This window comes from Phodopus roborovskii, unplaced genomic scaffold (genome assembly GCF_943737965.1).
Source record: "Phodopus roborovskii unplaced genomic scaffold, PHOROB, whole genome shotgun sequence".
Classification (NCBI taxonomy): Eukaryota; Metazoa; Chordata; class Mammalia; order Rodentia; family Cricetidae; genus Phodopus; species Phodopus roborovskii.
In genome coordinates, this window is record NW_026126636.1 from 8774859 (window position 1) to 8835806 (window position 60948).

Sequence of the window (60948 nt, forward strand, 5' to 3'; positions counted from 1 at the left end):
TGGATGAGGAATGACTGACCTTGAGAGACAGCTTCCGGTGCCTAAAATGGAGGGGCATAAAGGTCTAATGGGGTTCTAACACTATAGGGAAAGTGTAGGTTGAGTACACTTTGGGGCACAAAGCTCTAACTTTGGGAGTATCTGAATCTGGGAGATTAGGGGATACTTTCTCACGAGTTGGGGTGAAATCTCTGGAGTATATATTAAGGGAAGCTGATGCTTGAGTTTTCAGAAGCCAGGGCAAGGCATTGTCCAAATGGTGGTGCCCACCTGTAATCCTGGTATCAGGCAGGAGGCTGAGGCAGGGGGATGGACAGCCTGGACTACATACCATTATACAGTGCCTGTCTCCAAACAGAAGAAACCAAACAAAAGCCAAATGTCTTTTAGGGTTATCAGTGATCTGGCCCGGATGTCATCTTTGGGGGTGATACCACCTAGTGAGGTGACTAGAGGTCAGGGACCCCTGGTCTTAGTGCAGTCAAAGACAAGGACCCAGATTGTCTGCTTTGGGGGAACTGACCCCCCAATTCCCAATTCCAATTTGGAATTGACGCTGGAGACTCGGTTATACGGTTCAGTAGTTTGAGTATGTTGAAATGGGGCTCGCATGAGGAATGGAGTCCGGGACCCATTTGGCCAGACCGTGAGAGTGTACATTAAATTCCTGATGTCTGTTTTGGGTTCACTGAGGAAAAAGCCTGATTTGTTTGCCCGGTTCCGGGCCCTTGATTATAATCTGGGAGATGACTGCTAGTTTAAGGGTGATTCATGAAGTTACTGGTACTGATTTGGGGGAAGACCATTTCTGTATCCCTAGGTACCTTTTGACCTGCAGTCCTTGTTTGAGGATGAAAGGGACCAGGCCCCAAATCCTCTCTCTGGAGTGTCTGAGGCCGGGTACTGTACAAAAGTGGTTGTTTAGCCAGGTGACCCGAGATAACCCAACCGGAGGCCTAGGCCCGATGCTGCCGCCTTCTCAGGGGAGGAGGGCGGGCGTTCACACGCCCGGGGTTGTGGGTATCTAATGCGTCCTTTATGGAAATCTGACATTACAGCCTCTGGGTCCCACGTCAGCTCAGAGGGCCCACCCTCGAAACATTCAGGGGATAGGTCAATTAGGGGTGACTTTCTTGGGGGGGCACATGCCTAGAACACATGATTACCAGTAGAGACCGAGGGGTGAGGCGGGGTGGGGCGCTGCTACGAGCAGGGGTTCCCGCGGGAAGCCGAGCGCAGCGGGGCAGCCGGCGGCGGGAGGGCGAGAGCTGGAGTGACAGCAGAGGAAGAAAAATGGGCCGAGAAATCAGAGTGGACGCGCTGGGCGCGCGAGTCCGGGAGCGGGGGGCGGCGGGGACGGCGGGGGGGCGGGCAGGCGGCGGGGGGGGCGGGCAGGCGGCGGGGGGGGCGGGCAGGCGGCGGGGGGCGGGCAGGCGGCGGGGGGCGGGCAGGCGGCGGGGGGCGGGCAGGCGGCGGGGGGGGCGGGCAGGCGGCGGGGGGGGCGGGCAGGCGGCGGGGGGCGGGCAGGCGGCGGGGGGGCGGGCAGGCGGCGGGGGGGCGGGCAGGCGGCGGGGGGGGCGCCTCGGCCTCCTGGGACGCCGCCCGCTGCGGGGCGCAGACCTGGAGGCCACGTGCAGAGACCCGACCCTCTCCAAGCTCCCCTCCAGCGCACCCCTGCCCGGCCCCGGCCCCCACCCCGCCCTCAGTGCAGGTCCCCTCCGCTGTCTACACAGCCCCCGCCTGCGCTCCAACCCTGCTCCCCCAAGGTGTGGCCCCCTCCGCCCGCGTTCCAGTCCCCTCGGCCGTCCTTTCGCCGCCACCCCGCAGCTTTGTAGCTCTTCTCCCCACATTCATCTCCCGCTCCCCGCCTGCGTTCTAGTCCTCCCCGCTTCGTTCCAACTCCCCACCCCGCCCACCTTCTACTCTGACCCGTCTGCGTTCGAACCCCTCTGCGAGCGTTCTAGTCCCCCCCCCGCCTGCATTGGAACCCCTCTTCTATCCCCCCGCCTGTGTTCGAACCCCTCTTCTATTCCCCCGCCTGCGTTCGAACCCCTCTTCAGGTCCCCGCCTGTGTTCGAATCCCTCTTCAGGTCCCCCGCCTGCGTTCGAATCCCTCTTCAGGTCCCCCGCCTGCGTTCGAACCCCTCGGCCAGCGCTCTAGTCGCCCCTCCGCCTACGTTCTAATCCCGCCTGCCTCCTGAGTGGCCCAGGTCCTGGGCTGCCTGGGCTCCATCACCCGGTTGCCCGCTCCCTGCCCTAGGCCACCTCCCTTTTCCTAACCCTGCCCCTGCAATCTAACTTCCTCTTCCTCCAGTCCCCCGGGCACCCCGGAGCCCCCCAAGCCCCTCGCCAGGGTTGCAAGCGGAAATGGGGAGCGCGCGGCGGCGGGGGAGGGGAGGGGAGGGGCGGGGCGGGGCGGGGGCGGCGGCCAATGGAGCGGGAAGCAGGACAAATGAGGCCCGGCCCGCACGGCCGACAGGCCCCTCCATCTTCCCATTAGCGCCTAATGGCCCCCCCGCCGCCGGCTGATGAAGATTTATCGGCCCCGGAGCCCCCGCCCCCCGGCCCGGCCTCACCGCACCCGGCCCCAGCCGCCCGCCCGCCCGCCCGCCCGCGGACACCTGATGAAGCCGTCACCGCCCCGTGACACCTCCACCACGGGTGGCCAGGCCAAAACCCCACCGGCTTGCCAGAACCCTGGGAGCCAGAGAGCCGGGGACCTGCTGTCTAGGGAGTTCCAACAAGGGCAGCAGAACCCCGGGGTCTGGGGAGGGCTGGGCTGAGGGAGGAGGGCCCAGGCTCCTGGGTCTAACTGGGGAGGGCTGGGGCTGGACCCCTGGGTCCGAGGGAGGAGGCTGGGGCTGGACCCCTGGGTCCGAGGGAGGAGGCTGGGGCTGGACCCCTGGGTCCGAGGGAGGAGGCTGGGCCTGGACCCTGGGTCCGAGGGAAGAGGCTGGGCCTGGACCCTGGGTCCGAGGGAGGAGGCTGGGCCTGGACCCTGGGTCCGAGGGAAGAGGCTGGGCCTGGACCCTGGGTCCGAGGGAGGAGGCTGGGCCTGGACCCTGGGTCCGAGGGAGGAGGCTGGGCCTGGACCCTGGGTCCGAGGGAGGAGGCTGGGCCTGGACCCTGGGTCTGAGGGAGGAGGCTGGGCCTGGACTCATGGTCTGAGGGAGGAGGCTGGGCCTGGACCCTGGGTCCGAGGGAGGAGGCTGGGCCTGGACTCTTCCGTCTGAGGGCACAGTCTTCGAAGTTAGAACTCTTGGGTTCTTGGGAAGTCACAGGCTGGGAGCCTGGACTCCTGGGCCCCAGGCTGGGAGCTTGGCATGGGGGGGGGGTGTTGGGTTGGGAGGCCCCTGATTGATTTCTGTTTACCGGCTGTCCCCGCAGGCGGAAGAGCGAATCGCGCCCCATCCATCAACAGGCTCGAAGCCTCCCTAATAAAAACATTTTACTCCTAAATGATCTCGAACTAATTAACTCAAAGTGTTAATTAAAGTTTGCGCAGACAGCATTGTCATCAGGGAGGACGGTGGATCCATCTTCCAGAGAGAGAGACAGGGTTGGGGGGGCATGTGGGGAGGGGCTCCCCATCCCCCACTGAATCTCTGTCCTCTGGGAGTTCTTGGGTGTCCTCAGCCTTTCTTACTTCTGCAACTGTCCCTGCTTTCTGAGGGTTCATCCTTCCATCTGTCATAGTGTAGTCTGTCCTGGAGTCTGTGTGTCTGGCTGTCTCCTGTTGTCAGAAGGCTGTCTTCCATTATTCTAAACCCCCATTAATATGGAATTGTTGTTGTTGTTTTGAGACAAGGTTTCTCTGCGTATCCCTGGCTGTCCTGGAACTCTGTAGACCATGCTGGCCTTGAACAGAGATCCTCCTGCCTCTGCCTCCCGAGTGCTGGGATTAAAGGCGAGCACCGCCACCGCCAGGCTTAATATGGAACTTTTATGTGTCTGAGTATAAAGTGGGGTTCTATGTAGACCCATGTATGTGTGCCACAGCCTGCAAGTAGACACATTTTGTCAGAGAACATATGTGTCAGTCAGATTGTGAGTGTGGAGATGTGTGTGTATCCCAGAATGTGTGGATATGTGTGTGCTGGAGTTGCATGTGTTAGAGTTTGCCTATGCATAAGAATCAGAGTCCAGAGTCCAGGTGTGTGTGGACATGTGTATGTCTGGATTGTGTGTGTCGGGGTTTGTGTGTGCACAAGGGTTTTTTTGTCCTGGTGTGGATGGACACTGCTATGTTGGGTTGTGTGTGTTGGTGCATATTCAGAATGTGTCCAGAGCTCTCCGTGTGTACATGTGGCGTCTGGATGTGTGTGGCCAGTGCTCCCTGGCAGGCTGATGTCCCTAGACAATGAGGACCTTGGGGCCCTGCCGTCTCCCTGAACTTGCTTAGAGAAAGGCAGGGATATCAGGTCCAGGGAAAGGCAGGTGAGTGAGTGTCGAGCAACCTGGCTCAAGTTCACTTGTGCACCCCCTTCTGCGGCTGCCACTGCCAGAAGGGTAAGGAAGCCGGGACCAGGACAGGCCACCAGGCCATGGGCATCGGTGGGGTGGCTGGCTGGGCGGCCCCGGTGTGAGCTCATACATCAGGGCTGACAGGCTCCGAAAGCCCCGGAATTAAAACCTAAATCGAATATTGATCACCCGCTCCGGCCGTGGCGCCCACGATGCCCCCCCACGCTGCCTCGTAGTTGCTCTCTGCTCCCGGCACTCAGCGTCGGGCTCTCTCTCTCTCTTCTCCCTTCCCCTGCCCCTGGCCTTGCGGTCACTCCTCCTCGGTTCCAGCGGGCGGGTGTCCCATCTGTCAGTGACAGAGAGAGAAGCAGAAAGACGTAAGGACAGACATGGACGGGCCCAGACACAGAAGTGGTTAAACAGCCCAGAGTGGGCAACACACGGACAAACACAGACACAGGCACAGGCACCCACCCAAAGCCACTCCCCAAGGCTTACACGGGCTCAGCCACACACCACACAACACGGGCCTGCAGACACCTTCAGGCCACAGGTGTAGACACACGCAAGGTCACACAGGCATGAGGTGGTGACACAGGCAGAACCAGGATCTAAAGTGTCCCTGCAGACGGACAGACTGAGCTGAGGACAGAGGACACTCCCTGTACCCCTCACTGGGGCGGATACCAGTAGACAGATGAAGACCATCGGTCTTCTAACTGAACCCCATAACTGAGAGAAAAGGGCTCCCCATGGACACAGGCAAGGACAGTACCAAGGTCACTCTGTCCAACTGGCCCAGAAGCTCTGGACCACCTGTGGGATGGAGGTCAGGTAATAAGAAGGACTTCCTGGGCCATGAAGGTTGCGAGCAAGGGGAAACTCAGGGTGGGCAGGGGCGCTGCCCCAGCCCCAGCCCCCACCCTGAGAAGTTTCCCCAGCTGGGGCGGGCGGCTGCAGAGGCAGGCGGTGGCGGCTGCCGGAGAGAAGATGAATCTTTCATGAGTGATTTGCGGCCGCCTCTTCTCGTCCCGTGTTGTTTAATGTTTCAATTTGGGCGAAAGCAAAACATTCAATCAGGCGGATTAAGTGCGTAATGCGTCTCATCGCTCAATCTGTCGCCTCCGCCGGGCAGCCCGCCGGGTGGGGGTGGGTGGGTGGGGAGGGGGTGGCAGGCAGAGACCCAGGGCAAAAGGAGCCCCTGTCCCCAGTTTTACTCCTGAGCGTTGGACGCCATCAGAGCCTGTCAGCTTGGACGGCCTCACCCACCTGCAGTATCGGAGTGTGGGGCTAGCCTCTCTTGCCCCAAGTACCACCCTCTCCCTCTCTCTCTCTGCTCCTCGCTGGCTGTTTGCTTGGTGTGGGGGTGTGGGGGCGCTTGGCACTCTATCCGTATTTGCACTGTCTTTGCCCACTGCTTTCCTGTGAGTTCTAGGAGTGGGAGCCTGGTTCTGCTTCAGTCTGTGTGTCTCTCCGGGAGTGTCTGCCCTAGCCTATTTTCTCTCTGGCTATCCCCTGTGGCTTCCCTCTTCCTTCTCTTGGACCTGACCCCAGTGCTCTGTCATCCTGTTTCGACCCCAGGGCTCTGTCTCAATCTCCATCTCATAGTAACCCTACAGGTATTGCAGCCCATCCCCTGGCCGACACCCTCTGATGCTCTTGGTCTCTGCTCACTGCTCCTGGAGAATGACCTCCGGCCCCTGCTTGTCCTTTCCTCTCTGGAAACTAGCCTGTCAGTTCTCTGTCTCTCTGCCCCTGTTCATCTCGATCCCTATCTCTCTGTCCACCTCTCTCCTCTCTCCTCCCCCACCTACCTCCACTTCCTTCTCTAGCCTGTCTTTTCTCCTGCTTGGCTCAAAGCCTCTGGCCTCTCTTTTGAGCTACCCCGGTCGGCAACGGTCGATTGAACCCAATTTCCAAGTCCACTAGGGGGCAGCAGGCCCAGGCTTTACTGCATGGGAGTTTGAGGGGCTTCTATCCAGATCATGCCCGTCCAGGCCCTGGCGCTCCTCCCTCACACCCTGAAGTTCAGATCTAGCCTCCCGCCTTAAAAACCAGAGGTCCAGGCCTCAGCCCTCCCTCAGAGCCACAGTGCCTTTCTGGGGTTCCCCTCCCCCAGCTCCTCTCCACCCAGGCAGCCTTTGGCCGGCTCAGGGATAAATGGAAATCTCAGTTGGGGGACTGACAGGCACTAACCAGAAATGTTGTCACCACTGCCTGTGACTGAGACCCATGGGGCTGCCAGGCCAGGGTCCTACAGTGTGGGCAGGCGCAAGGCTCGGCTCACATACAAATGGGGGTTCAGGAAACACAAGCAAGCGTGGATGTTTACCCAGATGCCGGCCCTGGGGACCCGCCCCCAACCACAGCACCCACCCCCACCCCCATCAGATTCCCCTGTCCACATCATATACACTGAGCTTCACCCATCAGAGCAACTTTGGGGAGCAGTACAGCCCAAGCACCGGGGGCTGCCCTAACACATTGCAGACCCCAACTCTGCATCTGCTCTCATACTACCCTAGCACCCCAACCCCCCAGGAACCATTTCCCTGAAGCCTTGGACCCCCCCCCATCTATTGCTTCCTTCAAGTCCCTAAGTTCCCCGCATTCTCAACCTCCTCCCTCCCTCTCTCTCCCTCTCTCTCCCCTCTCTCTCCTCTCCCCCTCCCTCTCTCTCCCTCTCTCTCCCCTCTCTCTCCTCTCCCCCTCCCTCTCTCTCCCTCTCTCTCCCCTCTCTCCCCTCTCTCTTCCTCTCTCTCCTCTCTCTTTCCCCTCTCTCTCCTCTCCCCCTCCCTCTCTCCCCCCTCTCTCTTCCTCTCTCTCTCTCCTCTCTCTCCCCCCCTCTGTCCTCTCCCCCTCTCTCTCTCCCCCTCTCTCTCTCCCTCTCCTCTCTCTCCTCTCTCCCCTCCCTCTCTCTCCTCTCTCCTTTCTCTCTCTCTTCTCTCTCTCCCCCTCTCTCTCTTCTTTCTCTCTCCCCTCTCTCTCTCCTCTCTCTCTCCTTTCTCTCTCTCCTCTCTCTCTCCTTTCTCTCTCTCCTCTCTCTCTCCTTTCTCTCTCTCCTCTCTCTCTCTCCCCCCTCTCTCTCTCTCATCTCTCTGGCCCATCAGTTTTTCCAGTCCTGTTCTCTGATCTAGCCTTTGTCCCCATTTCTCTGAGTCACTAGAACAAGTTGCTAACCCCGGGGTATTTTCTGAGATGCTCTTAGTGTCTCTGTGTTGCACTGTCTTAAAGCCTGTCTGCCTGCCTGTCTGTCTGTCTGTGTCTTATCTTGTCTGTCTCTTGTCCCTGCCTTCACAGAACTAGGCTCTGTGGCTTTCAAGTTTTTACCCCCCCCCCCGTGCCTCCCCATCTCAGAGTCTGTCCCCCTGTCTCCCATCCCTGTCCCTCTGTCCATCCATCCCTCTCTCTCCCTGCCAGCCCCTCCCTCCCTCCCCCTCTCTCCCTCTCTGTCTCACTCTTCGCCTCTCTCTTTTCTCTCTCAAGTGTTTTCAATTTTATTCTGAGTGGAATTAACTACCCCTGATGTCAAATTGCCGCCGAAATCGATAATAATATCTTTACAAAAGAGGATATTCTTCTCTCGGAGAACGGCCTCTGAAAAATGGAAAATTTAGTCGAAATTGATTCATTACTTGACACTTTATAGAACGGCTGCGTATTGATCGCACCTGTCATGTCCCATCTCCCCTAATCGAAGCTGAAGGCCGGCTCCGATGCCTGCTATTTTTCATAATTCCACCGCAGCCGACAGCTCTACAAACACCGCGCTCTCGCTCAGCCTCCGCCTCCCGCGCTGGCCACCGCGGCGCGCGCCCTCGGCCTGGCCCTGGCCTCGCGGCCGCGCCGCGCCAGCACCGCGTCCCTCGGTCCATCTGTCCGCCTACTCCCAAGATGCCCTCTGCCCGTCCTCCCTCACCCGAGGCCTCTCTCCCGGGCCCTCATTGTGCCCTCCCTGCCCCACCCTGTCGTCTGTCCTTCCCTAGCCCCCGCCCCTTTCCTCATCTCTGTCTTCCCAAAGCCTTCCCGCCTCCATCTGTCTGGCTGGCTTTCCCCACTTCCACCTTCCATTCCTTCGTGGCGCCTCCTTCTGCCCCTATGGCTGGGGGGTCTATCTAGCCTTCCAGAACACCGGCTCCTGCCTTCATTCTCCCTCCGCCGCCCATGGTCCCCCTGGGGCTCTTAGGCCAGGCTGGGTGTCGGGTTGGGGAGGGGGTGCCACAGCCTGCTATTCCCTCCCCCATCAGACTCGCTCCCCCAGCCTGGCATCCACAGTTCACCCGCCTCCCTCCCCGTATTCCTGTCGGCTGGCTCTTCCTCTGTCTCTGGGGAGTCCCGGCTCCCTCCTGCCTCCTCCGCTAGCCTGGTGTGCAGCGCTGGGCTTGACCCAGCGGGTGCTAAGAATCAGACGCAGGCCCTGCCCTCAGGGAACCTGGAGCCTTCCAGTGATCTCGTGGTCAAGCTGCTCCAAAAGACTTGGGGTGGGGTGGGGTGGGGATGGACTGTGGTCTGGGAATACGGGGGCCCAAAGCTGGGGCGCAGATGCGGTCGGCACTGTCGGTAGAGGAGTGGACAGCTGGGTATTTAAGAACGCAAACCCCATGCCTTCAAGTCCTCAGGCTCTAGACCCACCTCCAATACCACCTAGCTGTGGAGCAAGGGGCAAAAGTGATTTCTGCTCCTCAGTTTCCTCGTCGCTAAAATGGAGGTGATGCAGGTAACAGCGTATTACATACCTCGTAGGTTACGAGAATTGGACTAAGGCACAGAGTGCTCAGGTGTGTGATGCAAAGGGCACCCCTAAAGGTGTCCACTGCATTGGCAGTTGTCAATGTCCAAGGACCAGGCTCATTCAGTACCCAGCAAGCCTTGCTTCTGCTCCTGAGGCCTTGGTGGGCCGCGGTGGGGGAGGGGCTGGAACAACGGGCGCTTGGAGGTGAGAATCCCTTCATTGCCCCAGGCTCTAGTCCCGGTACAGTTAGCTGCTGGGGTGGGGTGGGGGGTAGGGCAACCTTCCAGGAGGGTCAGTTCCCAGAGAGAGTCCTCTTCAGTCCTTGGCAGCAGTGAGTTTCATGTGTAACACGGATCCTAGATGACCTCTCTGTGTTTAAAAAAAAAAAAAAAAAAAATTAGCCCACTGAGTATGGCGAGGTTGCTCCCCACCACAGCCTCTCCTCACCCCCCTAAGGGTCATTAACACCCCGAGGGCGTCCTTTCTCTGTGGGGCATTAACTACAGTTTTGTGCTCCAGCAAGCCCCCCTGGGGAACCTAACTACAGTTTAATGATCCCCCTCCTGTGAGATGCTTCCTACAGGCAAGAGGGTGTTGGCAACGCTGCCAAAGAATGACTACACAGACCCGGGGTTGGGGGGGGGGTGACACCTCTGCACAGGAATGCTGTACATGCCTTGACAGCTCCAGTTTTACGGTGCACCTACTGTGTGCCTTGCGGAGGGAGCATCTCGTGCGCGCGCGCGCGCGCACACACAAACACACACACACACACACACACACACACACACACACGGATGGCTGCTTTTTCCCTGTAGCCTCTCCACCCCTCAGGGTCCCAGAGAGGGAATGTAAAATCTCCCAAAGGTTCCCTGAACCAGAAGGCATTACAGAGATCAAAGAGGCACTTGGGGTGGGGGAGGGGGGAAACAAGAGAGTCCTGAAGGATCAGATGCACGTTGGTCATTTCTCCAAGGGCGAGAGAGGTCCCCTTGGAGGAGCGGGGAGTGTTCTGTACCCTGGACTGGACACTGTAAACTCTTTAACGATGTTAGAATCGCTGATATTTCTGGCTGCACCCCTCCCCAGACAGGGGGGCTGTCTTCACCTCTCCTATGGGGGCGGGGGCGGGGTTTAAAGTGTGAGGCCTTTTGGACAGCCTTCCTCAGCGGTCTTATGGGTGTTGCTAAAACTCCGAAGATTTTACTTGCATGAGTGGTGCAGGGTGCGGTGTGATAGATAGAGTGTGTCATCCGGGTGTTACTTACAGCCCGAAGACGTTTTTCCTTCATAGATATCTTATCATAGGACACTTCATGACCATAAGTGCAGCAGTTAATGGCTTTTCTTTTCTTGCCCCTCCCCCCCTCCCCCACACAGCCAAGGCTCACCTTGAACTCCAGATCCTGTTGCTGTAGCCTCTGGAGGCAGGAGTGAAAAGTAAAACACTCCCCAGCTCCTGGTTTCCAGCTAGTGGTTGGTTTTGTTTTGGTTTTTTGTTTGTTTGTTTGTTTGTTTTTGAGACAGGGTTTCTCTGTGTAGCCCTGGAACTCACCCTGTAGACCAGGCTGTCTGGAACTCACAGAGATCCTCCTGCCTCTGCCTCCTGAATGCTGGGATAAAGGCATGCACCACCATGTCCAGTCCAGCTAGTGTCCTTGATGCTCTCTGGTGGAGTTTAGCTTTCTTGACAGGTATGCGTGCAGATCAAGGAGTCACATTTACCCACAGTAGGTCATTTCTTTAGAGGGTGTCTCATACAGTTGAGGAAGCTCTGCTTCACAGAGAATGTCCCATGGCTTTCTCCAGAATATTCAGAATCCTGCTCTGGAAAGGGGCGGGGGTTGCTCTCTATCTTTGGGGAATATCACCATGCAGCCAGTCTTCAAGTGCTGGAATAGACACCCCAGGGTCATGTCCATCACCCCAGAGGGCTTAAGGGCAGCCCTAGTGAGGGTCCATGGTCAATGCTCCCCCCCCCCCCCGTTTGAGAGTGGGGGTGTGGAGAAGGGAGTGGGTTGGGGAGGGCTTCTACTACCTCCTTGAGTTTGAACAAGGTGGAATGGGATTGGCTAACCCTAGCTTTGCAAGTTTTAGTGGATTATTTGGGGAACTGATGCTCATAGCTCAGGGTTTGGCCCTCCCACCATGCTAAGGGGTAGCTGTCATGTTACCCCATTTTCAGATGAGGAAACTTAAGACTCAGGGATGATGAGTGACTTGGCCAAATGAATGGTGAGTGGGAGGGGGCAGACCCTCTCTGACACAAAAGGAAGAACTCTTACAACACCTTAGCCTCTGCTCTTGAAGGGTAGTTTGAGTGATGACTGCCACACAAGGCTTCTTGGACACAAAGTATCTATTTTTGGCCATGCCAGTCTTACCCTGAGACATAGTTGCCCCTTCTGAGTTAGGTGGCTCTTTCCTCCAAAGAATGAGGTCCTGGAGGCTAGGGTGTGGTGGCACATGCTTGTAATTCCAGCATTTGGGGGGGGGGTGGAGGCAGGAGAAGCAAGGGAAACCAAGGCTAGGCTAAGCTAAGCTACCCTACAGAGTAAATCCAATCCAGCCTGGGTTACATGGGTCCACCATAAGATACAAACAAAAAGACAATGAATTCTTGGGGCTTGGAAGCAGGGAGGAGCCTGACCTGGGAATGGTGATGCCGACTAGAGAAAGAGGGAGGTTTTATGAGGGGAAAGAGAGTAAGACGGTGGCCTGGTAGAGGGCAAGGTCAGCTGCAACAAGAGGACCCATGGGAGAACTGCTCCTGGGGTCCTGAAGATGGTTGATATTGTATTTCAGTGAGAGCCAACTGGGGGGTTTCCCTCGTCACAGCAGGTATGCACTTGGGAGACCTACATTTGGAGAGACCCGGATCAGGTGTGTCGTGTGTGTGTGTGTGTGTGTGTGTGTGTGTGTAAAAGAGCTCAATATGTCCACCCTGGGCTCTGTTGGTGATTGTCCAGTATGCCAGTAAGGGTCACACCATGGTGTGGGGTGTCACCGTGTAGCCCTGAGTCTGTGCATCTCAGTACTGTGTGGGTGGATCAGGGAGGGGTTGGGGGGTTGGGATGGGTATGTGTGGAGCGTGTCTAGAATAGAGGGCACATCCGTGCACTTGTGTGCATGTCTGCCTCTGTGTTTGGCGGTGTGTCCCTATGCCTAGGCTGTGTCCTGTGTGTGTTGTGCATGGTCTATGTCACTGTTTCTATGTGTCCCTAAGTCCGCTGTCCAGGCAGTGTGTGTGTGTGTATGTATGTATGTATATATGTGTGTCCATCCATCTGTCCTTGCATAGGCCCAGCTTCGCCTCTGTGCTGCAGCGGACCCTCCACTAGATCCTGTCCGTCCGTCTGTGAGTCTTCCCGGTGTAGGACAGGGAGGGGGTGGGGCGGGAAGGGGAAAGGTGTTGGGGGTGTCTCTCCGCCCCCACCCCACCCCCACTCTCTCAGTCCCGGGATCGAACCTTATTTAGAGTCGCAATTCGACATCTGTTTTCAAATTTGATCAGCTCTGAACTTTATTTTCCGAGTTTGAGGAAAATTATATTCCATCGATCGCGCGCCCGCCCCCTCCCCCGCACAGCCGCCGCCGCCTCCATATATCTGCGCGCCGAGCCGAGCCGGGCGGCCGCGAGGGCGGGAGAGCGCGCCGCGCCGCGGAGGAGCGAGGGAGGAGGAGGAGGAAGAGGGGCGGCAGGAGAGGAGGGGGCGCAGAGGCACGGTCCCCCGCGCCCTGACCCAGAGCCGGGTTCCCCGCTTCCCGCGCTCCTCTGCGCGCGTCTCTGTCGGGGTGTCTCCTCTGCATCTCTGCAAGCACCCTCGTCTCTGTTTCCCTGTCTCTGTCACGCTGTCTCAGGGACTCCCAGACCCCATCCTCTCGCTCTCCACCTCCGCGGGACTCCGGGCGTCCCGCGTCCCTCGCCCCGCGCTCCGGGGTCTCCTTTCCCAGGACGCCGCGGGGCCATGGCTGCGGGATCCGAACTTTAAACACTTCTCCCCGGACCGGAGCAGATGCGCAAGGCGCGGAAAGTGAGTGAGCGCCGCAGGCCGTCTCAGGGGCGGGGATGAGGGGCGGGGATTGCTGCCCGGGGCGGGGGGCCCGGGCCGCGGGAGGTGGCCCCCAGAGACGCCGGGGCCGGGATTGTGCCCCAGGCAGGGCAGCCTGGGGGTCGCGGGCAGCAGGGTGCGGCTGCGCCAAACTCTGGGGAGGTGGGAGGGAATCCCTCCGGAGCAGCTCGTGGACCGGGGCGCGAGGTGGGAGGGATGAGCGCTGGAGACAGGACCTTGAGACGGGGGTACTAGGTACGGAGGTGGGGGGCGCGAAGGGGGTCAGTGTCGAAGCCTCGGAAACGGGATCAGGACAGACTATACGCAGTGTGACTATTTGGGATGGGGACTGAAGGCTGACTTGAGCTTGGGTCTGGATATTCAGGCCTGAGGAGTGTGGATATTTAGGACCAGAGTGCCATGGGGTTTAAAGGTCAAGTCTGAGGGCTTGAATATTTGGGACCTGGGCTTAGAGCCTAGAGTCAAGGTGTTTGGTGCTCAAGCCCCTAGCTGTTTGGGGATGGAGCTGCCTCGTCGGGGCTGGGGAGCGGTACCGAGGATTGGGATTTAGGAGAGAGGAGATCTGGGTTGGGGCTGGAGTTCAAAACTGAGCATCTACAAAATTGGATCTTCATATTTGGTGCGAGAGGTCACACCTTCTGTGGGAAGGACTATTGGAGCCCACCTGGGGTCAGCCCATTTGGGAGCAAGGAGTGCCTAGCCTTGAACTTTGATGTGGGGATGTGCTGGGCACCGTTCTGTCTGTGCATTCCACAGCCACCAGCCCTGTTGGGTTACCTGTGCCGCATCTCCTCTCCTCACCGTCTCTGTGGGCATCTCTGTGACTTCTTCCAGCTCCCCCAGGAGCCAGGAGTTGACAAACTCCCAGGTTCTGCCTCTCTAACTCTTTATCTGTCTGTCTCTTACCTCCTGGGCACTAACTCCTAGACTACCCCTCCCAGAATCCCTGTGCCTATCTCCACGTCTTTCTCTCTTCCGCGGGCATCTCTCGGTCTCTCACTATCTCTCCGTCTCTGTCTCTCCCAGTATCTCTGTCTCCCCCTCGCTGGTTTCCGCTCAGATTAAGCCGGGGACCTAATTCCAGGCCCAGGATCGAATTTTCTGGCAACAAAGGGAAATAGCGAATCGATCGGTCGCTCCGGAGATTAAGAGACAAGCGGCGCGCGGATCTATCACGGCTAAACGGCCCCCCCGCCCGCTCCCCCCGCCCCGCCGGCCCGCCGAGGCCCAGACGCGCTCCGCATCGCCAAACAGCCTCAGGAGCCCGAGCTGCCCGGCAGGCCCAGGCCTCCCCAAGCCCAGAGCTGGAGCCGCGGGAGGAACCTGTGAGCTCGAGCTGGCTCCTGGGAAGACAGGCACACCTGTGCTTCAGGTAACACCCTCCACCCGCACCCTGACGACCAACTCACCGAGTTCTCCACATCTGGACCTCTGCCTAACATGGCCTGCTTGACCTGTCACAGGGTCCCTTCATCTATTTCTGGGGCACTCACAGGTCCTTGCAGGTAGCCCTTGACCCTTCAAGCCTGCCCCAGAGATGCTCATTAGCATAGAGTCTCTCAGTTAACAGGAGCCCTGTCTGCTGCCTCTCCCGAGTTACACCTGTTTTCCAAAAGCTGAACCTCGGCCTGAATCTGTGGCCAATTTGGTTTTTTATGTCTCACGGTGCCCTGCAACACCCCAAATCTTTCCCTCAGCTGTCTTAGTGAATTTGTTTCTCACATCTTTTATATTTATTTAACCCATGCAATTTCCTCTCCAGAAGTACCTGTTTACCTGTTACACACACACACACACACACACACACACACACACACACACACACACACACACCTTCCTTTGCACAGAGCTCTCAGTTACAGCATGACCCCACCCACCCTCCTCTGCCACCCTTATACCTGACCTTCCAAAACAGCCTCAGGCCACCTAGGAACACTCATGTCACTCTCTCTCTCTCTCTCTCTCTCTCTCTCTCTCTCTCTGTCTGCTGCCCATCTTTTCTATTAACACACTCACAGGGCTACAGGACTGCAACTCAGTTTACAAAGCACTTGTGTAACAGGAAGCCCCGGGTCCCATCCCCAGCACTCCATAAACCAGGTATAGTGATATTTGCCAGCACTGGGGACGTAGAGGCAGGAAGATCAGAAGTTCAAGGTCACTCTTGGCAAGCTTGAAATCAGCCCAGCCCGGGGCTACACAAGACTCTGTCTCCAAAAACAAAACAAAAGTACACTTTCTGCCACCGTGTATTCCAAACCCACCTGTCCCGCTGGTCCCAGACAGCAGAGGGCCCACTGCCTGCTCTCCGCCCCGCCCCAGAGCCCTGAGAGCTCAGTCACCTGTACATCTGTCCCCTGCCACCACGTGGGTCCTCCTCACACCTGTGCCTGTCCGGGCCTGCAAGGTCTCGTCCACTAAGGGTCTCTCACACCTGCACGCTCGCTGCTCCCAACTCTTATCCTGTAACATAAGACCTTTCCAGTCTTTTGGCCACGGGGCTCCGCGCCTCCCCCACCCCCCTACACGTTTCTCGCTCCTGTGCCTTGGATGCCCCTTTCTTCTCCTCCTTCACACGTGTTTCTCCTTCAGCCATGTTTCTCACGCCATCTTCCCAGGCTGCACCAGGCCGGCCACACCCCCTACGTCCATACCAATGCCTGTCCCTCACCGGTGTACCAGGCATCGCCTCTCTCCGCCTCTCTAAACTGTTCTCTGTCACAAAACTCTTTCTCAGTATGCTCCAAAGGGGACACAGACTTCTGGGCAAGCCCCCTGCCCCCGTCCACCCGGCTGACTCCCTGTGCTGGCTCTACGTCTGTTTATTGCTACACGTTTAGTAACCCTCAATTCTTGGTGGGCATTCCGTGTGTTTGAGCCAGCTGCCACCCCAACCGGTCATCTTTGCCATCTGCCCTCTCAACCTGGTGCTCACATCCTAAGGACCAGACCTTCAGAGCCTACCTTGCCTCCAGTCCCATCCATCCCAGAAGGACTAAGAGGCACCTGTCCCTTCTCATAGCCCTTCTCTACCCAGCTAGGCCCATAGGGAACACGTACCTTCTTGAGAGCAATACCCGTAGGCCTGCTAAACACATGTGATACCTGCACCCCGCCGTCTGTATGCCTGCTCCCTGCACGATAGAGACCTTCCCTTAAGCAAGGCCCGGTGACAGACATAGGCCTGTTGTCCCATCTGCTTCAGAGCCTAAGGCTGAAAGCTCTAGAGTTCAGCCTGCCTTTGTGAGACTCTCACAAAGGAAAATCAAAAAGTGGGTTTGGGGGTGTAGCTCAGTGGTAGAACACTTGCCTTTCGTGAATGAATAAAACCCTAGGCTCGACTCTAGACACCGGAGATACTTAACTTATTTTGAGACAGGGTCTCTCTACATAGCCCTGGCTGTCCCGGAACTCACTCTGTAGACCAGGCTGGCCTCGAACTCAGAGATCCACCTGCCTTTGCCTTCCCAGTGCCGGGGTTAAAGGTGTGTGCTAACACACCTGGCTTAAAAGACTGGGGTATTCTAAGTGTCTGGGTGATGCGGCTGTCACTGACGGACGTCATCATCTCCAACTCTGAGCAGCACCTATTCACACAACCACAGGGACACGCCCTCTCCCATGTTGGTGATGATGGCATGGATGACAGCTGATTCTAAAACCATCTCTGCGACAGAGCATCATCCACTGGCACAGCCATCCCCATGGGGCCATTATAAAGCAGGTGCTTGACTTATGTCCCCATTTTACAGAAAAACAAACTGAGCTCAAAGAGGAGAAATCCTTTTCCGAGGTCCCAGAACCTGGGCACTGTGGAAGAACTGAGTTCGACTTCAGACATGGCCTTCCTAGCCAAACAGGCTAGCCTGCTCCCATATCTGCCAGCTTCCTCTGCAGGCACACCTCTTCATCGCAGCCCCTTAGCAACCCTTGCTTCCCCATCACCAAGAACTAACCAGCCTTCCCTCTTGCTGTCGGGGTGCCCAACACTCTGCCGCTCCTGGCTTTTACAGACGGGCATTGAACTCTGGGACCAAAGCTGCACCTCATCCTCTCCCGTGGCCCCTCCCGACACACGCCCAGACACCCACCCCTCTCCACAGGGTCCTCTGGCTTTATCTGCTTTTGCAGCTGCCACCTTCTCCCTTTGTGCCATTGCCTCAGGCTGCCGGTCTCTGCTTCATGGGCCCTGTGTCTTTTAGTGTTTCTCCTTGTCCCCACTTTTTTTCTTCCTGTGATTGTGGGGATGTAACCCGGGGTCCTCATGCATGTCAGGAAAGAATTCTACCATTGGCCTAAGTCCCAGCAACCTCCCTTTGATAGAGTCTAAGGTAGCTCAGACTGACCTTGAACTGACTACGTAGCCAGCCTCGGCCTCCCAGGCGCTGGGATCACAGGTGAACGCCATCATCCCTGACTTCCAGCCCGGTTCAGTTTTCAGACAGTTGTTCAGGCTGGCTTTGAACTCACTCTGTAGACCAGGCAGGGCTCCAACTTGTAGTCCTCTTGGCTGAGCCTTCCAAGTACCCAGGACTCTAGGCCAGTGCTGCCTGGCTTAGCTCCATGTCTCTTTGTACATCCGAGTCTCTCTCTCTCTCTGAGTTTTCTACAGCCTGCCTCTGCCTCTTCTTGTCTTTGTCCCCTGTGTTTCCCTTTGACAGTAGAGATACTGGGGTCTTGAAATCAACCTGACCTGCATTTGGGTCCAGGCTTCATCACTCATCCTTTTTGGACTATGTGCAAGTTAGCTTTCCCTATCCAAGCCTCAGTTTTTATATCTGTGAAATGGGCACCACGACGGCAGTTCTCACCCTACAGGTGCTGGCAAGATGGTGGTGAGGGAAACTCCAAGACCAGGGTTACATAGCGGTTAGACTTTCCCTCGGCATCCTCTCCTGGTCCTGTCTCTTATCCAGGGCCACCACGTGGCCTGGTCAACAGTTAGGAGTATGTATGTATACGGTGAGGAGAATGGATCAAGAGGTGGGCAGGGGAGTCCCAGCCGCAAGGCCTGGGCATGGGACTGGTGTGGAGCTGGGGACAGGGATCGATCCGCCTCGGCGGCAGTGCTAGGGCCAGGATTGCATCTTGTCACAATAATTTATTGCTCTCATCCCGTCTGATCGATGGCGCTGAATTAGCACCGAGCCTGATGCCCCCGGAGCCCCGAGCCTCCCTCAGCCTGGCCGGACCCTGCCCCTTATGGGATCCCCATGGCAGCCCAGCTCCCAGCGCCCAGCGCCCAGCTCAAGCCCACCCAGGCCCCTCTGCTGGCCCAGGGGCACCTTGGGCCCTGCCCGCCGAGGCTTCTCTCCTGCTTCCTGACAGCCCTCCCGGGGCTCCAATGCCGGTTCTCTGCTCCTGACTTTCTGTCACCCACTTCTCCCCAGTTGGCCCCAGTCTGCCTGCCTCTCTGGATTCTCTTTGGCTATGTCCCAGTATCCCCTCTAGGGTTCTTTCCTGACCGCCCCACCCCACCCCCGACCTCTCTGATTCCCTGACCTCCTTGTCCTGTTCATCTGGGTTCCACCAGAATATTTGGCCTGTCTTTGCCAAACCCAAAAGAGAACCCACAGCACCACTGGGCCTTGCTGCCCGTTCTAGAAAACGCTCAACCTAGCCACTGTCACTGACACTCACTGACAACATCACAGTCGTTTTGCTACATATCCAGGGCCTGTCTAGGATGATGGGGGCCTAAGCACCAGCGTGCTGGTCTACTTTTGGGGACCCTTGGGGATGAGGCCGGGGATGATGCCAGGACTTAGGATCCGCAGGGTGAAAAGGTGGGGGTTAGGTACCAGGATGGGGATGGTGGTGGGGTCCAAGCTGGGGGTGTGGTAGTGAGGAGGGGTGGGTTTCGGAGTAAGGGTGTGACAGACCTTAGGGGACACCACTGCCTCAAGCCTGAGGCTGGGTAAGGCACGGAGGAGCGAGCCATGAATCCGCACTGGTTGTGGCGGGTGGGGGGCACATGGGGGTCCATCGCAGGGAGGCTGGTCCTCTGTCCACCTCAGCCCTGCTCCCCCTCATCCACTCTGCCCTAATCCCTCAATTTTCCGCATCTCTGCCCCCTCCTCTGCTTCCTCTGTGACCCAGGTTCTCCGGTGGGTGCCCTGGCTCTCAGCTTTCCGATTTGCTTCATATCAGCCCTTTCCCATCTGGAGTGGGATCTTGCTCTGCTGGTCTCTCTGTCTCTGTGGTCCAGCTTCCTCTTTCTGGCTTCATCCATTCTGTATGTCTTGCTCTGCCGCTGCCTCTGGCCTCATGGCTCCGGTTGGCCCTTCCCCTCTCTGTGTGACCCTCTGTGTCTGTTACCAACCCCCAGCCTCTGCCGTGAGGGGTGAGGGGTGAGGGCTGGGCCGGGACTGCTTGCACCTCTATGTCCTACCCCTCCCCCAGCACTGTTTTGTAGGCGGGGTGCGTGGCACTGCGGCTCCCACCTCCCTGGGGACTCTCCCTCACCACTGCCCCCACTGACATCGTTCTGCATGCCTGCTGCAGCCCCAGAGACATCTGTGCTGAGCCTGGGGCTCCAGGAGAGAGAGACAGAGACCCAAAGAGACAAGCATGGCTCCAGACAGAGATCCCCAAAGAGAGAGAGAGACCTGAGTAGGTGGGGAGCGAGTCTCCATTCCTGTCCTCACAGGCACTGGGGTCCCCTGCCCGCTGCCTGGTATGACCTGACCCCCCAAATCCGGTACCAGCTAGACCTCTTCCAGGCCCCGGGCCGGTCCTGCACTGAAGTCTTGTCACAGGTCCCCTGGAGTGCCTGTGTCAAGTGTTGCTTCCCCAGGCACAGGGGATTAGGGGTGTGTGTGTGTGTGTGTGTGTGTGTGTGTGTGTGTGTGCGCTAGGTCAAGGGGCTGAGCAAAGCCACGGCACATCACGTCCACGAATGTGACAGCCGAGCATGTGTGTGTCTAGGGTGCTGTTTGGTGTCTCTGCATCATGTACAGGGCTATGCAGGGCTGAGTGACCAGGGCAGGAGAGCCCGGCCCTGAGGGTAAGGAAGGTAAGGAGACTGAGTTCGGGAGAAGCGTGGTGGAAGGGGACACTGGCAGTGGGGTTGTTGAGTATGAGGGGCCCACCAGGGATGAGCAGTAGGGCATAGCTACAGAGGTGCCCAGACCTGTGTCAGGCTCCGGCTGGCTATGTGGCAGATTGATTTTGGTGGCTGCTGCCTCTCTGAGCCTGTGTCTGACTCCGGATGCCAATGGTGTTCTCTGTGTGCGTGCACATACAGTCATTTGGGAAGCAAAATGTAGTAAGCTGGATAGAATGTTGGTTTGCAGCTGTGTGTGTGCGTGACCAGCCCTGAAGAGTGCTAACAGCTCTGTGTGTGTGTGTGTGTATGTGTGTGTGCGCGCGTGTGTGTGTGCATGCACACTCACGTGACCTTGTGGTTGTTGGATGCTGCATGTGTATACAGTGTGAACTTGTGCCAATCCTGTGTTTATGGTGACATGTGAGAATGTGTGGACCTGTGTGTCATGGGTGAACATAGAGGTTAAGGGGGTTTCAGTTCTGGCATGTCCTATGTTTGTGTGTCCCTAAGAGGTAGCAAAGGCTGTGTCATGTGTTCAGCATCTGTGTGTGATGTGTGGAATGTGGTATCTGTATGTAATATGGGGGTAGCATGGATGGCATGTGGTAGTTGAGGCACATACCAAGTGGATTGTGTCTTTGCGTGGTATGTAGTTTCTATGTGGTCTGTGTGTATAGTATGTGTGTGTCAAGGGTATGTGTACATATACTATGTAATAGATATGTGACTTGTATATGTTTGCATGGGAGTGCGGTGTGGTATATGTAATGTGTGTCATTGCTATGTGTATAGTATGCACAGTATGTAGAAGGAGTATATAGTGGTATGTGGTATGTATATGGTATGTGTACAGCATGTATGTGGAGAGTATACAATCTGCTGTACATGGGGTGTGTGTGTGATATGTTGCATGTGTGTAGTATGTATATGGTGTGTGTGTGATACGTTGCATGTGTGTAGTATGTATATGATGTGTGTAGTATGTGGGAGGTGAAGTGTGGGTTATTGCCACAGAGTGACTCCCTCTTAAGGGCCAGCCCAGAGCACTTGGTTGATGAGAGCGAGAGCAGGGATGGAAATTGGGTGAAATTTGACACAAGGGTGGCAGGTACTGGTATGACAGCTGCCTCTAGGAACTTCCCTTTGCCAGGACAGCCATAGACCTCCTGCTGTCTACGGGGGAGCAGCCGCCAAGCCAGGCTTTGTATACACCAAACATGCCTAGAACCTGTGCAGAGACAGGTGTGTTGAGCACAGGCGCTCCTGTGGTAAGTGACTGCAGGGGTCACAGCTCTGCACTGGTGGGACAGGGTGTGTACTGCCCATGCGCAAGGCTTCATCATAGTCCAGGCCCAGCAGCATGCCCATGGTTTAGGGGTGTGCATGTGTGTGTGTCCATGGCTGAGCAGCATGGCTGTGCATCTGTACTGTGTCCACACGTGTCCACACAGGCATGTGGTGTGCAAAAGGGTGTATGCTCCAGGGTGTGTGTGTGTGTATGTGTGTGTGTGTGTGTGTGTGTTCGGGGGCAGTGGTAGGAGAGGGGTCTTGGGCCGCGTCTCTCTCCTCTTTAGACAGAGCCCTGGAGAAGATATGAAATTTAAAAAAAAAATCAATTTTCATTCCACTTGTGCAGATTGTGTTAAGGGGAGGTGGGGATGGGGGGGGCTGGGTGAGGGATGAAGGGGCTGGGGGCGGTGTGAGGCCTGAGGCAGCTCTCGAGGCAGCCAGCGCAGCTTAGAGAAATCAAAACAACTGGTTAAACCCCAGCCCAGGGGGCTGGGGTGATGGGGTGAGGAGACAGAAGCAGAGAGGCCCAGAGGGACAGAGAGACTACCCAGAGACAGAAGCAGAGGTACACAGAGAGCAACAGCAGACCCTCAGTGACAGGCAGACAGACAGAGACAATGAGGAGGACGTGTTTGAATATTGAACAGTATGAGGCACACACACACACACACACACACACACACACACACTCGGGCGGGGGGGCGCTTACGAGAGGCCCCATGAGCTTAGGTCTCCCCTCTCTGGGGGTGGGGGCTGCTGACCACTTCAGTTACTGGGCCTGTGGCCATGTGTCTGCCATGAGTGTGGCCACCGGAGTTTGCCACACTGTTGTGTCAGTCAGTCTGTGCCAGGGGTGTTTTGTGTGTCCGTCTGCATGGGGCCCATGTGTGTGGGGCCCGCCTTTGTGACTCTGTGTCTGCCGCTGACTTGGCTGTGCCCCTCTGGGTCTGGGTGTGTCTCCGTTTCTCTGTGACAATGTCTATGCGCAGTTGTGTGCCTCTGACTGAAGGTCTGTGTCTCTGTATTTGTGGGCACTGATGAGTGACAGTGTGCCTGTGTTAATATGCGGCAGTCTAGTCAGACCGTGTGTCTGTTTTTGTCGTGGGTGACAATGCTGCTACTGTGGGACTTCGATGATGTGGGCGGGCTGCCCTGCACGGGTTGTATGTGACTATGGGGATGTGTGTGGCTCTGTTGATACAGAGTGGGTTTTGCGTGTGATGGTGGCGGCACTGTTTGTGTGACTTCGCTGGCCTGTGTGATGCGAACTGGGTACTTGCAGAAGGTGTGGGTCTGTGTGACTGTGCTTGGTGAGGAGCAGAGGGAGGCAGCCCCTGCCCACTCAGCCCCTCTCTCCAACCGGCTGCCTCACTCCGCACACATTCGGTGCCATGGCTGCGGGCGCTGGAGATGGGGGTGAGGGGGGTGGAGGAAGCAAAATAAAATTAAAAATTAAAGCTTGCCCGGAGTCCCCATCCGCACCGCGCCGGCCGGTGGGGAGGGGCGCGTGAAGCGGCTGCTCCCCCTCTTCAGCCACTGGGGCTGGGGCCTTCTGTCCATCTGTCTGTCCGGTGGCTCTGCCAAAGCGCCTGCCTGGCCCTATAGCCCCAGGCCGCGGGACCTACTTCCTCCTCGGGTCGATCAGCAATCAATGGGGCCAGGGGGGCGCCAGGGGCATGGGGAGATCAAAGGGGTCCCAAGAGAGGGACCGAGGGGCTGAAAGAGACCTAGAGACGTGGCGATGGGGACTTTGCAAGAGGCAGAGACTCAGACAGGCAGGCAGAGAGGTGGAGATCCAGAGATCCAGAAATGGAGAAAGAGCCCTGTGGAGACTAAAGTCCCAGAGACCCCGGGACACAGAGACGTGGAGCTCCGGAGAAAGGCTGGTCATGGGTGGAGACAGGCACCCAGCTGGGGGGCCAGCACCAGGCGTGGGGCGGGGGGGGCACAGGACAGAGACTAAACACAGGAGAGCCAGGGGAAAAGTGGCAGCAGAGACTGCACGAAGGCAGAGATGTGTGTGAGAGACGACGGGGGGGGGGAGCGTGGGAGCAGGGCCCGGAGCGCCGATCCCACGGCTCCTCGTTATAACGTGTCCGGAGGAGGCGGCGGGGAGTTGAAAGCGTTGGGAAGAGAAATCAAAACCAACACGGAAATGAGAGGGGCCAATGGGGGGTGGGGGTGGGGGTGGGGGAGGGGGGACCCAGAGAGGCAGCGAGAGCAGGAGGGGGGAGTGGGATGGGGGGTGGGTGTGGGGAGAGAGATAGAGACGGTGGAGACACGCGGGAGAGAGACGGGATGGGCGGGGCTGAGAGGGAGGGAGCAGGGAGGAGGAGGAGGAGGAAGACAGATCAGGGAGATGGAGGGAGAGAGGGGGCGTGGGGAGGTGGATGAAGTTGGGGGGTGGAGAAGGAAATAGGGGTAGGGGGCCAGGAGACAGTGCGTGCGGGAGGGGGCAGTGGCAGAGAATGGGAGTAGAGTTGGGGAGAGATGCGGGAAGGCACTCCAGGTGGAGGGAAGAGAGAGGCCAAGTGCGGGGACAGAAAGACAGAGTATGGGAGGGGTGGCCAGGGCAGGGGAGACCCCAGGAGGCCAAGGAGGGGTTGGGGGAGCTGTGGGGGAGGCTGCACACTGGGAGAGGGGACTCAAAGGGGCGAGGCGGGGCTCATGGCTATGTGGTTGGTATAGGAGAGATGTGTGGATCTCGGGGTGTTCTACAGACCTCGTGGGTGGGGTGTCTGAGAGGGTGCAGTCAGTCCCGGGTCTGAAGGGAGGGTGTGGTGGACTCCGAGTGCAGGCAGGACGGCTAAAGGACATTTTCGCTAAGGGTATCTGCAGTGAGTGTGAGGGGGCAGACGGCTAAGGGTGAAGGCATCGAAGGGCAGTGCTTAGGAAGGGGCAAGGTATCTAGGAAGCAGGCTTCTGGGGGACATGCGCAGGGAGGGGGCAGATCCAGGGGGAAAGAATGTCCTGAGGGGGAGATGATGTCCGAGGAAGCAGTGTCCGAGAGAGACCAGTCGAGGAAGGGGTGTCTATGTGGGGTGCCAATCTGAGGGCACTGGTGTCTGAGGGAGAGGCCAGTGTGAGGGGAAGGTATCTGAGGAGGAGTGCCCGCCTGGGTAGACAGGTGTCTGGGGGGGTCTATGGGGAGGGAGCATCTGATAGGGAGGCTGGCTGGTCTGGAGAATCTTCTTTGAACAGCAGGTTTGAGGCAGGGATCCATGGGCTCCGTTGCTGTCCATCCACAGGTTTGGGTGGCTCTACTTTGGGAGAAAGGGGAAGGGCTGGGGGTGGGGTTGGAGCTCCTTCTAGAAGGGGTGCCTGAGCAGGGGAAAGGGGACCTGAGGGGTAAGGATGGACGGAGAACCTTGGTGAGCGAGGGCAGGTTTGAGACAAGGGCAGGTGTCTGTGGGCTCAGAGGGCAGACTAGGGGTGTCTAAGGTGTGTGTGTGTGTGTGTGTGTGTGTGTGTGTGTGTGTGGTGGGGGTAGTGTCTACCTGGGAAGAAAGGCACGGGCTGGGCCTGCTCCTTCCAGACTGGCTAGCAGATACCCAGCCCTGCCATCTCTGAGCTGGCCATTGCTGCAGCCAGCGTGAGACAGAGAGGGAGCTGCGGGGGAGGGGGTCAGCCAGGTGGGGGCGAGTTTGTGTTTCCAAGCGATAAATCTGAAGTAGCTGGAGAGAGCCACACGCAGAGGAAGACAGAAAGACCCAGGGACCCGGGGATCAACCCCTTACTCCCCCAGAGCTCAGGTGGGGGGGCAGGATAGCAGGAGGTGGGTGGAGGGTGTTGAGAGCCCCCCCCCCCGCCTGCCTGCCGCCAGTGAGTGGTGAATGCTGGACCAGAGTGAAGAGGACCGGGTGGGGGGGGACAAGGAGGAGGGAAGGACCGAGGCTCTCCTTAGGGGCCCTGGGGCTGCTGGAAGGGAGCTTGTGGGACTGAGGGCAGCGGGGTGGGCTGGCTGGCGTCAGGTCAGGTTGAGGGCCTGGAAGGGGGTCCCACAGCACCCCCTGGCTGACCCTGTTGTCTCTGCTTCTCTCCCGCTATCCTGTCCCGCTTCTGCAGGGCTCGCTCGGCCATGGACTGTAGCTGCGTCTCAGACCTTCTCTTCGCCCCGCCTGCCCTTCCGGCTCTCTGGACCCCTGGTAACTGTCCTGTCCATCCCCATAGCTCTTCCCCCTCCCAGGGGCTGCACCCCGCTCCTTAGCTTCCCCCTTTCCCCCCCATCTGTCTTATGCACCTGTGAACCTGTCTGTCTGGGTCTCCTCCGTCAGTCCCCTGAACACAAACCCTTTCAGGAGAAACTTGACTAGGAACTTCGCGGCTCTCTCTCCCTGCCACATGCTTGCTGGGGCACAAGAGTTGGAGGTCTTTTGGAGGATGGGCGAGGTATGGAGAGGGATGAGGACTAAGAGGGCTGAGATCTGGGATTTCTCTGCCATGTGCTCCTAGCCTGCACCTACCCAGGACCTGCCGAGGAGCTCTAGGCTAGGCACGAGGTGAGGCACACAGCTAAGGAGAGGCTGCAAGGAGGTGATGCTCAGGCTGGAGAAAAAGGAGCTGTTTGGGCATTGCAGGGGTCACTAGCGGGAGTGTTTGGGAGCAACCGTTTGGCTGGCTGCATGGAGGTCCATTGTGGAGTGCTGGCGTGCATCACACTTGGGTTACTGAAGGGTCACAGAGGGCAAGTGTCTGTAGGAGACTTTGTGTGCCTCCTACACAGGACTGGACCGTGGAGGCCACGGGAGTGACCCTGGACTCTACATTTCAGGGTCATGCATGTATACATTTGCTGTCTGACAGTTTGTGTGCCTCGGCTTCGATTGGGGGTAAGGGGACTGGGTATGTCTGTCTCCGGTAGTCCATGACATTCTCAGCTGGTAGCTGAGGTACATTTTGGAGTGTGTGGGTAGATGACCCTGGGCATGAATATCGGTATGTGGCCTTGGTTTGGGGGCTGTGTCTCCCTCTGCCTGGTTCATGGAGTTGTCTGTGTCTGCCTGCAGTAGCAGAGCCTCTCTCCGGTGAATCCCCTGGTCTTTTGGTTGTGCAAATGTGTTTGTGATGCAATGGCTTTCCCAGGAAGTGTACTATGGGTACGGCTAGGCCAGTGTCCATCCAGACATGGCACCTGAGCTGGGAATGGCCCAGATTAAAATTCCTCTTCCATGGGGAGTGGTGAGAATGCCTGTCCTTTCCAAGGTGGGACATCACCTGCCCACTTACGTGTCAGAGGGCAGCCTGGGTGAGACTCTGCTCCTTTTGACTCCTGCCTCTGGAACCTCAACCCAGAGAGGGCAAGGGACTTCCCCCGGGCTGCACAGCAACTGGATACAGAGACCCAGCTCAACAGTCTCTGTCATACCCCACTCTGTGATGGCTTCCTGAGTCTTCTCCCCTTCTGTTGCTCTGCTCTCAGCTTGCTAGAGACCAGATCGAACCATGTGTTCATGCCTGGGCCGCGCGCAGGTAGGAAATGGAAGATGATGTAGAAGCTGCTGTGGACACTGGGACCCAGAGCCTTCTAGATTGGGAAGACCAGGGGTGGGCAAGGTCTCTGTTCCTGGCTTCTAGGTGCATATGGATAGTGGATCCAGACGCCCCTGCCGGGGTGAGGTAAACACCAGTGTTGACATACACTTGCCTGAATGTGGCCGTGAGAAGTTACTCAGTTGTCATGTGTCTGTCTGTCTATCTGGGGACTTCATGGCTTCATTCTCTGTCACACCAGGTGTTAGCTAGGCTGTTGGGCTCCTGTGTCTCCTTGTCACACACTTGTCAGTCGGCCCCTACAGAGGCCTTTAGCATGTGATTGTGCATGTTGCAATGGGTGGGTTTTGGGATCCTGGTATCTTAGGCGGCCTATATCTGGTGTCTGTGCCAGTGCCCCAGCAGGTGTGGTGCTTGGGTGTGGTTGCGTCCCATAGGGTAACACTGCAAGTGTCTGTGTGATGTGTCCTGCCATGGTCACCTATAGATCTGTGCCTGCGTGTAGACACAGCCTCACACTGGAGAGACACGCTAAAGGCAGGTACACAGACGGATACGGGCTGAGCGTGTGCCAGGGTGACACCAGAGGGCCCTTCGGGAATGGGCTGATTGACTGCAGGAGCTATCAGGACACAGGAAATGTCAAAGGCCCCTGACGGGGAGCGGGGTTAAGGGCCATCACTGCAGAGGGTGCACCCTTTCCAGCCCCTCCCCCCATAGCCATGGATACAGTAAATGTGTCCCTCTCAATTCCATCCCCCCCCTTCCTTGGCTGAACCTGGGGAGACTGCACCGAGGAATGTTGGGAGCACAAACGGAGGGGCTCTTTGCAGCTGTTTAGGCGACTTCCGGAGCAGACTCAGCATGGGAGGTCTGAAGAGGGACACACAGGCCCCTAAAGAGGCTCCTCAGAGACTGAACATCCCAGGCTGCAGACTCCAGAGCCCACCTCAGCTTCCGAACCCTAAGGCCTCCCTGTCTCCTGTCCCTAGGGTTTGCCTTCCCAGACTGGGCCTACAAGCCCGAGTCCTCCCCTGGCTCGAGGCAGATCCAGCTGTGGCACTTTATCCTGGAGCTGCTTCAGAAGGAGGAGTACCAGGGTGTCATCGCCTGGCAGGGGGACTACGGGGAATTTGTCATCAAGGACCCCGATGAGGTGGCCCGCCTCTGGGGCATCCGCAAGTGCAAGCCCCACATGAACTATGACAAGCTGAGCCGGGCCCTGCGGTGAGGAGGGGCAGTGGGCCAGGCTCCCATCATGCTCTCTTCTCCCTCCCCTGTCCCTTCTGGTCCCCAAGGGTGCTCCCCTGTATGCTAGGACTGAATGCCACTGGATCCAGTACTTGTGAGTGGAAGCTGGGAGGGGGGAGGCGACAGGAACTTGAGCCCAGCTACTGCCTCACCCTCCCTGCCCCTCCCCAGTACCCGTCCTCTCTCCCGCAGTTACTACTACAACAAGCGGATTCTCCACAAGACCAAAGGGAAGAGGTTCACTTACAAATTCAACTTCAGCAAAGTTGTTCTTGTTAATTACCCACTGCTGGATGTGGCTGCCGCCGCCACCGGCTCCCCACTCCTGTTGACCCCAGGTCCCTTTGGGGGGGCACACGGGCCAGATGCTCCACCCCTGACCCCTGAGGTAAGCTTGATACTGGTGTGTGAGGGCCGGAAGTGGGGTGTCTAGTGTCCCCTGCATCCTGATCCTCCCCACAAAGGGGGCTAAGCAGAGCTCCCTTCCCTACTTTCCTCTCCAGACCCTGCAGACCCTGTTCTCCACCCCACGCCTGGGAGAGCCAGGGGGTCGGGCACCCCTATTCTCCCCAGAGACGGATAAACTACGTTTGGACAGCCCCTTCCCATTCCTGGGTTCTGGTAAGGGCCTGGGGGTTGAGGGGATCTGCTCATATGGACAGAGAGGACTGCAGAGGACAGGGATGCCCAGGCTAGGGTGTGTCTGTGTGGGGTGAGGACATAACTTGCAGGAAGCCTGGGGTTACCAGCAGCGAGGCAGCTGGGTATGGCGCACACAGCAGCGATCCCAGCAGAGGGACACAGAAGCTAAAGACCAAGGTCAGAGCCGAGCTGGGCTGCACGCGGCATTCAGGAAGCCGAGGCAGGCAGATTACAAGCGGGAAGCCAGCTTGGCTTACACAACTGGACATCTCACAAAACCAGCAAGGCAGTGACCAGCTGCTGAGCAGCTGCGGGGTGCGGGGAGGGGGCTGGCAGGGAGGGTTTTGTGGGGAGACAGGTTAAAGGAATAGGGAGAAAATGGAGGTGAAGTGGGGGAGAGGTGGGAGGCGACGGGGAGAGCATGCAGGGGTACGCCCACGTGCAAGCAGGCCCCCAATGGCTTGTGGGCCAGCCTGACTTGTTCTTTATGTCCCCCCACGTCCCCCGCCAGGTGCCACCGGCTACTCCAAGCCCCCAGGCCTGTTGGGTCCGTATGGCCGAGCCTTCCCTGAGTACCCCTGGAACTTTAACCCATACCTCACCGGCCCCTTCCCCAAGCTGCCCCCCTCTCTCTACCCACCTCACTTCTACCCTAACCCTTTGGGTTCCCTGGGCCACTTGCCCTCTGCAGGGGCAGGGGGAGGCCCCATGGCTGCGCCCCTGCTTGCTGCAACAGGGGAGGGCCTGGGCCCTGAGCGCCCCTCGGGGCTGGCAGTGGCCCCTCGTCTGGCTCTGCCGGGGGCTGGAGGTCCAGAGGCTGCGCTGGGTGGGAAGGAGGACAGCGACTCCGAGCTGGAGATCACGGACGTCAGTGGCTGCAGCTCTGACAGCGAAGGCGATGAGGGTCTACACGTGGCCCCCAAGACCAAGTCAGGCAAAGGGGGGAGCGGCAGCTGAGCAGGTGCAGGGTGGGTTCCGTGCTGGCGACCAGGGCAGTCTGGTCTGCTCTTAGCCCCAGCCCAAGGCCTCGGACCAGCCCTTGGCACCTCCTCCAAACCCTGAGTGGAGGTCACACCTTCTCCACAGAGTGGAAAGGGACATGGTGGCCTCCAGTCTCTACCCCCAGGCTCCAATTTGAGGGGGACAACCACCTGGCCCCACTCTCAAAGTGCAATACGACGCCCAGCCTCCCCCGACCTCCTATGTGCCGTGATCTGCGTGTTTGTGTGGCCGTGTCCCCAATCCAGTGCTGGCCCCCTCTCCTGAAATCCTCCCACACAGGTCCCCCTGGGGACAGGGAGCTCAGAGCAATAACCCCGCCCCCAGCCCCTGCCCGGGGGGGGGCCCTCCCCACTGACCCCCCCTTGAAGTCCCACAGCCACTTCCAGAGTTTACTACAAAAATAAAAGAACCAGAGTGTGAGATGTGGGCTACCTGGTATTTTGGGTGACCAAGGGGCTCCAGATGGGGGGGCACACCTCATATATGCCATGTGTGTGTATGCAGTCACTGTTACATGTGAATGGGACAACATGGCAGTAAAGGCGCAGGAGCCGTCATCAACCTGAGTCCGCTCGCCAGGACCCGGGCGGAGGGCGGAGAGCCGGCTCCCACGGGTTGTCCTCACATGGCACACATGTGCCCCACCCCCCACCCACTAAATAAAAGTGTTAGACGAGCGAACAGCCTGGAAGGAGCCAAGAGTCATGGAGGTGACGCGGGTCAGAGCCAGACATGGGCCCCATGGCCCTCACACACGCAGACCTCTCCTTAGATAACATATATTAAAAATAAACCTCCATTCAGGGTATAAAAACAGAGCAAAGGCACTTGGGGTGGGGGGGGTGGCCCCCTCAGAGGCAATACTGAGCCGGCCTGAGAGGGGGTGTGGTGGCACTCTGGGGGGCCGAGTCCCCAAGCGAAGGCAGGAGGGACAAAGGCGAGGCCAGTGTGGGAGGCGGGGACGCTGGCAGGCCCCCTCGATGTGGCCGGTCTCCCTCTCCTCAAGGCCTCTGGGGTGAGACGCTGTGGCAGCCGTGGGGTGGGACCATCACATCCTCTCCCCATCCTTCCCTTCATGAAAGGCCTGAGGGTTACAAGACAGAGACGAGGAGAGACGGAAGAAGGGGGTAGAGGGCGAAAAGGGAGGGAGGGACAGGGCTGAGGCAGACAGGGGACAGGGGACAGGGTATCACCCCCCCACACACACACACACCCTGCCGCTCCCTCTCAGACACACCCTGGCCATCACACTCACACACATGCACACGCACTCACACACACGCACGCACACTCACACACGCGTGCACACACTCACACACACATCCACGCGCATACACCCGCCCTGCCGCTCACTCAGACAGCACCCTGGCCGTCACACTCACACACACACAGTGCACGGGCACACATGCGTGCACTCACACACGCGCGCATGCACACACTCATGCACACACTCACACACCCCGCACACACACTCACACACATGTGCGCGCGCACTCACACACATACGCACACACACCCCCACCCCGCACACACACCCCCGCCCCGCACACCCCCCCCCCCGCCCCGCACACACACCCCCGCCCCGCACACACACCCCCGCCCCGCACACACACACCCCCGCCCTGCCGCTCCCTCTCAGACAGCACCCTGGCCCCAGCCCTGACTTACCAGTCTGCACAGAGCGCGCAGGTGCAGCCACACCGGGTGACAGGGCTTCCCCAAGCTGAGACAGGAGAGGTCTCAGTCGGCAAAATTCTTCCTCTAACTCCTGGAGGGGATCAGAGATGAGGGAGGTGGCTCTCCTTCTGCAGCCTGCCCCAAGGTCCCCGTCCCTAGACGTACCTCCAGCTGCTTGACAGCCTCCTCTAGGCTGAGCAGGTTTTCCTGAATCTCTTGAATCTGCACTGGGCCTGGGGAACCACCACCAGGCACCCCGTCCCCATCCCGGGGAGGCCCCAGTCCACCGTCTTCCTCAGCAGGCAACAAGAGTTGTTTCAGGGACAGCACTGGCCAAGGCAAGGAGGACAGGGTCACAGAGCCAGGGTCACAGAGGACAGGGTCACAGAGGACAGGGTCACAGAGGACAGGGTCACAGAGGACAGGGTCACACAGGACAGGGTCACAGAGCCAGGGTCACAGAGGACAGGGTCACAGAGGACACGGTCACACAGGACACGGTCACACAGGACAGGGTCACACAGGACAGGGTCACAGAGGACAGGGTCACAGAGGACAGGGTCACAGAGCCGGGGTCACAGAGACAGGGGCTTGGGATTCTGGAAGTAAGGAAGACTGAAGACCGGGGCCAGCTGGGAGCCGAGGGAGGGAGGGTGGTTTAAGAACAAAGTGACATGGGCCACCCACGATGGTGCGGGCAGGGCAGAGTTTCTGATTTGTGGACAGAGAATCTGAAAGACAGAGCCTTTCTCTAGTTCAGACAGAGGCACCGTTTGCCTAGCTCCTGGACCTAGCGGGTGCAGAGCTGACCTACCTTTCTGAAGGGCTATGGCAGCAAGTTGGCCCTCTGGGCCTGGTCTGCAGAAGGGCAGGAGGTCGCTGAGGATACGCTCTGTCCGGGCTGGGTAGGCAGACAAAGAGGAAGGCTCAGATCCTGCCTGGTTTCCCGTGACCCCCCACTCCCCAAGCCAGTGACCTTGGGACTTACCGTCAGCTGGAGGCATCTCTCGGGCTCCAGTGCCATTTTCAGAGCTGCTGAGCAGGGGTTCTCGGGTGCTAGGGAGGGAAGTGAGGGGTGACTGACCCCCACATCCCGCTCCCAAGGGAGCAGCAGGGCCAGGGGACAAATAACTGGAGGAGGCCTGAACAATAGGAGACAGAGGCCTAGAGACAGGAGGTGGGCAGGGACGGAGTCAGTGTACACGCACGCACGCACGCACCCACCCACACACATAGATGTGTGTACACACGCGTGTGTACAGAGACAGGGCTGGGGCTCTGTGGATGCACAGGGACACGGTCTCCATCCCCTGGCTCGCAGCTCTCTCCTTGGCCCCTTACCTGCTTGGGCTGGGCCGGGGCTTGGGGCGGGAGGCAGGGGCAGGGACCTTCAGGGATCCGGCAGTCTCAGTGATGAGGACACACCAGCTGGGGAGACAGGCCAATACCACAGGCATTCAGCATACTTAAGGCCCATGCATGCGTGCGTGCTTGAGAGCAGAACACACAGCTTCACACCATCCCTGGGGACTCACTTCTTGCGCTCTGACGATGTCTGTGCCACCAGCTCATATATCTGGGCCTCCTGGTCCCAGGTAAAAATGACATAGAAAGCTTTGTGATCTGCATAGGGAGGGGAGAGATGGGGCCTGGAGCCGAGGTTGCCAGTCTGTGCCCCTCCGTCGTGGGGTACTGTCTACTACTTTACTTATACACACTCACTGCCTTGCTAATACCAAGGTCTTCCTCCACCGCCCTCATCACACCAGGCCCCAGTGCCTAGGCTGCCTTGACCTGTGACCCCGGCTCTGTGACCCCAGAGGACACGGTCACAGAGGACACGGTCACAGAGCCTCCCTGCCATCAGTGGTCCTAGTACAGCTTCTCAGCAATGCTTGCCGAACTCTCTGCCCCGAGGTTCTGCCTTATGTCCTAAATACCTACAACTCCTAAACAGGAGCCAGTACTGTGAAAAGTCTCCACCAGGCCAGACTATGCTTCTCTGTAAATGCAGGCAGTTCCCTCTATTGCCCTTCCTTCCTTAGGACAGGGTTTCTCTGTGTAGCCCTGGCTGTCCTTGCACTCAGAGATCCGCCCGCGTCTGCCTCCCAAGTGCTGGAGTTAAAGGCGTGCGCCACCACCGCCAGGCTGTTTTTAACCAGGCTGACCTCAAACTCGGATCCTCTTGCCTTAGCCTCTCCAGTGCGAGGATGACAGTGTGTGTGTGTGTGTGTGTGTGTGTGTATGTCTGTGTGTGTGTGTGTGTCTGTGTCTGTGTGTGTCTGTGTATGTCTGTGTGTGTGTGTGTGTCTGTGTGTCCGTGTCTGTGTGTGTGTGTGTGTGTCTGTGTGTCCGTGTCTGTGTGTGTGTGTGTGTCTGTGTATGTCTGTGTGCTGTGTGTGTGTGTGTGTGTGCTGTGTGTGTGTGTGTGAGAGCCACCCTTACATGGCCCCGCCCATTTCTGCCTCACTTAGACCCTTCTCAGTCTTGTCTCAGAGTGGGCTCTATGGCTCTTAGAGAGGTCCACTCTCTACTTCATGGGGCAGCTCTGCTCAGATGACCAGCCCCAGCTCACCAGTGGCCACCTCTCGGGTCATGGCAGAGGTGAGCCGGAGCACAGGCCGCAGCATGGTCTTGCCATCGGGCGTGGGTGTGAGCGTCCGGCTGTGTGACTTGAGCAGCAGCTTCTCGTCCTGGCGCTGCAGCAGCAGTAACAGGTCGTCCAGCAATAGCACGTGGACCTCTTTGGGTGAGGCAGCAAGATCACACCTGACCTCCATGACCTCTGACCGCCCCCCACCTCCCCTGGCTACAGGGAGCACTCACCTATAGCCTTGTCTTTCGTTACCCGCCATGTCAGTGGACCTTCATGGACCAACTTCTTCTTAGTGATGTCTAGGTTCTGAGGTGGGAAGGGGCCAAGGGCAGCTAAGTGGCAGGAAGGGACACAGAAGGGAAGGAGGCAGCAAGCAGGACAGCCAAGGACCAGGGGTGAAGCCGGGTCACCATGGACACGCAACTGGGGAGGAGACAGAGGTGCCCTGGGTGCGATCTCAGCTGTGCGACACTTATCAGAACCCCCTGGGCAGCAGGGCCAGTGAGCTGAGGGGGCAAAGGTGACTGCTTCACCTTGAACTCGCTCAGCATAGGGTCGCTGCTCTGCCGCAGGTGAGTCAAGTCCAGGCGCCGCTGGTAATCCTTGAGCCGCTAGGGCAGAGAGGGGAAGGGTTACAGGGGGCTAAACAAGGCACAGGGCTGCCCCTCAGTGACGCCAAGGTGGGCGAGTAAGCAGAGAAGCAAGGCCAGCTTCTGAGGGACAAGCCGAGGTCCAGATCTGACCCCCAGGAATCCCGAGAGGAAGACACTAAAGGCCAAGTGACCTCCGGACATTGACCGTGAGGGGGCAAAAGCTATGTCCGACCTCTGAGCGAGGTGAAAAGAAAGTATGGCCTCCACCACGCCCGGGCCCAGGTGGAGCCACGCCCGGGCTCACCAGCAGATCCTCCATGTCGCGAACAGCCTGGTTGACATGGTGCAGAATCTCTCGGCAGCACTCGGCGGCCAGCTCCACCTTCTCTCGTTCCGCAGACTCTTCTGCAGGCAAGGTCAGATGTAAGCCCTGGCTGATTCGAGTGGAGGTTGTCAGAGGAAGGCCTGGGGGATGAGTGGGTACCTGTGTTCTGCCCAATGCTCTGCAGCAGGAGCGGGTACTTGGTGAGCCGCTGCATCTCCGTGGGGATCATATCCTTTAACTGCAGGCGCCTGCACCGTGGGCGGCTCTCGGCTTCCTGGGGAGCGAACGGTACAGTACAGGGTAGCCCAGGGCCATGCCCACAGCCTCTCTCCTAAGACTCCAGCGTTTAGCTCTAGCCCTCCTCCCTCATACGGACGCTTGTCTGATGTATCTTCATCAATGCCAGGGGCTCGTGCCCCACCCCACCTGCACGAAGGCACAGAAGCGAGGCTCCTTGCGCTGCTTGACTTTGAGCTGCTCTAAGGCAAATGACTGGCGGCTGCAGAAGCGGGAGGAGATCTTCTGGAACCACGAGCCCTCAGCACCATCGAACTGCAGGGAGATTCAGGCAAGGGAAGGTCTCAGGAGGGGCTGTCAAAACCAGCCCTGCACAGAGATGGAAGCCTCAAGTGGGATAGACCTGGGGCCCAGATCTCTCGGGGACACGGGGAGAAGATGTCGAGGGCTCCGCAGGGCACCCTCACCCGGGCCAGTAACACATCGCCGATCTCCTCAATGAGGTAGCCGCTCTCTTGTCTCCGCTTCATCAAGCGATCGAGGAACAGGGCTGTAGGGGACACAGGAGGTGCTGTGTCGAAGCCTACGAGACTGAAATGCCAGGCTGGAGTTGCTGCTGCCTCAGGAGGCAGCTGGGAGTCTGATCCTTGGGGCTGGTGAGCTGGCATACCCATGTCACGTGCTTGTTCAGTGTGTGTGTGTACCTCTGGGCGGGGTGTGCGTGCGTGCGCGTGCGCACGTGTGATCTGTGGGCGTAGGCCAGGACTGTCTGAGGCCCGGAAGGAGGAGCTGATGGCAGCGTAAGGACAGGAGGGGCTGTGGCTGTCACTCACAGTGCACCTCGATGAGCTCGTCCAAGCTGGGGAAGATGTTCTGCAGTTCTTCCAGAGGGAAGAAGCCCCCATCCGCCATGGGCTGGTAGAAGAGGTCGTGGAGTACCCGTAGCATGCGTACGTGAGCTGCCTCCGTCACCAGCAGCTCTGTAGGCCCAAAACAGGAAGCATCACTAGGGAGGAGGCAAGCTCTAGAGGAAGGTTCGAAGGCAGGCTAGGAGAACGCAGAGGTCAGGGAAGGACCCCGAGAAGTGGGTGAGGTCAGAGCAACCTCCAGAGGTGGAGTCAGTCATTCCTGCCTTCCGGAGCCACTGAGGACTGAGACACACACACACACACACACACACACACACACAGACACACACACACACACACACACACACTCACACTCACTCTACCTACTGATGACAGGGTCTCACACAGCTCAGGCTGGTCTGGAACTCCAATACCTTCTACCTCAGCCTCCTGGCTTTGGGAACACAGATGTCTGGCATCACACAATGACCCCTCTAGCACAGGCTGGCAGCTTCAGGTCCGGGGGACGAGCCTCACTCCTCCGCCACAAACCAGCCACTGGGGGTCTCAGTGAGTTTCAGGGGCACACAGCGTCTGCTGAGACTAAATGTACTGTGTGATGATGACCAATCAGTGTGTATGTGCGTGCGAGTGTGTGTGAGAGAGAGAGAGGGAGCATCTGTGAGAGTGAGTGTGAGAGTGTGCGTGTGTGAGAAAGAGAATGGGTGTGAGTGTGAGAGAGTGTGTGTGAATGTGCTGGGTCTGTGTGTGTGTGAGTATGCGTCTGTGAGAGTGTGTGAGAGAGAATGGGTGTGAGTGTGAGAGAGTGTGTGTGAATGTGTGTGAGTGTGTCTGTGAGTGTGAGAGGGAGCGTCTGTGAGAGTGAGTGTGAGAGTGTGCGTGTGTGAGAAAAAGAATGGGTGTGAGTGTGAGAGAGTGTGTGTGAATGTGCGTGAGTGTGTCTGTGAGTGTCAGTGTGTGAGAGAGAGCATGTCTGTGAGAGTGAGAGAGTGTGCGTGTGTGAGAAAGAGAATGGGTGTGAGTGTGAGAGAGTGTGTGTGAATGTGCTGTGTCTGTGTGAGTATGCGTCTGTGAGAGTGTGTGAGAGAGAATGGGTGTGAGTGTGAGAGTGTGTGTGAATGTGTGTGAGAGAATGGGTGTGAGTGTGAGTGTGTGTGAATGTGCGCGAGTGTGTCTGTGAGTGTGAGTGTGTGAGAGAGAGCATGTCTGTGAGAGTGTGTGTGAGTGTGTGAGTGTCTGTGAATGTGAGTGTGTGTGTGAGAGAGCGTCTGTGAGAGTGAGTGTGAGACTGTGTGTGAGTGTGTGAAAGTGCGTGTGAGTGTGAGAGTGTGAGTGTGTGTGAATGTGCATGAGTGTGTGTTGTCTGTGAGTGTGTGAGAAAGAATGGGTGTGAGTGTGAGTGTGTGTGAATGTGCATGAGTGTGTCTGTGAGTGTGAGTGTGTGTGTGAGAGAGTGTGTGTGAAAGAAAGTGGGTGTGTGAGAGAGAGCATCTGTGAGAGAGTGTGTGAGTATGAGTGTGTGAGAAAGGAGAGGTGTCCCTGAAACCTAGTCTGGTCTTCAACTGGCTTTGCAGCCGAGCGCTACCCCTCTCCTCTGTCCCTCAAGTGCTGGAACCGCAGGCGTGCATCACCGCAGGCGTGCATCACCGCAGGCGTGCATCACCGTCTGGCTGCTCTCAATGCTATAGTTGCCTGTGAGAAGCAGTCATATAACCTCACGGGGTGGTCACCAGACACATGCTGCTCTTTCCACTTATTAGCTATCAAAAATGTCAATGACACACAACGCGCTCCACAGCTAAGCCACGTCTAATGGTGTAGTCCTATAGGCCCAGCTACTCAGGAGGCGAGGGGAAAGTGTCCTGAGTGCCAGGCCAGCCTGGGCTACAGTGTAAGACCTGTCTCACAAAACAAAAGTCAGAGCCAGGCCTGGTGGCACCCAACTGTAATCCCAGCGTTTGGGAGGTTGAGACAGGAGAATCAGGGGTTCAAGGCCACCCTGAGTTACATAGGAAACTGGAAACCAGCCTGGCCTATATGAGACTCTACTAAAACAAACTAACAAAACCACACACAGTGAGGGGCTGGAGCAATGGCCTAACAGCTAAGAGTACTGGGCCCTCTTGCAGAGGACTAGATTCCCGGCCCTCACAGGCAGCTCACAACCATCATCTCTAACTACAGCCCTGAAGAACCAAGGGTACCAGGCACCCACCTGCAGACAAAATACCCACACACATAAAAATAAACAAATACAGTTAGAAACAAACAAAAAAGCTGAAAATGACTGGGTGGGCGGTGGTGGCCCACGCCTCTAATCCTAGTGCTCAGGAGGCAGAGGCAGATGGATCTCTGTAAGTTCGAGGCCAGCCTGGTCTACAGTAAGTTCCAGGTCAGCCAGGACTACACAAAGAAACCATCTCAAAAAACAAACACAAACAAAAAGAACCCCACAAATACACACAGAATGTGTGCACACATGTGCATACCACGGCACCCATGTGGAGGTCAGGACAGCCTGTGGAGGTAGCTGTTTCCCAGCATGTGGGTGGGGCCTGATGCCTTTTACCCACTAGGTCATCTCATGGTCTGTGGCCTTGAGCTTCGGATGTCTTTCCCCTTGGCCTCCTGACCCTCCCCAGGCCATCGCCAGAGGGGACAGTGTCTGGCCCCTGATGTCAGCACTGTGTCTGGAAGCTTGGCTCTGTCAGTGGCCTTGGCTTTCACCACCGAGTCTCCTGCACAGCTGTGCATCCAGCTGTGGCCTACTGGGCAGCTGCGGCTCACACTCCTGTCTAACCCTCAGCCAGCACGGCATCCTGGGCTGCTTCCGGACTCAGGGTAACACTCACCGCTGATGACCTCTTGCCGCTTCACTTGGCTTTTGGGCAGGCTGAGCAGGGTGTCTTGGGGCACCAGTTCCCTCCAGCCTGGAGGTTCTTCTGGCTCTAGTTCCAGGCCTGACCGCCCTGGCTCCCCATCATCTCCAGGCTCTGGGCTGTGGAGAGAGGCCTTGTTAGACTCCAGCCTGGAGCACCCCAACCAGAGAGCTCTTGCTCCTTAGTTACAACCCCTCTGTGTCCTCAACATTAGATGCCTCTGGGTGGCCCATGACAGACCAATCAATCTCTAGACCACGGTGCCCCACCTCCCAACTCCTCAGTGGCCTGTGCAGTCTGTAGCGGCCCTCAGCTATTGGCTGTCTATTTCCTAGAGAGTCTAGCATCAACCCACCGCCTCCCAACTCTCTAGGCTTCCTCAGTTAATGAGGGGGATGAGACGTACGTGGCTCGTCGGGTAGGGCCAAGCACGGCCGTGGCGGAGCCGGGGTCCATGTCCACGTCGCTCCGGGAGCGGCCCCCACCCCGGCCCTTAGCCCCGAGGCTGCCCCGGGAAGGCCGGCGGCGGTCACTCACCCGCAGGCTCTCTGAGCGCCCCAGACGCCCTGATAGCCTGGACCCCAAGGCCAAGGACAGAGTCAGGCAGAGGCCAGGACAGACCAGGACAGGGACAGGGACAGACCAGGACAGACCAGGACAGACCAGGACAGGGACAGGGCAGGACAGGACAGATCAGGACAGACCAGGACAGGGACAGGGACAGACCGGGACAGACCAGGACAGGGCAGGACAGGACAGACCAGGACAGATCAGGACAGATCAGGACAGATCAGGTAGGGACAGGGACAGGGACAGACCAGGACAGGGACAGGACAGACCAGGACAGGGCAGGACAGGACAGACCAGGACAGGGACAGACCAGGACAGATCAGGTAGGGACAGGGACAGGGACAGGGACAGGACAGGGACAGGGACAGGGACAGACCGGGACAGGGATGAAACATGCAACAGAAGAGTCAGAAGTAGCGGGGGCTTGGGAGGCACCTGGGGTGGGAGTGGCCCGGAAAGGGACAAAACATGGTAGGGGAACGGAAGCCCACTGTGGCCAAAAGGACTGACCCCCTCCCTCCCCCGAGGAGCGGGCAGGGGAGAGGGACAAGGAGAAAGGAGTCCATACTTAGCTCAACCAGGAGGGTGACATACCTACCCACCCCTCCCCTCACAGGGGGTGAAGGGGAGGAGGTGGCCATGGGGAGGGGGAGGGGCTGGGAGAGATGGGGGAGGGCTGGCCCTCCCCCCACCCAGGGCCCTGGCACCCACCTCTTCCACCTTCTGGGGAGAGAGGGCACAGGGTAAGAGATGGGCCGAGGGTGCCCCAAGCCAGCTCCCCATCCCCGCCAATGGGTCCCCACAGCGGCAGCACAAGGACAGGCAAGGGGCAGAGCCTGCCCCCAGCTGGGAGGGGGACGAGGCCCCCAGGACAGGGCATGGAGCACCAGGGGGCAGGGGGCACCGGGGGCAGGGCCACGGGGGAGGCAGAGCTTCCTGAGAAGACGGACGGACATGGACGGGGTGGAGAATGAAAAGAGGCTGAGTGGGGGGGAGGGGAGGGGAGGGGGAGAAGAGAGCAGAGGGGGAGGGGAGGAGGAGGGGGGAGAAGAGAGCAGAGGGGGAGGGGAGGGAGGGGGAGGGGGAGGAGAGGGGGGAAGAGAGCAGAGGGGGAGGGGAGGGAGGGAAGGGGGAGGGGGAGAAGAGAGCAGAGGAGGAGGGGGAGGGAAGGAGAGGGGGAGGGGAGGGGGAGAAACAGAGGGGGAGGGGAGGGGGGAACCCGGCCAGACAGAAGGTGGAGGAGGAGGAGAGTGGGAGGAAAGGGAGGAGAAAGCAAGGATGGAGGGAGGCGGAGCAGGCGGAGCGGGGAGGGGCCAGCAGGAGAGGGCAGCAGGCGCCAACTGCAGCAGTGACCCCAAGCGCCCCAGCCCTCCCAGCGCCACAGCAGCCACCTCTCTGTCTCGGCGCTGTCCTCCATGCTCTCTGGGGGTGCCGGGGGCTCCAGGCTTGCAGGGCCCTGTGGGAGCGTGTCCCCCAGCTCCTGGGGGGGATCCACACCTGCGGGTAGAGGGGGAAGCCAAGCGGGTTGGAAAGCGTCTGCTATCGATGAACCCTGAACAGGGCTAGAGCCAGAAGCGGGGAGTTGACACAGGACGAGAGTGTCCTCTGAGGAAGCCACCCTACTAGAATGCAGTCCCACCAGCGGCAGGAGGGGACCCGCGGAGAGGTAAGCAAACTGCAGTCCACAGAGGGAAGTGGTTTCCAGAATACAGCACAATAAGCCACAGGAGGGATTTGAACCCAGGCTGGACAAGCTTCTGGGATCTAAGCGGGTAAGATAAGAGAGCTGCAGCCCTGGGGAGGAGAAACTAAATTCACGGGGCTTTGAGCGTTCCTACCCAAGAGGACATGACTTCATCTGGACTAGCCTCTCTCAGGTTCTAGAAAATGAAACCCAGGGACTGGCAGAGACAGTCTGATTGTGGGGTTAGGAGGGACAGCACCTCACTGGCACAGCACCTGCCTAAGACCCACCAGTGAGGTAGGGGTGAGGCTCGTTAGCAGGGAGCCTGCCTAGCTGGTATAAGGGAAGACTTTCAATGACCAGTGCTAAAAAAAACAAAAAACAAAACCTAAAACAAGAAACCTAGTTCAGGGCCGAGGAGACACAGCACTAGCACAGAGGTCGGAACCCAAGAAGAAAGCTGTGGAATGGGTAAACTGAGGCAGGGGGCAATCACTACTGCTGACCAGCTGGAAAAAGTAATGCTAAGGACAAAGGAGAGATCCCAATGGGGACAACGGCTTCCATCTCATCTGAGTGATGGCTGAGGGGCTGATGGCATTCCTGTCCCAACTCAGAAATGCTCACCAGGTTCCCGGTGGTCGGGGTTGTCCACAGACAGCGGGTGCAGAGAGATCCCTGGGTTGTCCTGCCCAGGAGTCCCAAGGGTCCTGTCCCGAGAAGGCATACCCAGGCCTCCCTTCCGGTCTGTAGAGCCTGGCTTCTCGCCTGGGGAGACAGCAAGGGAGAGGGAAAATGGGAAAACAGAGGCTTCTAGCCCTGCGTGCTGTCCCAGGGGAACCAAGACACTGTGTTCTTAGCCTTCTTGCTCCTCACAAGAGGACCCTCCCTCCCTGCTCAAGGATCAGGAGCTCCCTACCTATACACAATCTTCTTCCTCAGACCCAGGGTCCAGGCCCAGCCCTCCTTCCTCCGACCCAGGGGATCAGGGCCCACTCTCCTCCCTGAGACCCAGGATGGATACCCTAGCTATACAAGTCTATTACCATCAACCTCGACCTTTAGATGTCGGAAATCTGGAGCTGAAAGAAAAGAGTAGGACAGTGAGCCAGGGATGTGGGGTGGGGGGTGCGGAATGGGGGGGATGGGGAGTGGGGGGGTGGGGGTGGGGGAGGTGGCCTGGGACTGACCGGGGAGGTAGGGCTGAGGCTAGCCCTCTTACCAGGTGGCTCTCCCCGGTTCCAACGAGCAGGGTCTAGGATACTGCTAAACCCTTTCTTTGTCTTGGGGGGCTCGTCTGACCGCCGATTCCCCATCACCTGTGGGAAGAGGAGGAAAGGGAAGGCTAACATTTCCAAATGACACAAAGTAGAAAGGGACCCCAGGTGTCCAGTCTCAATGCCTCCCCCAGGGGCATCTCAGAGAGGACAGGGCCAGACTTGACCTCAGCACCTTTTTCCGGAAGAAGTTCCTCCCTGACTTCTTGTCCCCACTCTTGGTCCGAACCCCAAGGTGGCGCATATAGAGGCTGATGGCCGTGACCACAGCGGCACTGAGGGGAGGAGACAGTGAGGTGAGGGTCCCAGTGACAGACAGACAGACAGGAGCACACCAGACACAAAGACAGTCTCCCGCCACCCCTCAGCCACTTCCTGTGGTTAGAGAAGAGGGTGGTGACCCAGGGAGCACAGCATCCCACATCCCAGACCATCTGCCTTTCGTCCCCCACACTCTCCACGCCCATCACCTCTTTTCTTCATCTGTAGAGATGGTGTGTCTGCAGAGAGAAGAAAGACATCTCAATAAAGCCAAGAAGCCTGGCTTTCCTGTCTGCCGGGGCGCACGTCTGGGCCACTACCTCTTTAGTAAACAGGGGGATAAGAAGAAAGGAAAGTGGCCTAGGATGGCCTTGAAGGTCCACCCTAGAGGGCACAAGTGCTGGGCACAAACACGTGACCACAGACAAGACCCAGAAGCTCCGAAGGGGCCCCTAAGAGTTAGGCTTAAGGGGAACTGTAGGCGCGGCCAGACTCCCAGCTCCACTCACTGCATCTCTTCCAGGTGGGAGAGCAGCCGCTCGGCAACGTGCCGCTCCCGGGCCTCATAGCTGCCTCGGTCTTTCCCAATCCAGGGCTCCAGCAGGCTCAGCTCCTGCTCCCAGGGCGTCATGCCCATGAGTCGCTTGGAGCGGAAGTCCTCCAGCTGACGGCTCACAGCTGCCTGCTGGCTCTGTACCACTTCTTGAATGAACCTCCTCTGGACATCCTCAGAGATGAGGTCAGGCCGCGTGCGGTCTATGGCCATGGATGCAAGGGCTAGTGACCATGTTCCGGGGGCCTGGCTCCTATCCTGGATCCCTGTCCCCACCAGCCCATGGGCTCCAATGTTTCCCTGCCACCACCAAGAATGAATGCCCTGGGAGGCACATCCCTGCCAGAGACCCTCCCGTATCCCCAGGCCCCTCCTCTCCTTACCAAGTTCAAAAGCTACGTGGGGAGGGATGGGCACCCGCAGAACCTGCTTAGAGGAGACAGGAGTGAGTGGCAGGGGCCTTGGTGGGAGGGGAGGGCCAGGGTTGGCAGTCGCCTCCACAGGTGGACATTGGGAGGCACGTGGTGACTCTCCAGAGCTAAAATGGGGTAAGGGGCGGGGCGGCGGGAAGGTATGTCTCACCGCGGTCTTCTCCAGGAAGCTGTGGTAGAAGTCGAGGAAGGCCTTCTTGGCTTCTTTGGGGCCCAGTGAGCTCAGCATGTCCGCATGCAGGCAGCAGAGCTGGGAACACACAGGCTATAACTCTTTCCTGGTCCCAGCAGTCACACGCCCTCTTTGGAGAGCCTAAGTGGTTTCCTGACCACTGCGTATCTGTGGGGTCCCAACATGACCTCCCCAACAAAGCGCACCCTGACCTCTACCCCAACTGCCCAGGCCTGTGTCCCTTCCAAGGTCACCGCTATGAAGACTTCCTTCTAGCTGTTCTGAGGACCTGGGGTGCCCAGTGGCTATTCTGAGCCATGCATACACATTCAGGAAGCTGCACCATCAGACACAATCACTATTACTGATGCATGATTATAATCCTATCACTTTCCAAGCAGAAGCAAGAGGATTAGAAGTTCGAGGTCATCCTTGAACAGTGAGTATGAGGCTGGCCTAGGCTACAGACCTCACTTACCTGCTTTTAATAATAATAATAATAATAATAATAATAATAATAATAAAAGGTAGGAAAATGGGAGTTCAAAGCTGAGCGTGTTGGCACAGGCCTGCAATCCCAGCCTGGAGAGTTCAGGCACGAAAAACCAGGAGTTCAAGGTCCCTGTCTCAAGAAACCAAAACAACACTACCAAACGGAAAGAGAGAAAACAATCTTAAAATACAAGGTAAAGCCAGCACCGCTGGTGCATCCCTGCGTTCTGAAAACGGGAGCAGGAGGGCCACTGCAAGTTCAAGGCCAGCCTAGGTTCCGTACTAGACTGTCCTGAGCAAACCACAGGAGGGGCTACAGAGAGGGTTCGGGGAGAAAAGCACAGGCATCACCGGCATCGTGAGCACCCAGGCTTGCAGCTCTAGTTCCTAGATCAAAACCAAACCTGGCAGACTGTGCCTGGAAACTCTTGGGGTGGGTTCCCGGGGCTTGTGGTTCAGCAGCCTTGCCAGACAGATGAGCTCCCTGATCATGAGCCCCTGTCTCAAAAATAATGCAGCCACCAGAGGTGGCTCAGTGGTGCCTACTATCAGGTCTGACCATTGGAGGTCAAGACAGAAGTGACTCCTGGATATTGTCCTCTGACCTCCACACATATGCCATAGCATGCATGTACCCCCACACAGGTCCATACACAAAATCAAAAGAGCTGAGTGTGGTGGTGCACGCCTTGGGAGTCAGAAGCAGGTGGACCTCAGTAAATCCAAGGCCAGCCTGACCTACATAGTGAGTTCCAGAACAGTCAGAGCTACATAACAGAAAGACCCTGTCTCAAAAACAAAACAAATAAGGCCGGGTGTTGGTGGCGCACGCCTTTAACCCCAGCACTTAGGAGGCAGAGGCAGGGGGATCTCTGTGAGTTCTAGGCCAGCCTGGTCTACAGAACGAGTTCCAGGACAGGCTCCAAAGCCACAGAGAAACCCTGTCTGGAAAAACAAAAAATAAAACAAAACAAACAAACAAAAACCAAACAAAGCAAAATTAGGAATATAATTTATAAAGGAGAAAGAAAATAAGGTACTGAGAGACCAACACCCAATGTTGACCACATAACACACGTGTATACACACATGCACATACCCACATGAACACAGATATACCACATAATACATTAAAAATTAAAACAGAAATAATGAGGGCTTAGATGTAGCTCGGTGGTAGACTGCTTGCCTAGCACAGCTAAGGCCTGGGTTAACAATAAAGAAATATGCCTGCTCAATGTCACATGGTAAAGCTGGATTCAAAGGCAGGCAGCTGGTCTCTGACTGTCTATAAATTCCATGAGCAGTCTGCCTGGGATGCAGAATGGGTTCTGATCTCTGTGTGCTCACACCACGTGCCGTGCACAGTGAGAGATGGACAAACAGACAGGTGGACACGTGGGCCTCACTCATGCACACCAGGCATCTCCTGAGGTGGCCAGTGTGCCAGCCTTGGATGGGCAGCCCTGGAAATGCAGAGGGATTCCGCCTGTCCTGGCTCCCATAGCTGCTGCCTGGCAGGTGCCATGTCCTTACGTGTGCCTGAGGACTCGCTCCGGCGCAGGCAGAACTTTTTACATTTATTGGTTTCAACAGATCTATGTCTGTTCTCCTCACCCCCACCCTACCCCCACCCCCAAAATACAGCAGGGTGCAGAAGCTGTATAAAGACAACTCTCTCAACACCAGAAGCTGTATAAAGACAACTCTCTCAACACCAGAAGCTGTCTGGGTTACTTCAGTTCCCACGTCAGGGAGACAGAGCGGTTAGCACAGCCCTTCAGTTATGTAAGGTCTAGGATCAGAAACTCCTGGGATCTGGAAACCCCAAAGCTCAGGCAGCAGATAGTGTCCATGTGCCTTGGTGTCAGGACAACAATCCCCAGCCTTGCATTCATGTAGTCTCACATAGCCCAGGCTGGCCTCGGACTTGCTATGCAGCTGAGGATGACCTTGAACTCTTGCTTTTTATGTGAGGGTGTCAGGTCCCTCGGAACTGAAGTTACAGACAGGTGCGCGCTACCACGTGGGTGGTGGGAATTGAACCCAGGTCCTCTGGAAGAGCAGCCAGTGCTCTTAACCACTGAGCCATCTCTCCAGCTTGGCCTTGAGCTCTTGATCCTCCTCTCTTCTGCTGAGAGCTGGGATTACAGGCCTGGACCACTATGTTTGGGCCTGCTAGCCCTGTATCCTACCAAATGAGCTACACCCAGCATGCCTTTCTTTCTCCGACCCTGGCTGTCCCAACCCATGGTTTCTTTTCAGTCTCCTAGTTTTCTGGGGGAGCCAAGGTGTGTCTTCATGCAGTGCAGTGCCCTGGGCCATCCCCTGGCAATGGCGCCTGCTGGGTGCTATTGAGTCTTCTTAGTAAAGGACCTGACCCCTCCCGCTCCCCAACTAATAGCCCCTCACACCCCCTCCCCCTGGACAGCAGCAGTGCTGTGGCTTCTTGCTGAATCAGAGCTGAGGTTTTCTACTCTATAGGTGTTTCTGAACCACAGGGTTCTGTATCTGCATCCCTCAGTATCTTCTGCCTGGCCCTGGAAGTGTCTTGTATTTGAAGCCAGGTCTTGCCTTAGCTGACTATGAAGGTGTGGCAATCCTCCTGCCTCAGCCTTCCACATGCTAGGGTCACAGGTGTCACACCAGGCTCAGGAAGTTTCTAGGTTAGCAACCACACGGAATTTGCCTGGGTATCTGGAATAAAGTCTGAGATGACAAACGACACCAAATTCTGAATGGCTGACCGGCTCCCTAGGTGAGTGGCAGGGTTACCGGTTGGAGATGCTGCCATGGGCCTGGAAGGGGACAAGAGGTGGCTTCTGCCAGGGTGTTGGGTTCCACTGACTCCTACTGTATGTAATCAGCCTGGGTCACTGCGGACTGAGGCTCACTGGCAGACATCTGCAAATCTGTCAAGATCACACACCTACTTTCTCCATCTTGTCTGTGGTCCTATTTCTCAAACTCATGCTGTTTCCCGGAGCCTCTTGGCTGACCTTCAGTGATCTGGCCCGCTCTCTGAAAGTGGTCTGCTCAACCCCATTCTTCCTCGGTCCCCCACACCTCACCCTGTACCCTTACCAGGGGTCCTGGCTCGAACTGCAAGGCCACGTGCTGCAGGAGGGCCATGAGATGGGCCGGGCGGCGCTTTACCTGCTCCAGGCTCTGGAACTGGCTGTTTTGATCTTCTGAGTTCTGGGGGTGGGGGGCGGGGGGCGGGGTGGAGACAAGGTAGCTGAGTGCCACAGGGAAGACCCTGGGAAGTGGGGGGTGCTTACGGCTATGCAACAACCCCAACAGTAGGGGCAGGCAGCTAGGAAGGATGGGAGCTGGTGTTGTTGAGAAGAGATGGGAGTCACATTGGGGTGATAAGCTGGGGCTAGACTAAGAAGGGTGGGAGTTGAGGGTGGATGGTGACGCTCGCTGTGGGGTGGGAAGTTAAGGAAGGCGCTAGGGAGAAGACAGAGGGGACAGATGAGCAGGGAGAGGACACATCAAAGGATGGACACTTTCCCACCCTACCCTGCTCACCGCCTCCAGCTCGTTCTCAAAGTCCTCATCCTCAGCGCCAATGATGCTAATGGGTATCACACCAGGCCGGGGAGGCCCAGGGGCCTGCAAGGGGAGACTGGACTTCAATCCACAGAGCTCCCCACCTCACAGAGCAGCAGAGCCCCCTCACCTTAGCTCAGCTCTCCCCTCTGTCGGTACTCACCGCCCCTCCAGCGACTTCTCCCATCTCCGGGACTCCACAGGGCTGCGGAGAGGAGGAGGAACGGTTAGGGGGCGGGAGGAAGTGCCTGGGGCTGGGCAGTTACTCAGAGATTCCTGGCCCAGGTGCGGAAGGTGAGTAAACAGCTCCCCCCCACCCTCGGCCGCCTTAACTCAATGGAGCCTCTGTGTGGCCACAAAGAGCCCTTCACAGGGCACAGAGGCGGGGAGAGCAAGGGCAGAGCTTGGGGGGGTGTGTGCTACAGCCCGGAGCATGGGTCTGGGGTGGGCTGGGTGGCTGTGAGTAAAAGCCACTAATTTGGGTCACTAAAGAAGCAAGGACCAGGGACCCAGGGGGCTGGCTAGTCCCTGAGGGGGCAGGACTATGGGACAAGCAAACTTAATGGAAAGATTCTTAGGGAAGGTGGAGGAAGAGAGTGTGTGTGTGAGGGGGGGGCTATCTTCTGTTCTGTGGCGGGCCGGGCCAGGATGTTGCTTCTGAACCCACTAGCCCCATTTCCTGTGACAGGAAATGACAAGGGTTAACCCCCAACCTCCAACTCCCTCTACACAAGAAAACAAAACTTGAGTCCTTCTCTGTCAGGTCCCTGGAGCTCTTTTTAAGCCCAGCGGTCCCTAAGGTTCCCAGCTATTGTTCCAGAAAAATGATGGGGGGGGGGGCAGCCCACTGTCAGTCATGTGCATGTCCTCTTCAATCCGATGTGGTAGTGGCCCCTGGAGGTCTTCGCCTCTCCTCCCAGACCTGGCCCATCCTTCCCATCTCTGCCGGCCCCTCCTCTGACTCTGTGTCTCCTCCCCCATCTCCGCACAGCTGTCCTTCCACAGCTGGCCTTGTCCAGCTCCAGCCTCAAGCTGGTGTCTCATCTGTCTCCATCCCTCGTCTGCCCATCTCTGTTGGTCTTCTCCCCAGGTCCTTCCAGTAGCATCTTCTACACCCTAATTGGTGTGACTAATGCTGTGTGGATCAGTGTCAGGAGGGAAGGAACTGTGGGAAGAGGGGTGGGGTGGACCAGTGGGGGGGGGCGGGTCCCCACACCCTAAAGCTATTTATAACTCTGGCTGCCTGAGACCCGCCCTTCTCCTCTTCCATGAGGCTCCTCCCTAGCACTCAATAAGCAGTAGCTATGATTTTGATATCTGAGCAGTGATGCTTCATAGAGCCCAGCAATTATCCTTGGGGGCTCACCCAAGCAGGCATCATTTGTATTCTTTCTCAGAAACTATATCTGTCCACCATAAGAGCTTGGGTAATTTCAAGATCTGTTGAGTGTTTAATAAACAAACTTGCAAACCAAGACAGCAGATAGTAATTATTATGAGAGCTAAAACTAAACTCATGTAGCACTTAAGAGTTGTTCCAGGCTTATATTAACTTAGTTGTTTTTTGTTTCCCTTTTCTTTCCTCAAGAAGGGATCTTACTCTGAAGACTGGCTTCAAACTTGAGGCCATCCTCCTGTCTTGGCCTCTCAAGTTCTGGTGTTACAGGTGTGAAGTGCTATGCCCATCTCTATCAAGTCCATTACCTCCCCAGCTACAAGCGTCCCCTGAGAAACGGTGATGGCTTCAAAGACTACCGTTGCCAGCTAGAAGCCATGGCCACAGACTTGGAACCCTCACACTTATACCACTTAGCAGTAAGTATGTCCAACTGAGAGATCCCAAAGGGGCCGAGGAGGGCTTCAGGGTGTAGCTCAATGACAAAATGCTTGTTTGGCATTAAGAAGCCTTGAGTTCTACCCAAGCAAACCAACAGAATAACCAACAAACAGAGCAAACCAAAAAGAATAAACCCATTTCTCTTAAACACACATTCATCTTATATGTTTCTGTTTTTCCTTTCCTTTCCTTTCCTTCCTCCCTTCCTTTCTCCCTCCTTTTCTGAGTCAGGGTTTCTCTGTGTAGCCCTGGCTGTCCTGGAACTTGCTTTGTATACTAGTTTGGCCTTGAACTCACAGAGATCCTCCTGCTCTTCCTCCCCAGCGCTGGGATCAAAGATGTGTGCCACCGCCCAGCTCTCACAAGTGTCTTTCAAATGGCCCCTTACTTCTCATGCTTAAGTCTTTATTAAAATGCCTTTATTAATTCACTCCCAAAAAGTGAACCCAAAGAAAGCCCACAATTTGAACAAATGTTCACTGCAAGGCCCTGATTCTCACAGTTAATTAACATGCATGATCTCCATATTCCTCATCTCAATAGCATAGAATAGCTGGTATCTGAGGTGTTCTTAGTATGTACCAGACACAGCAAAGTTGGCACATGTGTGTATGCACACGCATGCGCACGCGTGAACACACACACACACACACACACACACACACACACAAATCACCCTTAGGATGCTAAAATCTGCATTAATGCGCTGAGACACTTCAGGTCTAATGCTGTCTGGGAAAGTCATGTGGCTGCTGTGACCTCAGCTGTCATCCAGAATGGACCCAGCAGCTCTAGAAGTCTGGGCTTAGACTAGGGGGGTGGGAAAATTAGGATATAGGTAAAGCTGGCAAAATGAGACTCTATAGGCAACTGACAACTTCGTTGTCCGGCAGATGGCGCACTTTGAACTTGAGGCTCTTGCAGATGGAGTGGGGGAGTCAGGCAGGTTTAGGTTTACGCAGTGGAGGTCTTACTGGAGGAATAAGCACACAAGAGCGCTTGGGTTGTAAGGGCCAGGGTCCATAAGCATTTAGATTGGACTGTTCAGGTCTCCAAGAACCTCTAGGAGCCTTGAAAAACGTAGAAGCGGCTCCTGGAATGTGCATGACCCCGGGGTTCTATTTGATACAGTGGGCCTCAGGAACCCAGATAGATGCCGATTCTAAAGAGAAAACTAACGGTTTATGGGACCTCCACAGCGGTGTGTGGTGGGTTCTGGAGGGCCCCGGCTTGATCCACGACAAGCCCATGCTTATTAAAAACCGGCTTCCCGTGAATGGCTTCCTGAAACCTGGAAAGTATGAAAGATCTCATAACCTGTGTAACGTGGCGGGTCTTCACGAGCCCTAAATCTGACAAGGAACGTGGCTGATCTACGGGGACGCTCAGCACTACGGCGACTGTGGCAGTGTGGACGGCAGGGAGGGCGCGCAGGGGCAGGTTTGACGGCAGCCAAGGCTGCGGACCTCACCTGTCGGATGGGATGAGAAGCCTCTGCAGCCTCTGGATCCGAAGCCTCCGCGCCCGAGCTCACGGTTCCCCCACCCGCGCCGCAGAGCCGCTCTAGCCGGGCCAGAGGCCGCCTTGGCGCCCGGCTCCACTCCTCCCTCTGGCTGCTCTAGCCCGCCTCCCGCCACTCTCCGGCCTCGGCAACTCCACTCCTCCTGCCGGCCGCTCTAGCTCTCCGCGGCGCCACGCTGGCCCGGCCGGGCCGCTCTGGCCCGCGTTGGAGGGCCCGCGTTTCCGCGTCTCGACTGCTCCTGTCACTCTCCCGGGCCCCGCCCCCTTGCGGGAGCGGAGCGGTGGAGGGTTCCAGCGCCCGCTTAGCTCAATCTCGTTAAGTAATCCACCTAGGCGACCTCGCGCGGGGTCTTCCTTCCCACCTGGTCTCCCTCCCCAACCGGGACCCGCTGAACTGCCAACGGATGCGTCCCGACTCCGTCCGCCACCCATGTCAGCTCCTCCCGCTGCAATTTGAAAGGAAAAACAAAACAAAAACAAAAACCACCCATGCGCTCCAGAGCATCTTGCTCCCCGACAGGCGAACCTGCCAAAAGCAGCGACTTCTCTTTAGGCCTCAGTCTTCCCATCTGTTCAGAGCGAAGTTTCTGGTTCTCTCCCCCCCCCCGGGGGGGAGGAAAAAAAAAGCTTTCTGAGACGATTTCAACGCTCTGTAACTCTCGGCTTCAGAATGGCCCGCAGAGATGCTACTGTTTATTTCAGGCACCTCTAACTTAGGACCCCTGATCCCTACGATGAGGGGTCCGACTCCCTGAGCCTCAGTTTCCCCACTGATAAACGGGTGTTACGGTTCTGAGCTGAGCTGAACAGTGGGCAGTCTGATCCCAACCTAGTTCATCTCTACCCAAAATGCACTCGACAAATGCTCTCTGTCTGTCTGTCTGTCTCTGTCTCAGTCTTGGTTGATTTTCCTTTTGAGGCAGGGTCACGCATGCTAGGTTGCCCAGGCTGGCCTCGAACTCACGGCAATCCTCCTGCCTCTGGCTTCCCAAGTTCTGGGTTGACAGGCGTGCGCCACCACGCCGGGTTTTCTCTTCGCTAACTTTGACAGATGAGAAAGCTGAGGTCCGAGGCAGGGAGGTTGCAGGCTCCCTGCCCCCCGCCCCCACTCCCGGAGGCCCTCGGCGCCGGGTCCCCTCCCTGCTCCTCCCCGCTTCCCCCGGCGGCCGAGGGGGAGGAGGTCGGGCGGGGCCAGGGACGATGTACCTGGTGTCCGCGCGGGGACGGGGAGGTGGCCGGCGGGGCGCCCGAGGTCGGGCTCGGCGATCCCGGGCCCGGCGTCCCGGCTCCGGCTTCCTGGCTCCAGCGGGCAGGAAGTCGGGGCGTTTTTCCGGAGCCCCCGCCCGCCGCCCCTCCCCGCTTCCTGCCGGCGCCCCGTGCCCGCCCGGCACCTCGGCTTCCTTCCCCTTCTCGCTCGCCCGCTCGCCCGCGCGGCTCCTCCTTTCCCCGCGGGTGCGGCCCCACCCGGCCCCGCCCGGCTCCCCTTCGCCTTTGTCCTGCTTTGCTGCCTCCTGCCCAGCTCCTGCCCTGGCCCTTCCTCTTTCTTTTCTCTCTCTCTTCTTAGTGTGAGACAGAGTCCCTGGCTGGCCTCGAACTCACAGACATCCGCCGGCCTCTGCCTCTGGATCGCAGAGGTTCAAGTTAAAGGTGTGCGCGAGCGTCACTCTCTGTGAACCCCACACTCTCCATCCAGCCCTTTCCCCCCAGAGCTGTGGTCCCTGCTTCTTCAACCCCCTGCAGCTCCTCTGCGCCTTAGATTGCCGCTGGGCCTCTCTCATCCTCTGAGACCTCGGGCTTGTTAGCCCTCAGGCTCGGGCCAGCCAGTTCATGTCTGCGTCTGTCTTCGGTCTTGTCCTGCTAGCTCTGCGTCCCTGTCTCTGGGGTTTCCCCGTGTCTCCTCTGCCTCGCTCCTGGCTTTAACCGCCTTCTGGGTCTGCTCTCCCCGTCTTAGTGCCACCGTGTCCCACCACTGTGCATCTCTCTGCCATCTCCAGGTTATTGGCAGAAACTCTCCAAATCAGCCTATGCACGTGAACCCATGAGGGAATCGAGTCCCACCCCCAGGAAATAATACCTCGTGTTTTCAGAGCTTAAATATGCCATACTAATTTGCTAACACCCCCGCTGGCTACCCCTTGCTTAGGGACGTGGGGAGGGTGAGGCCCTATAAAAGAGCTAAGCCAGCCCTTCATTTGGGGTGGGGACTTCCCCAAGAGACTTCCTGTTTCTTGGAGGGGCGGGGGCAGCCCGGAGTGACTGTTTAGTCCCAGAGCTCAGCAGTGGGCAGGTGACCCTGGGTCTGAGGGAGGAAGGGGACAGGGGCCTTCATGCTCCTGGTTCCGTGGAAGTGTTAAGGACCAGTCTTCATGAGATCCATGACTCCTGCCAAGGGCTGCTTTGGGAAGGATTTATTAGCACTTAAGTGGCCATGACAGATCTGGGAGGAGGATGGGGTGACACTAACGAGGCTGCTGTAATCAGCTCCCCTAGAGGCAGCGATTAAGGGCTCATTACCCACTGGAGCGGGAACCGGGACAGACTTGGGGAAGGACAGAATTAGGTGGGAGAGCAGGGTGGGGCAGTCTGGAGGCGAGGGTGATACACTTGGAGAAGGGGGTCCCCCGGGAAGAGCTGTGGGGCTCAGATGCTGAGGTCAGGCATGTGGCAGGTAGGGGCAGAGGACCCAGCGGGAGGTGGGGGGATGGGGAAGGTGGGGGCTGTCAGTCATGGTTTCTCCAGCTGGACATCTCCAGTGTGGAGACTGCCCACATCCTGGTAGGTGCCCTGGAGGCCTCTGGAGATGTCCTCATACATAGAGCAGTCATCAAGATTCAGGCCCTGCAGGGGACAGAGTAGAGGTCAGTACCCTGGCAGCTGGGACCCACGGCCTCTCCCGGTGCACTGACCCCACTCAGTGCTCACCTCGTAAAGATTTTCATCTTCATAGTCATCCGGTATGTCCACCCCAAACTTCTCGTTCTGCCATCGCTTCTACAGGAGGTGTTGAGATACCTCGGTAAGCAAGGAGGAGGCGAAGGAGTTTTCAGACCCTCTCATACCAGCAAGTGCTTTATCAGAAAGGACACAGGACACACCCAAGGCCACATACTGGGACCTCGGAGGATTCTGCTCTCCAATCCTCTCCTCTCTTTCTTCTTGCTGGCCTCAAACTTTGAACGGTTCTCCCGCGTCACCTTCCAAAGCACGCTGGATGTGTTTGCTACTATATTCCGACAACGTTCTCAGGGGTTCCATCTAGCTTGAGCTCCTGGGAATTCATTAAGTGGACCAGGCTAGCCTTGGACCCCTCTGCTGCCTTCTGAGGGCTGCTGGCATTAAAGGTGCAACGCCATCATGCTGGCCCTCTGCTATTCTCCAGTGATGACAAGTGTAATAGTAAACTATAATAAGAAGTGGTAGTGGAGAGCCTGGAGGCAGAGGCAGGCAGGTCTCTGTGAGTTCGAGGCCAGCCTGATCTACAGATAGTTCCAGGACAGGCTCCAAAGCAATACAGAGAAACCCTGTCTCGGGGTGGGGGTGGGGGTAGAGAGACTGAAGAAGTTGTGGAGAACATCTGTTGCAACTCCAGTACTTGGCAAGCTGAGGCAGGAGGATTATGGATTCCAGAGCAATATGATCTATATAGTAAGTTCCTGAACTGCACAGCAGGATCCGTCTTAACCTCCTCACTCAAAAGGAAAAACTGGTGGTGGCAAAGGGTCGGGCCAGCCATGGAGGATAGTCTGGACTGAGCTGTTTAAAAAAAAGAAAAGGAAGGAAAAAGAAAAGAAACTAGTAGCCATTCGGTGGAGGCGCACACCATTAATCCCAGCACTCGGGAGGCAGAGGCAGGTGGATCGCTGTGAGTTCGAGGCCAGCCTGGTCGACAGAGCGAGTTCCAGGACAGCCAGGGCTGCTACACAAAGAAGCCAAACCAGAACAAACAGAGAAAAGAAAGAGAGAAAGAAAGAAAGAAAGAAAGAGAAAGAGGAAACGAAAGGAAAGAACTATGTTGCCGTGCAAACCTGAGGACATGAATTTGGTCTGGTGATCCAGAGCAGAAGGAATGAAGGGGACTCTGGAAAGTTGTTTTCCAACACTCACATGCCCAAACTCTCACACACACTATCCACATACACACTCTGACATGAAATAAATAAGGGTAGGCGTGGTGGCACACACCTTTAATTCCAGCAGCAGAAATGGACGGGCAAAAAATAGGCAGATCTCTGTGAGTTCAAGGCCAGTCAGGGCTACAGAGTGAATCCTCATATATATAAAAGTTGCCTGTTGCCTATGGGAAGTAGGGACTCTGGGAGGACGCTGGTCCCCTTCTTCCCTGGCCTTGGATGCATTTGCAGGGGACTGCCCTTCTGGTGGAACAGGAGACTAAGAAGGTATCTAGAGAGGGCCAGCCGGGCATAGGAACGTCCCTTGAGTCAGAATCACTTGAAACCCTTTTGTTACAGTGAGGGGTACTCTCCATCTCCCAAGCTTTGGAGGAGGAACTTCAGAATCTAGAGGTTCAGCTGGACACTGGGAGTCCAGGACTAGGCAAGCTGAGATGACTTGGCGGGCGACACTCGTCACTCGGGGGACTCACCCTGAATAGCAGCAGTGTCCCTGGCACCACTGCACAGAACAGCAAGATGATCCCTTCAGCCGTGATGATGCGGTTCTTGGTGCCTTCCCCCATGTCCAGGAAGGGCCTAGGGACTGGCTCTGTGTGGACAGGGAGGATGCTGTCCCGGGGTCCCCTCCTCTCCCAGGCCTGCCCCTTGTGAGGTCAGGGAGCCCCGAAGCCACCCACTGTCCTGCAGGCGAGAATCTGTGTGCTGCTGGTTGCAGGTCCAGGAGGGAGGAGCTGGCTCCCGTGAAAGCAGTGTTCGGACAGGAGGGGCAGTGTCCCCCGCTACTCACCACGTACGCGGAGGTAGGTGCCACAGGACCATTGTTGTGTGCTGTGTTCTTTCACCTGGCACGTGTATATGCCCTTATGGCTCTTGTTTACGTTGGGGATGACCAGCTCGCCACTGGGCCCCAGAGCAGGGCCCACGAACACGAAGGTTTTGGAGTTGTTGAAGTTGAACTGCAAGTTGTAAAACCATGTGATGTTAGGATTGCGGCCATCGTGTTTGCAGGTGAGGCGGGCCTCGTCCCCTATGTTCACTGTCAGCGATGGTGGAACCTCTACCTTCAGGGCCTGACATCCAGGGTCTGTGGAGATATGAGGATGGGTCACAGACTGAGGATAGCCCTGAGTGCCCCAGTCCGGAGTCCTTCACACTATCGATGTTGGGAGAGAAGCCCGTGGCTTCTTGCTTCGCTGTTACTCCTTTCCATATTATTACCCTGACACCAGCTCAGAGACTCAAGAAGGCCTTCCCCTTAGTTGGGAAGGAATGGTTTCCATTCCCCCAACCCTTTGGAACCTCCACTGGGCCTGAGGGGAGGCAGCTTAGACCCAGAGTGGGCAGGGGCCCAGCACCACCCAGACTATTGGGAGTGGTGACTCCCCGCCACCTCCCTGAATCTGTCCCTTCCTGACCTTGGCTTGGCTTTTGTGCACAGGCTGTTTCTCACCTCTGTAACTTTAATGTGTCAGCCTGGGGTCCCCGGGACTGAGCTCTGTCTAGGGGAGTGGGAGGGAGTTCCCAGAAACAAGGGTGGGCTGCTGCCTGTGATGTCTACTCTGTGCTTATCTTGAAAGCCCCCCCCTTCTCAGCCTCCCCAGGACCACACTTGCTTGCAGCCACCTTCCTGGACACAGCATGGAAGAGGAAGGCCAGAAGTGAGGAAGAAAGTGGAAAAAGAAGCCCAGCATCTTCATGGTCACAGGCTTAAGACTCAGGCAGCACCTGTGTTCCAGGTATCACTAGAATGATGCTTCCCCTCTCTGAAAGCCTAGGTCTTTGGGGCCACGCTGGGGTTGCGGAGGGGAATGGAGAGTCTGATGAAGCATGCCCTCCCTTCCCCTCCTCTACACCCTCTCCTCAGCCTGTTCAGTCAACACTTACCTCAGTTCCTCATTCTTACTTGTGGAGATGTGTTTGTGTCATGGGGCATGGTGGTCTTGAGCCTGTCAGTGGATTTCCCTGAGCCTCCTCCAACCCAACCTGGGTACATCCTGGTACAGAAAGCGTCCCCCAGTTCCCTGTCCCTGCTCCTTTTCTTTTTTGGGACAGGTCTCAGTAAACTGCCCAGTCTAGCCATGATAGAACTCACTATGTAGCCCAGGCTGGCCTCAAATGCAATATTCTTCCCTCCCGGTCAATGTCCGTAGTCCGAGTGTTAAGGGCTGTGCGCTATGCACCATCCTGTCTGGCTTCCCTCTGCTTTTCTCCCTGCTCTCCAGCCTTCCCATCAGCGCGCGCGTGCGCGCGCGCACACACACACACACACACACACACACACACACACACACACACACACACACACAAGCTCCAGCTCCTTCCCTTTGGTCACATTACCTAGGCAGGCTTCAGACAGGAAGAGAAGGAAGACAGGCGGGATTCCGAGAACTCCTAGACTCCCTGACATCTTCTCCCCGTGGGTTGGTTAGCCGTCTGGGTTGCAGTAGCCCTAAGGTACCAGATTCCACCCCAAACTCCACATCACTTCCTGTTCGGCCCGACGGAGATGGGCTCCAGTGGCCTTTATCTGCCATGTGTTTCAGGCCCGGAGTGGAGAGGAACTACCCTGCACCTGCACTGGCCACAACTCCCTCGAGTCTCTAGGGCTTGGGTGGGGAAGAAGCTAGTTCAAGGTCTGGTTATCAGCACTGAACTTGCGGAAGGATCCTGGTGAGGGAGCCTTGCTGGAGCCTGCTGCAGTCAGGCTATACAGTCTGTGGTGGAATGAACTCAGCTGGGGGTTGGGTGGGTGTGGCGGCTCATGCCAGCAATCCCAGCATTTGAGAGGCCAAGATAGGAGACTAATGAACCAAGAGGCTAGCCTGGGCTGCATAAGAAACAGGCAGATGCCAGGCGGTGGCGGTGCACGCCGTGGATACCTGTGAGTTCAAGGCCAGCCTGGTCTACAAAGGGAGCACCAAGACAGCCAGGGCCTCACAGGGAAACCCTGTCTGGAAAACAAAAACAAACAAACAAGCAAAAAGAAACAGGCAGATAGTGGTGAGGAATGGATAACAGGGAGTTCATTTGCCAGTCAGTTTAGGCAGCATACTGAGCTCAGGGTTACCCTTCTTTTGTTTTAAAGGTGAGGGGCTGGATGCTTCAAAAGTTAAAGGCACTCATTTCTCTGGTCAAGGAACTAGGTTTAATTCCTAGCACCCACATGGTGACTCACCACCAAACATATAAATACTAAATAAATCTAACAAAAGAAAAAAAAATACCTAAAAATATTTGTAAATTTTGTTGTTTTTTTGAGAGAGAGTTTCTCTGTAACCCTGGCTGTCCTGGAACTCACCCTGTAAACCAGGCTGGCCTCAAACTCAGAGATTCTTCCTTCTAAAAAAACATTTTTTTTTTTTTTTTTAAAGCTAGGCAGTGGTGGCGCACACCTTTAATCCCAGCACTTGGGAGGCAGAGGCAGGCGGATGTCTGTGAGGTTTTTGTTTTTTAAAGGGGAAGAGATTGAGGAAGACACTTGAGGTCAACCTTCAGCCTTGATAGTGCTGGCAAGGGAGGCAAGCCCATGGGCACGTGCAAACACACGTAAGCAAAAAGGAAACATGAGACTTGTGTGGTGGCCCATTCCTGAAATCTCCATTGGACCTGTGCTTGTTCCGGTACCCATATGGCAGCTCACAGCCAGCTCTAATTCCAGGTCCAATGGATAGGACACCCTTTTCTTGTCTTTGTTCGCATCAGGCACGCACATGGTACTCATACTCATACTCATAAAATAACCATATACATAAAAATAAGTAAATAAATTTAAAATGTTAACAAAAGTCTGGGTTGTATTTTTTTGTTTGTTTTGTTTTTTTCTGTAGCTTTGAAGCCTTTCCTGGAACTGGCTTTGGAGACCAGGCTGGCCTCGAACTCACAGAGATCTGACTGCCTGTGTCTCCTAAATGCTGGGATTGAAGGTGTGTGTCATCACCTTCCAGCTAACGAAAGTCCGTTTTATACCAGGGAAAGATTATTTATTTTTAATGTGCATTGGTGTTTTGTTTTCCAGGAAGGTCATTGGGTTGTAGTTACAGGCAGATGTCAGCTGCCATGTGGGTGCTGGGAATTGAACCTGGGTCTTCTGTAAGAGCAGCCAGTGCTATTAACTGCTGAGCCATCTCTCCAGTCCCCTGGAAATGGAGCTTTGAAGATACTAAGTAAGTAGTTAGGCAACTTTAACATGTATGAAGACATGGCAAAAAAAAAAAAAAAAAAAAAAAATCACTAAGATAGGTGTATTGGCATGTGCCTATAATCCCAGAATCTGTGAGGCTGAGACAGGATAAAGGCAAGTTCCTGGTCGGCTGGTGCCACAGGCTGTGCCTCAGACAAAACAAAACAAATCAAAATAACAACAAAAGGGAAGCAGAGGCTTGGGGATTGTTAAGGCCTTTCAGGCCAGCCAGAGCTATACAAGGTTGTCTCAAATGAACCAACCCAAAGACAGGGACTGGAGAGATGGCTCAGCTGTTTACCAGCAAGCACACTCAGTTCTTGCGGAGGACCTGAGTTCGATGCCCCACACTTACATGTTTACATGTGGTGGCTTCCAACTGTTTGTTTTTAACTCTAGTTTCAGAGGGTCCAGCGCTCTTCTCAAGTACACGGGCTCACATACATATGTAGTGCACACATACACACACACACACCCAAACAGAAAAATCAATGAGAGCTAATTTAGTCGGGCGGTGGTGGTGCACTCCTATCATCCAAACTCCCAGGAGGCAGAGGCAGGTGGATCTCTGAATTTGAGGACAGCCTGATCTACAGTAGAGTGAGTTCCAGGAGAGAAACCCTGTCTTGAAACCAAAACCAAAGGCAACCAACCAACCAACCAACCAAACATAAAAACAGAAAGAAAAAGAAGAAAGAAATTTGAAAGAGGCTGGGGGGTATTTGAGGAGTATAGCATAAAGCAGCTTTGGTGAGGTTCCAGGTTCAATTCTTAGGACATCAACAAAACAAAAACCATATTCATTGCAGGATGATTTTTTGCTGAACACATCATGAAACAATTCCAAGGTGCATTTGCAGAAGAAAGGACATGCTGAATAGGGCAGCTGAATGCCGCAGACAGCAGCAATGCACAAGTCAGTTTCAGACATGGGGAAGAGAAAAACCCTGGTGTAGTTGGAGTTGACTTGTCTTCCAAAGGCAAAATGACACTGCACGCCTGTGATAGAGATGAATGTGTGCACCCTTGACTCTCCCCTCCTGGGGAAGAGGAGGACTGGGGCTGGGGGAAGGACTCAGACAGCTTCGCCCAACCTAAAAAAGAAAATTGCTTT

The 60948-nt window shown here is 56.9% G+C and overlaps 3 protein-coding genes across 11 annotated transcripts; 1 reads left to right on the forward strand and 2 right to left on the reverse strand.

Moving 5' to 3' along the window:
* Positions 1–13098: 13098 nt before the first annotated feature.
* Erfl (ETS repressor factor like) lies at positions 13099–29972 on the forward strand. Its single transcript, XM_051207153.1, has 6 exons — positions 13099–13230; positions 25673–25752; positions 28090–28324; positions 28541–28736; positions 28852–28969; positions 29502–29972. The coding sequence occupies exons 2-6, from the start codon at positions 25686–25688 to the stop codon at positions 29945–29947; spliced, it is 1062 nt and encodes a 353-aa protein (XP_051063110.1). The 5' UTR covers positions 13099–13230; positions 25673–25685; the 3' UTR covers positions 29948–29972.
* Positions 29973–30755: 783 nt separating this feature from the next.
* On the reverse strand, positions 30756–52875 carry Arhgef1 (Rho guanine nucleotide exchange factor 1). 9 transcript variants are annotated; one of them, XM_051207726.1, is made up of 31 exons: positions 52728–52875; positions 48327–48368; positions 48143–48226; positions 47693–47806; positions 44096–44194; positions 43897–43939; positions 43470–43716; positions 43170–43199; positions 42875–42974; positions 42645–42741; positions 42469–42504; positions 42050–42190; positions 41130–41235; positions 40450–40461; positions 39575–39742; positions 39142–39287; positions 36254–36400; positions 35888–35970; positions 35610–35735; positions 35343–35457; positions 35163–35263; positions 34799–34876; positions 34496–34571; positions 34245–34412; positions 33205–33292; positions 33011–33097; positions 32658–32725; positions 32484–32570; positions 31835–31998; positions 31661–31760; positions 30756–31076 (listed from the first exon to the last, which is right to left on the reverse strand). In XM_051207726.1, exons 2-31 carry the CDS (start codon positions 48348–48350, stop codon positions 31066–31068), a joined length of 2946 nt encoding a protein of 981 aa, XP_051063683.1. In that variant the 5' UTR covers positions 48351–48368; positions 52728–52875; the 3' UTR covers positions 30756–31065. The 9 variants fall into 9 exon arrangements, with proteins under 9 accessions (XP_051063683.1, XP_051063679.1, XP_051063681.1 ...); XM_051207722.1 differs by having other exon boundaries at positions 48134–48226; XM_051207724.1 differs by lacking the exon at positions 52728–52875 and adding an exon at positions 51472–51792.
* Positions 52876–53914: 1039 nt separating this feature from the next.
* Cd79a (CD79a molecule) lies at positions 53915–58231 on the reverse strand. The gene is made up of 5 exons (XM_051207463.1): positions 57992–58231; positions 56442–56738; positions 56125–56243; positions 54444–54512; positions 53915–54359 (listed from the first exon to the last, which is right to left on the reverse strand). Exons 1-5 carry the CDS (start codon positions 58059–58061, stop codon positions 54246–54248), a joined length of 669 nt encoding a protein of 222 aa, XP_051063420.1. The 5' UTR covers positions 58062–58231; the 3' UTR covers positions 53915–54245.
* Positions 58232–60948: the final 2717 nt, after the last annotated feature.

Coding starts and splice junctions, on each gene's coding strand:
- Erfl (XM_051207153.1), top strand. CDS start 25,686: ATGGACTGTAGCTGCGTCTCAGACCTTCTCTTCGCCCCGCCTGCCCTT. Junction 28,325..28,540: donor AAGCTGAGCCGGGCCCTGCG/GTGAGGAGGGGC, acceptor TCTCTCCCGCAG/TTACTACTACAACAAGCGGA. Junction 28,970..29,501: donor CTTCCCATTCCTGGGTTCTG/GTAAGGGCCTGG, acceptor GTCCCCCGCCAG/GTGCCACCGGCTACTCCAAG.
- Arhgef1 (XM_051207722.1), bottom strand. CDS start 48,350: ATGGGAGAAGTCGCTGGAGGGGCG. Junction 34,413..34,495: donor AACGAAAGACAAGGCTATAG/GTGAGTGCTCCC, acceptor CCTCACCCAAAG/AGGTCCACGTGCTATTGCTG. Junction 31,999..32,483: donor TGCCATAGCCCTTCAGAAAG/GTAGGTCAGCTC, acceptor TGCCTTGGCCAG/TGCTGTCCCTGAAACAACTC.
- Cd79a (XM_051207463.1), bottom strand. CDS start 58,061: ATGTCAGGGAGTCTAGGAGTTCTCGGAATCCCGCCTGTCTTCCTTCTC. Junction 56,739..57,991: donor CCTGTCTGAAGCCTGCCTAG/GTAATGTGACCA, acceptor ATATCTCCACAG/ACCCTGGATGTCAGGCCCTG. Junction 54,360..54,443: donor AAGATGAAAATCTTTACGAG/GTGAGCACTGAG, acceptor TGTCCCCTGCAG/GGCCTGAATCTTGATGACTG.